Source organism: Musca vetustissima, unplaced genomic scaffold, assembly GCF_032173495.1.
Source record: "Musca vetustissima isolate MV318-11 ecotype Yass unplaced genomic scaffold, APGP_CSIRO_Mvet_v1 utg14244, whole genome shotgun sequence".
Lineage (NCBI taxonomy): Eukaryota > Metazoa > Arthropoda > Insecta > Diptera > Muscidae > Musca > Musca vetustissima.
The window spans coordinates 118,724-181,215 of record NW_026875857.1 but is presented as its reverse complement, the minus strand read 5'-3'; the positions used below and the strand labels follow the sequence as shown (position 1 = coordinate 181,215).

The window sequence follows — 62,492 nt, the reverse complement described above, 5'->3', positions numbered from 1 at the left end:
GTAGGTCTCTGAAAAAAATATTCTTTAAAAAATCCACGCCTTGTGCAGGTCTCTGAAAAGATATTCTTTAAAAAATCCACGCCTGGTTGGATGGTCCCTGAAAAAATATTCTTTAAAAAAAGCACGCCTTTTGTAGTTCCCTGAAAAAAATTCTTTAAAAAAGTCTTAAAATCCTATATTTTTTTCGTTACACTCGATTTTTTTATTTCGATTTTAATTATTTCAAATATTATAGTATGCGGTATCATGACGACTTATATTATAATAATCATACACCTCCACCGAGGCTGGTTTACGCTTTACGACATCGTCGAGCTTATCAGCCATGACCGTGAAACAATTATCAATATTTGCTGATAGCTTTTCAGAATACACAATCAAAGTGGTGTCTGAATTTTTCAATTCAAATCGATTGACCAGTTCCTTTTTCAGCAATTCGTTGGCGTAGTCTTCATTGGTTGCGAAACCGGACGGTAGATTGACCTCCATAAGTATTAGCTGTGTTGCAGTCGAATTATCATCTTCACGATAACTAAAACATATTTCCAATCTCAACAATTCCGGATTCACCAACTTCGCCTTGGGATTTATACGAAAATGTACGAATTTATCCTCCAAAATGGTGTTATAGTGATAGTACAACTGGACGAAAGCATTGCCCGAACCGATGACTTCAATGTCTATGCCACGAGTTGATTTGGGGAACTGAAAAACAGATGGGATAAGTTTTTGAAGGAAATATATCAAGAACTCATTCCTTACCTCTTCAATTTGTAAAATTAATAAATTATTTTCATCCACCTGCAGTTCTCCGGATTTTACATTTTGTGTGCGGAAATCTTTCGCGGAATATTTTACACGCAAATTTTTCGTGTCCAAAGTATTATATTTCTCCGAATAGGCCACCAATGCCTGCAGACCCACAATGGTATCATGTGTCGACTTAAAGCCACCACGTTCATTGCGTTGTTCCGTCAGCCATGTGAAAATCTCATGCTCTTCTCGAGCATTTCGAGTCGGGGTTTCCAGCAACAGCGCCAATAGGACATATGCAGTGATTTCAACATCATTGGCATGATCACAATGATTTTGTGACCACCATATGCGAGCATCGGATCTTTGCTTTTGTTCTTCCAGTTTATCGAGGACTTTTGAGGCATTGGCATGTTGAGCCATTTGCATGGCCATGGCGATTATGGAAAGGGCATAAATATCTGTATTACTCTCCAAATTATCGTTCAGGAACTTCAGGCCATTGTCAATGGTGCCCTTATATTTTTCGGCCAAATTCTGAAAATAGGAAGAAAAAACAAACGATTATATAGAATAGGAAGCAGCAGGCCTCCTCTTGGCCTACTTCTATTCTATAGAAGTAGGAAACAGCAGGCCTCCTCCTGACCTACTTCTATTCTATAGAAGTAGGTCAGCAGCAGGCCTCCTCCTGACCTACTTCTATTCTATAGAAGTAGGAAGCAGCAGGCCTCCTCCTGGCCTACTTCTATTCTATAGAAGTAGGAAGCAGCAGGCCTCCTCCTGACCTACTTCTATTCTATAGAAGTAGGAAGCAGCAGGCCTCCTCCTGACCTACTTCTATTCTATAGAAGTAGGAAGCAGCAGGCCTCCTCCTGACCTACTTCTATTCTATAGAAGTAGGAAGCAGCAGTCCTCCTCCTGACCTACTTCTATTCTATAGAAGTAGGAAGCAGCAGTCCTCCTCCTGACCTACTTCTATTCTATAGAAGTAGGAAGTAGCAGGCCTTCTCCTGACCTACTTCTATTCTATAGAAGTAGGAAGCAGCAGGCCTCCTCCTGACCTACTTCTATTCTATAGAAGTAGGAAGTAGCAGGCCTCCTCCTGACCTACTTCTATTCTATAGAAGTAGGAAGCAGCAGGCCTCCTCCTGACCTACTTCTATTCTATAGAAGTAGGTCTGGACCTGACCTCCTGACCTACTTCTATTCTATAGAAGTAGGAAGTAGCAGGCCTTCTCCTGACCTACTTCTATTCTATAGAAGTAGGAAGCAGCAGGCCTTCTCCTGACCTACTTCTGTTCTATAGAAGTAGGAAGTAGCAGGCCTCCTCCTGACCTACTTCTATTCTATAGAAGTAGGAAGCAACAGGGCCCCTCCTGACCTACTTCTATTCTATAGAAGTAGGAAGTAGCAGGCCTCCTCCTGACCTACTTCTATTCTATAGAAGTAGGAAGCAGCAGGCCTTCTCCTGACCTACTTATATTCTATAAAAGTAGGAAGCAGCAGGCCTCCTCCTGGCCTACTTCTATTCGCCTTTGTCTTTTCTGATACAGCCCAAAATACTAGGTGAGATAAGTCTGCGGGTATCCGCCACCAGCTCGCAAATCGAAGACGGTGTAATACTTCTATAGAAGTAGGGAGCAGCAGGCCTCCTCCTGACCTACTTCTATTCTACAGAAGTAGGAAGCAGCAGGCCTTCTCCTGACCTATTTCTATTCTATAGAAGTAGGAAACAGCAGGCTTCCTTCTGACTTACTTCTATTATACTGAACAAAAATCTGGCCTTTTATACATCACCTGAATTGCTCACCTTATCCTCCAAGAATGCCATCAAAATAAACTACCATAAAGATTTTGTTTATTCGGATTTAAAAGATAACCCGTGCAGGGGAAACTACCATCCCGACGCTGTGTACTAGCCAAGTATGACAATCCCGAATCGACAATATGAGCCTCCATCACTGGTAAATATTTCGTAGCTTTGATGAAAAATCTCACCACATAAGCAGTGAGCCATGTGCTTGGCTCTGCATCATTCGCCTGGCCAAATACGCTATAGCCACCGTTCGAATGGCGATATGACAGCTGTTGCTGATAACGAATTTCAAGGAAATTCTTTAACTTGGCCATCAGCTTCTTTTCGGTGAAATCTCTTCCAGTGGCTTGTAGATATTGCAGAACTAAAACATTTGCAGCAAAATTCACAATATCCTCTTCTGCCGAACCCAAGGGTATTACTACCAAATCATTGAGGTTCTTGAGAGTTGGAGCCAAGGGATCGCCACTTATCGAGAGTGTTATGACCTCTGATTGTGGCACAACATCATGGGGCAGATCTATGTGGAATAGAGTTCGTATCGTTTTCCCAGACCAGCCATTTATATACAATGGGGTATGGCGCCGCCTCATTACGCCTTCCGGTTCTACACGAAGTTTACGTATTACACCGTCTTCGATTTGCGAGCTGGTGGTGGATACCCGCAGACTTATCTCACCTAGTATTTTGGGCTGTATCAGAAACGACAAAGGCGCTGTCGTAAATGATAACAATTTTAGGCTTTGAACACATTTATTATCATCACAGCTGATTTTGGCTTCGCCCTGACCCGGAACCAACAAATCGAAATCTCCATCATCATTTTAGAGGGTAATTTCCAAATCTAAATCTTCTTTGCGATAATTATAAGCCATGAGAGGTATGGTTGCCATATCACCACGTTTCACCGAATAGGGTAAATGGAGGCGTATGTAGAAGTCAAGATTGTTGGATATATAGGTGGGCCGATTTATTATGCCCAGGCCAGTTTTTTCGTTTAACGAAAATGCTGTTATAGACCAGGAGGTAATGGTATCGGGCATTTTAAATTTCAGGTGGGTGATATTGTTGCGGCTGAAAAGAAGGAATTATATTTTCAAGGGGAATTCACTAGGGTCGAATATGAAATAGAAGGTCCTAATAGAGAAGAATATTCCCTTGGGGACCTGATATTCTAGACTGAAGTAGATGAAGCATTCCTGACCTATTTCTAATCTGTAGAAGAAGTAGACCCGACGTACTTCTCTTCCATAGAATGAGAAAAAACAGACTGGACCTACTTTTATTCTATAAAAGAAGAAGTAGGTCCCACCAACTTCTATTCAATAGAAGAAGAAGCTGACCGGACCTACATTTATTCTACAGAAAAAAAGTATACCCGACCTGCTTCTATTCTATATAGGAAGAAGTAGACTCGACCTACTTTTATTTTATATACCTAATCTACTTCTATTCTATAGAAGGAGAAGCAGACTGGACTTCCCTGAAAGACCTGGTCTTCTAGAATATGTAAAGCCTTATAAAGGTATACGGTTCAAAACTTACATTTCATAATTTTGAAAAATCCATGTTTCTGGAAATCGTTCACGATATCTGAGAGGTTTTGCTCTAGATGAAATCAATGCAGCACGGCTAGCTGTAGCAGGACTCTCAGCTTTTTGAGCTAAATATTAAAAATATATTGGTATAATAAAACAATTTCGAAAGAAACATACCACTAGCTGGCTTAAATTCATAATGGGCATTTGTAAGGGTAATAACACCGGATAGCAGACCCGGATAAACGGAAGCTGGAAATGGTAGAGTGGAAACATCAGCTTTCATTGAGGCCAGAATTGTATCACGATTTAGATCATATGATGGATCAAAGAAATAAACACCAATATCGACGGCCAATAATCCGATCAGACTTCCAGCTTGAGCTTTCACTTCGAAAGTGACCTCCTGACCTGGTTTTGTTTCAGTGGGTGCAGTTACATCAACCTAAGGACGATGAAGTCGAAATCAATAAGGTTTCACCGTTTTACTTAAGTTACCTTATTTTCAAATTCCAACGGTAATTCCAGATCCAGTTCAGCATAACGCAGAATTCCATCCTGAATAAAGTGGACATAAACAAAGCCATGATTTATCATTTCTAGGGATGGTATTAGTTTTATGGTATAGGTCTTATGGCCAGCAGGAACATAGATACGTTCGGCATGGATGATATTCGAATGACCCATAATTGTGTAAACCAAATAGGGTATTTCCACCGAGGAGTTCACCACAATCTCCAGCGGTTCATGCAACCACGGAAGGCTGAAAATGTGATAGAAAATTAATACAGGAAAGGTATCGACATGAGGCGCTGATTTTTCAATCCTTCATCACAAGGTTGATCAGAATAATATAATAAATGTCTATATCCGTCTGTTAATATCCCGATAGAGCTAACAATATTAAATATTGTTAAGCGCTGTACACTATTTTCAGTGCACCCTCTAGGTCCTTCTTGAAGAGGCTATAAAATAAAATATGTTCTACTTACGCATTCTTTTTTATTTTCAGGTTCAAATATGAATCCGATTTGTCGGCCAACGAGTTATCGCCAATTTGGTTCGCTAAGTTAAAGGTAGAATTTCCAGAGCGGAATAAATGTTGAGCATTTGGATTATGATCAAATTCAAACATGCCCTCTCCACTTGAATTCAAATTTGCACTGTATTTCTTATCGCCATGTTGCATAATGACCGAATTTGATCTATCCAAAACCGCAGCCCTGTGCAGCCTATATTTCCGAACATGTATCACTTTCTCTTCTCGGTAATCATATTTACCGCCTATAGTGACACGTATTTTCCAATCTGCCGTAAGCGGATAGTGGGAAAGTTGAAATTCCCCGGTGTAAACGCTCGACGAGATGTCAACATCGTTGTAAAGGCGAACACGATTTATTTGACCATCCTGAAAAAGGAGAGGAAGAAAGAAAGCAAAACAGGAATTAATTTTGTTCTCGTCGCTTTACGTTACGACACACAACAGACATATAGAGTAATAGCGACAAGGACCTACAATAGGAAACCACATGGAGCTCAAATAAAAACTATATAAAACCAGTGAGCGGAGCAGTATAGTCGGACGTGGCCGACCATATGATACCCTACACAACTTCCACGATAATCTAACTTTCTGTGGTTCTATATTCTGAGTTTGGGCAATATTTCGCGATATTTGCACCCTCTTGACCGACTAGATGTCAACAAATATTTCTAATATTTTGTAGACGAGGGCTGTACTTGTCCAGATTCTCCTTACCGTGAGTTATGTTGTGATGTTGGGTTTTCAATTGTGGCCTATAGATCGGCTCGAAAAAAAAACACCAAAAAATAACTTTTCATCCCAAATAACACTTCATCCCAAAATTATTATCTGATCATCACCGAAAGTTATAAGCGTTGTCCTTGACCATACCTGGAACTTCATAGAAAATTTCAAAGCGATTAGCGCTATTCCCCGGTATCTACTGTGGTAATGGGTTACTAATAATATCTCAGTACGTAAGCACCCGTAAATATTTAAGTGTAACTCCCACATCTGAGTAAATACGACCATATAATTGGTATCACATGTCTAGATCGACTCAGCTAGTCGAGATATGACTAGGACCAATATTTCGCGGCGTTACAAACTCTTGGGGCTGCACAAAGCTATAATACCCTGACAACATAGTTGTGTAGGGTATACAAATCCTAGGAAGCGATATGGGATCTGCAATTTAGAAACATCGTTTTCCATGGTTTTTCAACCTGCTGTTGGATTTGTCTAAACCTCACTGACTACAACCTTCCTTAAAAGGCAATCTTTGGCGTCTTCATTGGGTTCAGGGCAACTTCTAGGTCCACATTTTCTGCACGTATCTTCGCCATACCATAACATTTTCCTCTAATTATATGTATTCATCTGTAAGATATTATCGAAGCGCTACAATCAGTCTCCTTGCTCCTACTCCCCGTTTAATTTCCTTACTTTCTTCTTCAAATCTTGAACCATCATACATTCACAAATCAGCGCATAACCTGAATATATACATCTTACGTACAAATGTTCATTATGACTCTTCAGATCGGCTAGCACTTTAATGTCTTTCGCCGTTGCTTCTCAACCCATTGTTGGGTTTGTCTAAACTCCATTGACTACAATCCTTGTTCAAGGCAACCTTTCGGCTTCTGCATCTGTTTACAGGGTACCTTCTAGGTAATTTTCCTTCGCATGTAGCTCTATATGCCTGTTTCCTCTAATTTTCTGCATTAATTTGTAAGATTTTGTCGAAGCACTAGAATCACTCTGGCTCTTTCAGACTTTTTTGTCACACCTCGTTTCTGTGCCTCGTTAAAACTTTGCACGATTCAGCACATAACCTGAAGCTCTTACAATTTGAAAGACCATGTTCCGATATGTTGTCTTCCACTTGATCTTTCCATCGGATTCATGGATTTTCCCTTCTGCGTGAACCATCAGTTGGTTCGCTTTTATAGGCCTATTGTGTTGGGGCATTCTCATCTATTCTCACAACATGACCTTGCCATCGTAGTCGCTGCAGCTCGATACGCAAGACTATGATGATGCTCGAGAATAGATGGTACAACTCATGGTTCATTCGACGGCGATATTCAGCATCGACGCAGATCGGACCATAGATCTTTCGGATAAATTTTCTCTCAAAAAAGCTAAAAGCTGCCTCATATGCTTGTGCAAGTACCCATGCTTCAGATCTATATAACAGCACGCGTCATGTAGTGTGTGAGTTTGGTCTGGCGAGAGGTAGCCTTGTTTTTGAGTTGGTTATTCAGACCATAGTAGCATATGTTGGCCAATAATATTCTCCTCCGGATTTCAAAGCTGTTGTTATTAGTTTTGTTTATGGAGGTACCGATATATATAAAAGCAGACATGGCTTTATACACCTCTGAACGGATATGGCTGTCGAATACGGCTTTATAGTCGACGAATAGTTGGAATATGTCGATGTGTTTTTCGTGGGTCTTTTCCAGAATTTGGCGCAGACTGAAAATCTGGTCAATGGTGGATTTGCCAGGTTTGAAGCCGCGTTAGTATGGTCCAATAATTTCTTTGACTATTGCATTAGTCGTTCACACAGCACGCTGGATAGCACTTTATATACGATGTTAAGAAGACTTATTCCTCTATAGCTAATGCATATCGTCTTGTCTCCTTTTTGTGCACGGAACAGAGGAGATGCTGAGTTCCAATCATTTGACATACATTCCTCTAGCCAAATTTTGCTTTTATATTATTATCGGGCAAGGAGTGCGTTCGTCTAAGTAAGCGAACCGATTCAGAACGAAATTGTCCACGAACTACTCGATCGATTTTTATACCTTACTCAACTATGTTGTCAGGGTATTATAGCTTTGTGCAATCTCAAGAGTTTGTAACGCCGCGAAATATTGGTCCTAGACCTACCCTTAAGTATACCGATCGTCATATCTCGACTAGCTGAGTCCATCTAGACATATGTGTCCATCCGTCCGTCTGTCCATTACAATTTGTAAACACGATACAGGCCACAGCTATGGACCAATCTTCACGAAATTTTGCAGGTAGGATGGGTTCTGGCCAATGAAGAACCCTATTGTTCTTGGTAAAGTTCGCTTAATATTTAGGGGGTGAAATGGACCAAATATTTAATTTTTGTCGGGTTTTCTGGTCGCTCCAGAGGCCGCAATTATGGCCCGAACATAGCAACATTTTAAATGGAGAAGGGGGTTGGGCCAAAGAATAAGCATAGCTGTTTTCATAAAGATCGGTCTATATTTAGCGGGTCAAATAGACCCTGACTTTTGTGTGAAAAATTACAAAATTTTTATTCTGGGGCGTATATATTTACTCCGAGGAGTTGATAGTATATCCAAGAGGAATGGTTGGCCTTTAAATTGATACCAAATATTGTGATGTATCTACTCAATTTCTATGAAGTTCCAATTATGGTCAAGGACAACGCATATAATTTTTCGGTGATGATCAGATTAAAATTTTGGGATGAAGTGGACCCAAAAATTATGTTTTTTTTTTTTTGAGTTTTCTAGTCGAATAAAAGCCGAACATCAAACACAACCCACCGTGAAGAGAATCTGGACAAGTAATTAGAAGGGCTGTACTGAATATTTGTATTATTCGGAAAATGTAAAGAAGATGTGCTGTTGACCTATAATCGGTCAAGGCGGGGCAAAAGTCACGAAATATTGTCCAGGCTCGGAATAAAGTTAGGGTTCGTGGTAGTGGCGTAGGATATCGTATGGTCGGCCCCGTCCGACTATGCTGCTCCGCTCACTGGTTATTTATGTGTATGTACTGAATAGTGAAATCTAAAAATTATATTATTGGCCTACTAAACAGGTTTTGTAGGTGGAGGAAATTTATTTAGAAAAAAAACCTATTACTGCGGTGCTTCCCGCAATGTAGGTAATGTCTTGAGGTAATTGATATGTACATTTTTACTAAAAGATCTTATTCTCACTTACCATAATTTCAATTCGCACAGGATCATCAATCTGCAAGGGTCTTGTGTGTTCATCCAATATTAAAACACGATATTGTACTTGTTCGCCCGGTCTATATACGGCCTTGTCAGTTTGTATGCATACTTTGGGTCCAACATTATGATGGGCAATTAAAGGACTTTCATTGCGAAACACTTGACCACTACTAGCACCCTCAACGACTAGTTTATGAGGACCTTCAACCAATTTCTCTGGTCGAAAAATAGCAGATTTCGTTTCATTGGGTTGCAAATAAACAACGTTGTTCATTTGATAATAGGGACCATTGATGCGAATATTAAATTTTGCCTGCTCCAGAGCCTCATGAAGCGTTACCACCACCGTGTAATTGCGAAAGGGCTTAATAACGCCGGGGGCAATAATCGAATAGTAGCTGCATAATAAATGATGTGATCAATAAAATAAGCAAATAATCCTTTTCATGGTGGCTAACTTACCTTTCATTTGCACCCTCAACCTGCATGAAGAAGCCTAACACCAACACAAGTAAGGCGAATATTTGCTGCATTTTATTTAAAAAATATTACACCGGCTCAATGAAGCCGGTCTTATGTTTGGCCCGAACGCCGAATTGTAACTGAATGTGAATGCTCTATAGACAGGTTTGTATGTTCAGAATGTTAATTTATTCTCCATCCAGAAAACACACAAAACAACAAAACTGAAAAGGTGTTCTGAACTGGTTTGTTGAGGATGGTCAAGCATACAAACTACATTTATAATTAGACAAAGGATTTGATAATGCATCTGTAAGCCTTTAGTATTTTTCAGCGTCCTACTATGAATGTTTGGTAAACTGATACTTGGTCTCTCTCTCTTGTGGCTCTTCATAATATTTGTTAAGGGAACCATTCTCGATTTTAATTTTTCAAGATTTTGAATGGGCTGGTAAATCAATACCAATGCTTGTTAAGGTTTGTAACTTTGCACATATATATATTTGCAAATTTAAAAGAGAAGAAAAATAATTTACAAAAAAAATTATGTAATTGTTTTGTTGTTGTTTTTTGTAATTAAAGAAAAGTCCTTTTGATGGCGGGCATGATAACTCCTCACTGGAAGATCGGAATCCGAAAATTCCAAGGGTGTTAGAAAAAGTACATGCCTGGCTCTCGTATGAACTAGGATCATTGACTTCGCTCTAAAATTAACAAAATAGTGGACCTTTGAAAAAATATTTTTGGAAAATCACCGATTTTTGACCAAAAACCAAGTTAAAAAACCAGTGAGCGGAGCAGTATAGTAGGACGGGGCCGACCATACGATACCCTACACAACTTCCATGAAAATCTAACTTGTTGTGGTTCTATATTCTGAGATTGGGCAATATTTCGCAATCTTTGCACACTTTTGAAAATTTATTATCTGATCATCACCTAACATTTTAAGCGTTGTCCTTGGCCATAAATGGAACCTCATGGAACATTTCAAAGCGATCAGCGCTATATTTCCGCCCTCCAGTGTGGTAATAGGTTACTAAATAATATATAAATACGTAAGCACCTGTAAATATTTAAGTGTAACTCCCGCATCCGAGTACCTACGACAACATAATTGTTATCAATTTAAAGGTCAACCACTCCTCTCGGATATACTATCAACTTCTCGGGTCTATGTCCTTCAGTGGTAAATATATACGCTATAGAATACAAATTTTGTAATTTTTCACACAAAAGGCAGGGTCCATTTGACCCGCTAAATATTGACCGATCTTTATCAAAACGGGCATGCTTATTTTTTGACCCGATCCCCTTCTCCATGCAAAAATTCGCGGTGTTTGGGCCATAATTGCGGCGTCTGGAGCGACCAGAAAATCAGACAAAAATAACGTTTTTGGTCCATTTCATCCCCTAAATATTAACCGATCTTTTCCAAAAACAATAGGGGTCTTCATTGGCCAGAACCCATCCTACATGCAAAATTTCGTGAAGATTGGTCCATAACTGTGGCCTGTATCGTGTTTACAAATTATAATGGACAGACGGACGGACACACATGTCTAGATCGACTCAGCTAGTCGAGATATGACGATCGGTATACTTAAAGGTGGGTCTAGGACCAATATTTCGCGGTGTTACAAACTCTTGGGGCTGCACAAAGCTATAATACCCTGACAACATAGTTGTGTAGGGTATAATTATCCTCGGATCGGAGTGCCCTTCTGCGACGTAGTACAATCTTTTTGGCCCCGTCACTCAATGAATTGACTATTAAAGTAAAACGCGTACCTCTTCGTGGCTGTCACAGTTACGAGACGGCCGTCCTGTCATATTTTCTTCGAGAGTGACTTAAGCGTTACCCACGATTTACTTGTTCCGGTGACAATGTTGTACTGTTTCAGGTGGTTTAACCAATTTTTTCCTTTTGTGCTTGCATACTAGCCTGTTGACTTCAAGGGTAAGTTCTCGCAACCCTGGGTCTTCAGGGGTCGTACAACGGAGCTCCTCACGTTCATTTGCCAGTGCCGTTGCCTCTGTTGGGAAATTTGGTCTTACTTCGGCTATTCGACCAGCAGGCATGAATCGAGCGGCCGCAGTAGTGGTGATTTGATGAAAATTTCTCTCCCATGGTTCAGGAAAGTACAGCGTTCAGAGGTCGGTTGGCCTGTTGACGGACACGATGATAGGAAGGTAGTTTGCGCCGAGTGAAATGGCGGGTTGCTAGGATCCGTCATTTATCTGACTCGGTGCCACAATAGTTATGTCTGGCGAACTGTGTCAGTCTCCACACATCCTCATTAACCGTGTCAAATGTTGATCTATCAATTTGCTATAGAAATCTTCTAGTACCAGGCTATTATTACCTTCTAAAAGCGGACTTATATCCGGCAAATAAAGCGGTAACATTTGACACCTCTACCTCCGCAGTTCCAGACTTGACTGCAACCTTCATACCGATGTATAGGGGCTACCAGAAAAAGTGAACCTATACATATAATTTTTAGTTGAGAAATGTAGTACACAATAAGAAGCCAAAATGCACCGATATAGCCCATCTACAAACTTAACATGCCTACAATGCTTTTAAAAAAAAAAAAAAAAATTTTATAAAAACCAACCCTCATTGGATCTTGATTTTTTTAAACCAAAATTTCTTATCATTACTATTATTGTTCTGTATTATTTATTTTATTTTCAAATTCTCATCCAGCATTTCAAATACTATAGAATGCCGTATCATGACGACTGATATTGTAATAATCATACACAGCCACCGATGCCGGTTTACGCTGTAGGACATCGTTAAGCTTATCAGCCATGATCGTAAAACAATTATCAATATTTGCTGATAGCTTTTCAAAATACATAACCAAAGTAGTGTCGGAATTTCGCAATTCTATACGATCGACCAGCTCATTATCCAGCAATTCATTACCGTAGTCTTCATTGGTTGTAAAACCGGAGGGTAAATTAGTCTCCATAATTATCATATTTGTGCCGGTCGAATTGCCACCTGCAACGGAGTTAGCATCCTGACGATAACTGAAACAAATTTCCAAATTCAATTCTTCCGGATTTACCAATTTCGCCTTGGGATTAATGCGGAAATGTTGGAAATCATCTTCGGAACTGATGTGATAATGATAATACAACTGCAGCAAGGCATTACCCGAACCGGAGGCTTCTACGTCTATGCAGCGGGTGTATTTGGGAAACTGAAAAAGGCAAAGCAATTAGTTTTTTGAGAAATATTTCCGAAACACCCTCCTAACCTCTTCCGTCTGTAAAATCATCACATTATTTCCATCCACCTGCAATTCGCCAGATTTCAATTTTTGTTTGCGGAAATTAGTTGCAGAATATTTTACTCGTAAATTTAACGAGTTTAAGGTATTATATTTCTCCGAATAGGCCGCCAATGCTTGCAGACCCACAACGGTATCATGTGTCGATTTAAAGCCACCACGTTCATTACGTTGTTCCGCCAGCCATTTGAAAATTTCTTGCTCTTCTCGAATATTTCGGGTCTGCTTTTCCAGCAAAAGGGCCATCAGGACATAGGCAGTGATCTCAACATCTTTGGCATGATCATGATCATTTTGTGACCACCATATGCGACCATCGGATCTTTGCTTTTGTTCTTCAAGTTTATCGAGGATTTTTGTGGCATTGGCATGTTGAGCCATTTGCATGGCCACGGCGATTATGGAAAGGGCATAAATATCCGTATTACCCTCCAAGTTATCGTTCAGAAATTTCATACCATTTTCAATGGTGGATTTATATTTTTCGGCGAATTTCTGGAAATAATAAACAAAATAAAATAAGAAGAAGAGTCAAAAAAGAAGCAGGCCTGGCTACTTCTATTCTATAGAAGAGGAAGCAGTAGGCCTCCTGACCTACTTCTATTCTATATAAGTAGAAGCAGCAGGCCTACTGACCTACTTCTATTCTATAGAATAGAAGAAGCAGCAGGTATCCTCCTGACCTACTTCTATTCTATAGAAGTAGAAGCAGCAGGCCTCCTCCTGAACTACTTCTTTTCTATAGAATAGGAAAAGAAGCAGCAGGCCTCCTCCTGACCTACTTCTATTCTATAGAATAGGAGAAGCAGCAGGCCACCTCCTGACCTACTTCTATTCTATAGAATAGAAGAAGCCGCAGGCCTCCCCCTGAACTACTTCTATTCTATAAAATCGGAGAAGCAGCAGGCCTCCTCCTGACCTACTTCTATTTTGTAGAATAGGAAAAGCCGCAGGCCTCCTCCGGACCTACTTCTATTCTATATAATATGAGAAACTGCAGGCCTCCTCCTGACCTACTTCTATTCTATAGAATAGGAGAAGCAGCAGGCCTCCTCCTGACCTACTTCTATTCTATAGAATAGGAGAAGCAGCAGGCCTCCTCCTGACCTACTTCTATTCTATAGAAGTAGAAGCAGCAGGTATCCTCCTGACCTACTTCTATTCTATAGAAGTAAAAGCAGCAGGAATCCTCCTGACCTACCTCTATTCTATAGAAGTAGAAGCAGCAGGCCGCCTCCTGAACTACTTCTATTCTATAGAAGTAGAAGCAGCAGGCCTCCTCCTGACCTACTTTTATTCTATAGAATAGGAGAAGCAGCAGGCCTCCTCCTGACCTACTTCTATTCTATAGAATAGAAGAAGCAGCAGGCCTCCTACTAACCTACTTCTATTCTATAGAATAGTAGAAGCAGCAGTCCTCCTGACCTACTTCTATTCTATAGAATAGGAGAAGCAGCAGGTCTCCTCACCTTCTAGGTGAGGCCTCCTGACCTAGTTCTATTCTATAGAAGTAAAAACAGCAGGCCTACTGACCTACTTTTATTCTATAGATGTAGGACGCAGCAGGCCTCCTGATCTACTTCTGGAGGCCTCCTGACCTCTATTCTATTGAAGTAGAAGCAGCAGCAGGCCTACTTTTATTCTATAGAAGTAGCAGTTGACCTGAATTCCTAAAAATATGGAAGAAACAGGAATGACTCACCTTATCCTCCAAGAATGTCATCAAAATAAATGCCGCACCACCAAAACGATTCTGTTGAGCCGGATTGAATAGATAACCAGTATAGGGGAAACTACCATCACTACGCTGGGTACTGGCCAAATATGTCAATCCCGAATCGACAATATGAGCCTCCATCATGGGTAAATATCTCGTAGCCTTAATGAAAAATCTCACCACATAGGCGGTGAGCCATGTACTTGGCTCCTCATCATTCGCCTGACCAAATACACTATAGCCTCCATTCGAATGACGATATGACAGCTGTTGCTGATAACCTACTTCAATGAAATTTCTAGCCTTGGCCACCAGTTCCTTTTCCTTGAAATATCTTCCAGTCGCTCGCAAATATTGTAGGACCAAAATATTCGGTGCAAAATTTACCATATTTTGTTCTCCACAACCGGTGGGCATTAAAACCAACCCATTGAGGTTCTTGAGCGTTGGAGCCATATTATTGCCACTCACCGAGAGAGTAATGAACTCCGATTGGGGTACAACATCACGGGGGATATTTATGTGGAAAGTGGCCTTTGTCTTCTCTCCAGGCGAGGCACTGATATATAAAGGCTTTGTGTGCCGCTTAATCATTCCCTCCGGTTCCACACGAAGTTTTTGTATTACACCATCTTCGGCTAGAGAATTTGTGGCAGCCACTCGCAAACTCACCTCTCCAACTTGTTTGGGGTTGATAAGGAAGGCCACACTGCCAACACTATTTGCAGGAACCTTAAGCCTCTTTGCCCGTTTCATGTCTTCCGAACCTCGTTTGGGATTGAAGATGATTGTATCCATAAAATAAAATTCTCCAGCCTCATTGTAGAGAGTAATTTCCGATTCAACTTCTTGTTCGAGGTAGTTGTGTACGAGGACTGGTATGGCCACAATTTCACCCCGTTTCACGGAATAGGGTAAATTGAGGCTAATGAAAAACGGTTGTATTGTGGTTATATCGGTGGGTCCTTTCACTATACCAAGACCGGTTTTTTCGTTTAGCGAAAATGCGGTGATCCGCCAGGTGGTGATTGTTTCGGGTATCTCCAATTTTATCTGGGTTATATTGTCAGTGCTGAAAATAAAATAAAAAGATTTTTTAAAGGATTATTTATTTTTAAGGGTGGTGGATATTTAAAAAAATATTTTTTAAAGGACCATCAGTCGAGGATTTAAAAAAAATATATTTTTTTTAAGGACCCTGATGGTGTGGATTAAAAAAAATATTTTTTAAGGACCATCAGGCGTGGAAGGACTTACATTTCATAATTCTGAAAAATCCATGTTTCCGGAAACTTTTGACGGAATTTTAGAGGATTGACCCCAGCGGGACTGACCGCAGTATGGGCTATAAATAAATTAATAATATCGATTAAATTTGTAGAATATAAATTTTCCAAAAAAACGGTCTTACCATTTAGTGGGACAAATGCATAATGGGCATTGGTAAAGGTAATAACCCCAGATAATAGGCCAGGATAGACCAAAGCCCGAAATGGCAAAGATGAGACATCATTCATTAATGAACGCAATATGTCCATACGTTTGAGATCGTAGGAAGGATCCAAGAGATATACACCCAAATCGACAGCCAATATTCCGACCAGAGATTTGGGCTCCGCCTTCAATTCGAGAGTGACTTCTTGACCCGGTTGTACTTGTTTGGGAGCATCGACGCTAACCTAGAAAATAATTTGGGTGAACATACAAATACTTTGTTTTTGTGGGTTCGATTTACCTGATTTTCAAATTCCAATGGAAATTCCAGCTCAATTTCCTCATAACGCAAAACCCCGTCCTGAATATAATGAACATACACATAGGCATAGGGTACCATTTCGATAGATGGTATTATTTCTATGGTATAGGATTTTTGGCGCCCTGGCACTGTAATGCGATCAGCATGGATGATATTCGAGTGACCCATAATTGTGTAAACCAGATAGGGTATTTCCACGGTGGATGTTACCACAAGTTCCACGGGTTTACCCAGGCGAGGAAGGCTGGAACGAGAAGAAAACAAAAATTAAGACTGGATTTTTAAAGAATATTTTTTCAAATAGGCGAGGATTTTTTAAGAACTATATTTTTCAAAGCCTATACAAAGCGTGTATTTTTCAAAGATTAATTTTTCAAGGCGTGGATTTTTATAAAGATTCATTTTTCAAGGCCTATCCAAGGCGAAGATTTTTCAAAGATTAATTTTTCAAGGCCTATCCAAGGCGTGGATTTTTCAAAGATTAATTTTTCAAGGCCTATCCAAGGCGTGGATTTTTTAAAGATTCATTTTTCAAGGCCTATCCAAGGCGTGGATTTTTTAAAGATTCATTTTTCAAGGCCTATCCAAGGCGTGCATTTTCTAAAGATTCATTTCTCGAGGCCTATCCAAGGCGAAGATTTTTCAAAGATTAATTTTTCAAGGCCTATCCAAGGCGTGGATTTTTCAAAGATTAATTTTTCAAGGCCTATCCAAGGCGTGGATTTTTCAAAGATTAATTTTTCAAGGCCTATCCAAGGCGTGGATTTTTTAAAGATTCATTTTTCAAGGCCTATCCAAGGCGTGGATTTTTTAAAGATTCATTTTTCAAGGCCTATCCAAGGCGTGCATTTTTTAAAGATTCATTTTTCAAGGCCTATCCAAGGCGTGGATTTTTTAAAGATTCATTTTTCAAGGCCTATCCAAGGCGTGGATTTTTTAAAGATTCATTTTTCAAGGCCTATCCAAGGCGTGGATTTTTTAAAGATTCATTTTTCAAGGCCTATCCACGGCGTGGATTTTTTAAAGATTCATTTTTCAAGGCCTATCCAAGGCGTGGATTTTTTAAAGATTCATTTTTCAAGGCCTATCCAAGGCGTGGATTTTTTAAAGATTCATTTTTCAAGGCCTATCCAAGGCGTGGATTTTTTAAAGATTCATTTTTCAAGGCCTATCCAAGGCGTGGATTTTTAAAGATTCATTTTTCAAGGCCTATCCAAGGCGTGGATTGTTTAAAGATTCATTTTTCAAGGCCTATCCAAGGCGTGGATTTTTTAAAGATTCATTTTTCAAGGCCTATCCAAGGCGTGGATTTTTTAAAGATTCATTTTTCAAGGCCTATCCAAGGCGTGGATTTTTTAAAGATTCATTTTTCAAGGCCTATCCAAGGCGTGGATTTTTTAAAGATTCATTTTTCAAGGCCTATCCAAGGCGTGGATTTTTTAAAGATTCATTTTTCAAGGCCTATCCAAGGCGTGGATTTTTTAAAGATTCATTTTTCAAGGCCTATCCAAGGCGTGGATTTTTAAAGATTCATTTTTCAAGGCCTATCCAAGGCGTGGATTTTTTAAAGATTCATTTTTCAAGGCCTATCCAAGGCGTGGATTTTTTAAAGATTCATTTTTCAAGGCCTATCCAAGGCGTGGATTTTTTAAAGATTCATTTTTCAAGGCCTATCCAAGGCGTGGATTTTTTAAAGATTCATTTTTCAAGGCCTATCCAAGGCGTGGATTTTTTAAAGATTCATTTTTCAAGGCCTATCCAAGGCGTGGATTTTTTAAAGATTCATTTTTCAAGGCCTATCCAAGGCGTGGATTTTTAAAGATTCATTTTTCAAGGCCTATCCAAGGCGTGGATTGTTTAAAGATTCATTTTTCAAGGCCTATCCAAGGCGTGGATTTTTTAAAGATTCATTTTTCAAGGCCTATCCAAGGCGTGGATTTTTTAAAGATTCATTTTTCAAGGCCTATCCAAGGCGTGGATTTTTTAAAGATTCATTTTTCAAGGCCTATCCAAGGCGTGGATTTTTTAAAGATTCATTTTTCAAGGCCTATCAAAGGCGTGGATTTTTTAAAGATTCATTTTTCAAGGCCTATCCAAGGCGTGGATTTTTTAAAGATTCATTTTTCAAGGCCTATCCAAGGCGTGGATTTTTTAAAGATTCATTTTTCAAGGCCTATCCAAGGCGTGGATTTTTTAAAGATTCATTTTTCAAGGCCTATCCAAGGCGTGGATTTTTTAAAGATTCATTTTTCAAGGCCTATCCAAGGCGTGGATTTTTTAAAGATTCATTTTTCAAGGCCTATCTAAGGCGTGGATTTTTTAAAGATTCATTTTTCAAGGCCTATCCAAGGCGTGGATTTTTTAAAGATTCATTTTTCAAGGCCTATCCAAGGCGTGGATTTTTTAAAGATTCATTTTTCAAGGCCTATCCAAGGCGTGGATTTTTTAAAGATTCATTTTTCAAGGCCTATCCAAGGCGTGGATTTTTTAAAGATTCATTTTTCAAGGCCTATCCAAGGCGTGGATTTTTTAAAGATTCATTTTTCAAGGCCTATCCAAGGCGTGGATTTTTTAAAGATTCATTTTTCAAGGCCTATCCAGGCCATTTTTCAAGGCCTATCCAAGTCGTGGATTTTTTAAAGAATACTTTTTTCAAAGCCTATCGAAGGCGTGGATTTCTTAAAGATTCATTTTTCAAGGCCTATCCAAGGCGTGGATTTTTTAAAGATTCATTTTTCAAGGCCTATCCAAGGCGTGGATTTTTTAAAGATTCATTTTTCAAGGCCTATCCAAGGCGTGGATTTTTTAAAGATTCATTTTTCAAGGCCTATCCAAGGCGTGGATTTTTTAAAGATTCATTTTTCAAGGCCTATCCAAGGCGTGGATTTTTAAAGATTCATTTTTCAAGGCCTATCCAAGGCGTGGATTGTTTAAAGATTCATTTTTCAAGGCCTATCCAAGGCGTGGATTTTTTAAAGATTCATTTTTCAAGGCCTATCCAAGGCGTGGATTTTTTAAAGATTCATTTTTCAAGGCCTATCCAAGGCGTGGATTTTTTAAAGATTCATTTTTCAAGGCCTATCCAAGGCGTGGATTTTTTAAAGATTCATTTTTCAAGGCCTATCCAAGGCGTGGATTCATCAAAGAAAAAATTTTCAAGGCCTATCCAAGGCGTGGATTCATCAAAGAAAAAATTTTCAAGGCCTATCCAAGGCGTGGATTCATCAAAGAAAAAATTTTCAAGGCCTATCCAAGGCGTGGATTCATCAAAGAAAAAATTTTCAAGGCCTATCCAAGGCGTGGATTCATCAAAGAAAAAATTTTCAAGGCCTATCCAAGGCGTGGATTCATCAAAGAAAAAATTTTCAAGGCCTATCCAAGGCGTGGATTCATCAAAGAAAAAATTTTCAAGGCCTATCCAAGGCGTGGATTCATCAAAGCCTATCCAAGGTGTGGATTTTCAAAGAAAAAATTTTCAAGGCCTATCCAAGGCGTGGATTCTTCAAAGAAAAAATTTTTGAGGCCTATCCAAGGCGTGGATTCTTCAAAGAAAATTTTTTCAAGGCCTATGCAAGGCGTGGATTCTTCAAAAAAAAAATTTCAAGGCCTATCCAAGGCGTGGATTCTTTAAAGAAAAATTTTTCACGGCCTATCCAAGGCGTGGATTCTTTAAAGAAAAATTTTTCACGGCCTATCCAAGGCGTGGATTCTTTAAAGAAAAATTTTTCACGGCCTATCCAAGGCGTGGATTCTTTAAAGAAAAATTTTTCACGGCCTATCCAAGGCGTGGATTCTTTAAAGAAAAATTTTTCACGCCTATCCAAGGCGTGGATTCTTTAAAGAAAAATTTTTCACGGCCTATCCAAGGCGTGGATTTTTTAAAAGGATATTTTTTGAAAATTCTTTTAAAGGAATTTGTCTTTACTCACCTCTCATCCTTCAGCCCCAATGTAAAATACGATTCCGTCTTATTGCCAAACGAATCATCGGCAAAAATATTGGACAATTTAAAGGTGGCATTCCCAAAGCGGAATAAATGATTGGAATTTTCATCATGATCGAAATCAAATATTGCCTCTCCCTTCGAATTTAAATAGGCACTGTATTCCTTGTCGCCATGCTGCATTACGACCGGCATTGACTTATCCAAAACCGGTGCACCACTCCAATAATTCACTGTGGCTGTCAAACGATAGGGTCGACCTTTTTCGAACTGTATAGTATCGCTCGATACATAAATATTATACGGCACATCATGCAGTGACATAAAAACCTCTTCACTCTTGGTCATACCGGTATGTTTTTCCGACAATTCAACCTGTAGCTTAAAGCCATACAACTTCAATAAATCCGGATCGCTGAGATCGAATTCAACACCGACCGTATCCTTAACCACAACCTGTTTTTCCTGTAGAATTTTATTGCGAACATTATCGATTAGTCGAGCCGTTACATTACCCTCCACATATTTATCGAAGGTGTATCGGCCATATATTAAGGCCTTAATGCGATCCATATCGCGAGTTAAAAATAATTGGGTTTTAATGTAGACACTAAACTTGGGGAGGACATATTTCAGGACACGTATACGCTTCTGTTCACTGTAATCGTATTTGCCGCTGATAAATACCCGTATATACCAATCACCTAAAACCGGATATTCGGATAGTTGGAATTTACTGGTGTAGAGGCCCTTTACGAGTTTTATATCCTTGAATTGTTTGATACGATTTTTAGCACCATCCTGGAGGAGGAGAAAAATAGGAATTATTAAAAGATACTTCTTTAAAATATACTGCCTCCCCATCCGTACTTACCATCACCTCAACCCGTATCGGTTCTTGAATCTGCAATGGCCTTGTATGTTCATCTAATATCATAACACGAAATTGCACCTCATCACCAGGTTTGTATACAGCCTTATCGGTTTGTATGTATAACTTCGGTCCAACATTATGATGAGCAAATAGAAAACTTTCATTGCGGAACACCAGGCCACTCACCCCTTCGACGACTAGTTTATGTGGACCTTGAACCAGTTTTTGAGGTATAAAAACAATTAACTTGCTTTCATGCGGCTGCAAATAGACATCATTGCTCATATGGTAGTAGGGTCCCTCTATGCGGATGTTAAATTTTGCCGGCTCCAAAGAATCGTGCAGCGACACCATTACCGTATACTTCCGATTGGATTTAATAACACCGGGTGCAATTATTGAATAGTAGCTGCAAAATTCCAAAATAATGTATCCATTAAAATTTCTATCCTCCCATGCAGCCTAACCTACCTTTCACCCATACCGTCGATCGGCATAACGCACACACCCCACATCACCAACACAAGTAAAGCGACTATTTGTCGCATTATATTCCAAAAAAAGAAATACTTCGTTACTTCACCAGCTCAATTATGTTATGGTTACGATTGTCCGGACGCTAAAGTAGAACTGAATTTACATTGCGTATAGAAGCTCCGACTATGCTGTAATTTTTCGTTCTAGTCCCAAAAATGTGACTAACAACAAGGAGATTAACATACCAATCAAAATGATGCAGCTGCAGCAGATCAAACAAAAGGGGATTCCTGTAAAACTGGATTTCTGTACGGGACAGGTTTGTTTAGGATGGTCAAGAATGATGGCACAATGAACATACATGTTCATAGTTAAAGGATTCACCAACCATGTGATACGCATACGTACATAGGGTCGAATTTTGTATACCCTACAACAAAAAAGAAGAAATTTTGAATGGAACCTGTATAAACGAGAATCAGATAGGTTTATAGACAAGCTTCATCTCAGCCAGTCTTTATGTTCGCACTGAAGCTCGTGGAGTCTTTATAGATGAAACGAAGCTCAGGACGACTTTATAGACGAGCTGAAGCTCAAGGATTATATTTTTTTTACACGCACTGAAGATTAGGGGTCTTTATAGACAACCGGAAATTAGCTTAGGGCGAGCCCAGAAGACTTTTTGGACGACTGGAAGTCAGGGGGTATTTAAAGACGATCTGATGCTCAGGAAGTATTTATAGACGAACTGAATATCAGGAAGTCTTTATAGACCAGTTAAAGCTCATGGGGTCTTTGTAGACGAACTGAATCGCAGATAGTCCTCACTTTAACATGAGCTGGAGCTCCGCGAGTTTTAATAGATGTGCGTAAGCCAAGATGCCCTTACCGATACTCAGGATGTCACTAGAGATCAAGGAGTCTTTATATCCGAGTCGAAGAACCGAATCTTTATAGATGAACTGGATATCAAGAAACTGATTCTCATTAGGTCTTTTTTGATGAAATAAAGCTCAGAAAGTCTTTATGAACCAATTGGAGTCATCATCGACGAGCTGGAACTCATGGAGAATTTTTTGATGAACCGAAGCTAAGGGAGTCATTATTAGCAAGCTGATGCTCAGGGAGTCTTTAGCTCAGCATTTGAAAACGAAGAGAAATGAGTTTTTATAATCGAAGTGATGACCTAAAAGGTGCCTTTATAGACGGGCTAAAGTTCAGGAAGTCTTTATACACAGACAATTTCAATTCCAGAAGACTTTAAAAGCAGACTGAAGCAGATAGGCTGGTGGAGACTTTATGGACGAACTTAAGTTCTGGGAGTGTTATAAATGAAGGCATGAAGGTCTTCTTAAAGATACATTTCTCTTCTCCTAAAAAATAATAACTTCTGGTCTTCTATAAGGAGGACATCATTGTTTTATCCATTAAAATCCGACAGAGCTCCCAATATTTAAGATAAAATGTTGAAAATCTCCACATTCATTACTAATACACGTGGATTTTTTGGTATTGAAAATGGGATATATCGGCAGACGTTTTGGTTAGCCATACCACCAAGTATTCCGTAACGTCCATAAAATGGGACTTCCAAAATTTGGATATTTTAGTTTGAACACGTTTTTCAACCAAATTGGCTGATATTTTTATACCTCTCACCACACTGTGGTACAGGTTATTATGTCTTTGTGCATATGTTTGTAACAGGCAAAATGAAACGAGGTAGACACATGGTTCCTTTTGAGAATATGCGTAGAATCACTTTCTAAGTCGATTTATGCATGCCCGTCCGTCCGTCTGTCCATGTTAAATTGTAAACAAAGTACAGGTCGCATTTGTAATTTATTTGGCCCAAGGACGAACCCCATTGAAATTGGGGAAAATTGGTCCAGATTTAGATATAGCTCCCATATATATTTTCTTCCGATTTAAGGTTGATGGTACACCAAAGCCCCTATATATCTTTCGATTTGCACGAAATTTGGCACAACGTACTGAATTAAGCCTATAATAATGTGTGCTAAATTTCGTGAAAATCGTTTCAGATTTAGATATAGCTCCCATATATATTTTCGTCCGATTTAATGTAAATGGTGCACCAAAGTCCCTATATATCTTTCGATTTGGTACATCGTACTGAATTAAGCTAGAATGATGTGTGTTAAATTTCGTGAAAATCGGTTCAGATTTTGATATAGCTCCCATATATATGTTCGACCGATTTAATGTAAATGGTAGACCAATGATATGGCACTAAACGTGCTGGAATTAGTATAAACTGACCAGTGACAAGTTGCGTTGCAATCGGTTTAGATATAGCTTTCATTAATATTTTCGTCCGATTTTAAGTAAATAGTGCCCTAAACTCTTCATTTTCTTCAGATTGACGCGAAATTTTTCACAACGTACAAAATTGAGTATAGAATGACATAATTGATTTTTGTAGAAATACAGACATATCCCATATATTCGCTTGACTTCATATTTATTGGGCTTCAAACAATCAACGATTGTCCGATTGAGATTTGATTTAAATCGATTACGACTTTACTACTACCCTTACTTGGTTGGTATTGAAAATGCAATATATCGGTTCACGTTTTGGTTAGCCCTCATAACACGATACCACCAAGTATTCCGTAACGCCCACGTTTTCAGCGAAATTGGCTGTAATTTTATATTTTATCTTCCCATGCGGTAGAAAATCTCCTTACCAAACAATATCAATATTGACATATGTTTCGGGGTAGGTCCCATATATCAGTACTCCTAATATTCGGTAATTTTGGATTATGGGCACATTTTTCAACCGAATTGGGTGTAATTTTAATACTTACTTACTTAGCTGGCTTGTTACAGAACGGTTGTTCCATAAGCCGAGCTTAAAAAAGATTTTCAAGCGCGTCGGTCTTGTGCGCAAGTCCACCAATTTGGAAGACCACGTTCCAAGATGTTGTTTTCTACTTGGTCTTTCCATCTAATCCGTGGCCTTCCCCTTCTACGGGAACCATCAGTAGGCTCATTTTTATATGCCTTTTGAGCTGGGGCATATTCATTCATCCGCACAACATGGCCTAGCCACCGTAGTCGCTGCAGCTCAATACGACTGACTATGTCGATGTCCGCGTATAAATTGTAGAGCTCGTGGTTCATTCGACGCCGATATTCACCGTCGACGCAGATCGGCCCGTAGATCTTTCGGATAATTTTTCTCTCAAACACCCCAAGCGCTGCCTCATCTGCTTGTGCAAGTACCCATGCTTCTGATCCATATAATAGCACGGGTAGTATCAGCGTCTTGTAAAGTGTGAGTTTGGTCTAGCGGGAGTTTGGTCTGGCCTTGTTTCTAAACTGCTTACTTAGACCATAGTAGCATCTGTTGGCCATCACAATCCTCCGAATTTCAAAACTGATGTCATTTGTTTTATTTATGGCGGTACCAAGGTATATAAATTCTTTAACTACCTCGAAGCTGCAGTTCTCAAGTTCCACAGTCGGCCCGAGCCTACTGGACGTTTTGCGCGTTGATACCATCAGCTTGGTCTTCTCGCCGTTTACTGCCAGACCCACTTTGACAGACTCCTTTTCAATTTGTTCAAAGGTGGCTGTTACCGCTCGCAATGTTCGACCCATTATATCAATGTCACCGGCGTAGGCGAGTAACATGTGTTGTTTGGTGTACAGAGTGCTATTCCTGTTCACCTTTGCGTCTCGTATGACCTTTTCCAGTAGGATGTTAAAAAGATCACACGACAAACAGTCACCTTGTCTGAATCATCGTTCAGTATTGAAGGGCTCCGATAGGTCCTTTCCTACTTTAACTGCTGACCTTGTGCCACTTAAAGTTATCCTGCATAGCCGTATTAATTTTGCAGGAATGCCGAACGCAGAAATGGCTTTAAACACCTCTGAACGGATAGGGGTGTCGAATGCGGCTTTATAGTCGACAAATAGGTGGTATGTGTCGATGTGTTTTTCGTGGGTCTTTTCCAGGATTTGGCGCAGAGAGAAAATCTGGTCAATGGTGGATTTGCCAGGTCTGAAGCCGCATTGGTATGGTCCGATGATGTCATTGACCATTGGCTTCAATCGTTCACACAGCACACTGGATAGCACTTTATATGCGATGGGAAGGAGACTTATTCCTCTATAGTTGGCACATATCGTCTTGTCTCCTTTTTTGTGCACGGGATACAGGATGCTGAGATTCCAATCACTGGGCATGCATTCATCTAGCCAAATTGTGCTAATCAGCTGGTGCATGCTCCTGACCAGCATCTGGCCACCAGACTTGAATAGTTCGGCTGGTAACCCATCGGCTCCTGCTGCTTTGTTGTTCTTGAGCCGATTAATTGCTTTTATGACCTCATCTTGGCTAGGTGGTATACACTCTATACCATCATCTCTTATTGGTTCTGGGGTATCTTCTTCATCGCCACTATTTGATACTATTCTAGTCGATATAGTGGAGATATATCCAAATCTGAACCGATTTTCACAAAACTTCGTATACATCAATGTGGACCTATTTTAATACGCTCTGCAAAATTTTGTCTCAATTGAAAAAATTATGAAAAGTTTAGTGCACCATTTACCAAAAATTGGACGAAACTATATATGAGAGCTATATCTAAATCTAAACCGATTTCAACAAAACTTCATAAATATCAAACAGGACAACATAGCTGAAGCGGAGGTTCACCCCTTCATAACTCGGGAATTACTTAAGTATATGAAAAAAAGTGAATAGTTTTGGGTTAATTGATCTGTCGTTGCAAACTGTTCATGATATTGACCTCCAAACTTTATTTTGGTAGAAGCTGTGTCTACTTTAATGTAAAAAAATGTGTAAAAACAGGTTGAGGCGAAGCAGTTTTTTTATGTTCTCTATCGATTTGTGATTAAGCCACTCATTTCACTGTCTCCGTGTCAAATTAAAACTAGAAGCCAACAAAATGGGGACTACGCCCCTTATGTATAATTTTTTAAAATTTTAACTGCATCTACCTTTAAATGATGCTGACATTATGAAGCTCGATTCTAACTGTTTTTTTAATTTCACTTCTAGTTTTAATGCGCAAACAAGAATTTCTAAAAATCGATTATAATGTTATTGTAGTCGCGAATCTGAGTAATTTAATATATATGTTGTGTATGTAGTGTGCACAGCTTCAGAGTAATACTCATCCGAAGGTGCGAATTTTGTGCGATCATATTTCTTAAAAACCTATTTTTCAGGCCAAATTTGTAGATCTGTCAACTGAATGATATGGGTACCCGCGATCAGAAAGGTTTTTTACGTTTCGGATGATATAAAATCTTCTTCGTGTAAATCCATCAATTAGAACGGCGGGAACTGGCCTTCCAACAACACGAAATTTGGCAAAAAATGTTTTTGAAAATATCGCGGATTTAATTGTATTTTCTGTGGATCATTTCCACTTCAATAAATGACCTCATACGGATTTTGATCTTTTTTTCGAAAAGAAAACTTTAAAAACTTCAGCCGAAAGAGAGATGTACCCAATTTATCTCAAAAATAGTGTGATCTGGCACATCCATGGTTCTTAATGGACCACATTGAAATCGGTATAGATCGATGTATTTTTTTAAGGGTGCACACCGAAATCGGATGCGCGTTAATGGCATATGGAGTTTTCGGAAATTATTCGCGTTTTACGCATCTTAGCCGTCAAATGAAATTTCGCAATATATACATGGATTGGAAGATAAACTTCAGTACTTCCTGGAAACCGCATGCGCATCAAATGATGAGGAACATGCATAAATCGACTCAGAAAGTGATTCTATGCATATTCACAAAAGAAACCATAGGTCTGTCTCGATTCTTTTGCCTGTTACACACATATGCACAAATATATAATACCCTGTACCACAGAGGGTGAAGGGTTTAAAAACAACCTACGACTTTATAGAAATTGAAAACATTATCGAAAAATTGTACTGGTCCCTGCTGGAGTATTATTTAAAAATTTCACTCCACCTATTTTAGACCTTAAAAAATATTCTTTAAAAAATCCACGCCTTATATAGACCATGAAAAAAATTATTTAAAAAATCCACGCCTTATATAGACCATGAAAAAAATTATTTAAAAAATCCACGCCTTATATAGACCATGAAAAAAATTATTTAAAAAATCCACGCCTATTCAGGAAGATAAAAAAAATTATTTACATAATTCACACCTATTCTGGACCAATAATAAAATATTTAAATAATTTATGCCTGTTCTGGACCACGTAAAAATATATTAAATTTTTTGCTCTGGCTTTTATTTTCTCCAAATAAATAATAAAATTATTATGTTATCCAATTCGTATTAACGATTCATCAAGTTATGCTTGATGCTGCGGACTTTTATCCCGCTCCACACTGTAGAATACCGTATCATGACGACTAATATTGTAATAATCATAAATAGTTATTGACGCCGGTTTACGTTGAATAACATCTTGCACCTTATTCGCCAGAATATTGAGGCAATTTCTTATATTTGCCGTTAATTTTTCAAAATAGACAACTAGGGTGGTTTCCTCATTTTTCGCCTCAATTCTTTGTATTATTTCATTTTCCAATAAATCATTGCTATCCTCATCGTTAGTCGTGAATCCCGAAGGTAGATTTACTTCCATTATTATCATATTGGTGGTGGCTGCCGCCGATGCCTGCTCTTTTGATTTATAGGTGAAACAAATTTCCAACAGTATTTCATCGGGATTTAAAATTTTCGTTTTCGGTTCTATTTGAAAATGTTGGAAATTTTCTGTGGTCACAATGTAATAATGATAGTTCAGCTGTAGTAGAGAATTGCCAAGACCACTGGCTTCAATTTCCACAGCTCGTGTTGCTTTGGGTAACTGGAAAGAGATACGGAAAATTTTTTTACTTGCCAATAAAAAAAAGAATTTTAAGAGCTCCCCTACCTCTTCAGTTTGTAAAATCATAACATTATTAGCATCCACGTTAATTTCACCCGATTTCAAGGAGTCACCTTGCAGATTTTTCGCCGTGTATTCCACTTTGACATTCACATCCTCGGCGGAATTATATTTTTGTGAATATTTGACCATAGCCTGTTAACCATTTCAGAACCTTTTTACTAAACAGCGGATCTGTATTGGCCTCGAGAAGTGCCATCAACACATAAGCAGTGATTTCAACATCCTTGGCATTGCTGTGATCTTCTTGGGTCCAATACACCCCATCATTGGAACCTTGTTTATATTTCATTAGCTTTTCAAGCACCTTTGTTGAGCTGCTATGGCGTGCCATTTGTAGTGTTACGGCCATAATCGATAGGGCATAAACATCATCGATTTTATCCAAATTATCATCAAGAAATTTCAAACCCTTTTCGATAGAAGGTTTATATTTTTGGGCGTGTTTCTGAAAAAGAAGAAAAAAATTTAATTTAAAAAATCCACGCCTTATATGGACCGTGAAAAAAATTTAATTTCAAAAATCCACGCCTTATATGGACCGTGAAAAAAATTAATTTCAAAAATCCACGCCTTATATGGACCGTGATAGATGAAAAAAATATTTAAAAAATCCATGACATACATGGACCATGAAAAAAAATTATTTAAAAAATCCACGGCTATTTTGGACCATGAAACAATTTTTTAAAAAATCCACGCCTTATATAGACGCTGTAAAAGTATTAAGAAACGTCCAAAATATTTACCTGATCCTCCAAGAAGGTCATCAAAACAAATGCCGTAAAACCAAATCGATTCTGCTGCGCCGGATAGAAGACATAACCGGTATATGGGAAACTACCATCCATATGCTGAGTACTCGCCAAATAGTGCAAACCACTTTCAATGATATGCCCCTCTATGGAAATATATTTTGAGGATTTTATAAAATATCGTATAATATAGGCCGTCAACCAGGTACTCGGTTCAGAATCCTTCCGCTCTCCAAAAACACTAAATCCACCTTTGTCGTGACGATATGACAGCTGTTGTTGATAGCCTATCTCAATATAATGCTTGGCCTTAGCTGCCAAGGCCTTCTCCCGATAATGTCTTCCCGTTGCCCGAAGATATTGTAGAACCAAAACATTTGGAGCAAATTTCACCATATTTTGTTCGCCACAGCCGGTGGGTATGGCCACCAGACCATTCAGATTCTTGATGGTCGGTGCCAAATTATCACCACCCATTGTCAGGGTAATAAATTCCGAATCGGGTACAATACCTTGAGGAATTTTCAGTAGAAATGTAGCCTGCATCCGTTTCTCAGGAAAGCCATTGATGTATAAATTCTTAGTTTCTTGTTTCTTTACACCTTCTGGTTCCACCTTGAGTATTTGTTCCACAGCATCTGATGATATGGGTGTGGTTGCCGTGATGCGCAGCTTCAGCTCTCCCACCTGCCGGGGATTAATGAGAAATACAACTGTACTAACATTGTTTGCCGATACTGTATGCCGTTTAATACGCATCCTTTCCGTCGAACCTTCATCGGCATTAAAAATTGTCGATTCCATAAAATAAAATTCGGAATTTTCATTAAAGAATGTAATTTCAGTATCCACCGGCTCGTCATGATAATTGTGTATTAGTATTGGTATACTGACAATTTCACCACGCTTTACCGAATATGGCAGATTGAGATTGATGAAAAACGATTGGATTGTTGTAATATCGGTGGGACCATCGACAATACCAAATCCGGTTTTTTCATTTACTGAAAATGCGGTGACACGCCAGGTGGTAATTGTGTCGGGAATGTTGAGGGTCAATTGGGTGGTGTTATTGGTGCTAGGAAAACAAAAGGAAATGAGTTAGAAAATAAACATATATCCATAGGTCTTCTAGGCCTCGGGGTGTTGCAAAAACTATTCTTTAAAAAATCCATGCCTTGTGGTTCCCTTGAAAAACTATTCTTTAAAAAATCCATGCCTTGTGGTTCCCTTGAAAAACTATTCTTTAAAAAATCCACGCCTAATGGTACCCTTGCAAAACTATTCTTTAAAAAATCCACGCCTATTGGAGGCCTTCAAAAATTATTTTCCAAAATTCTACGCCTCTTAAAGACCTTAGAAAGACATTCGTCAACAAATCTTACATTTCATAGTTTTCAAATATCCATGTTTCGGGAAATTTTTTACGAAAATTTAAGGGACCTATAGCAGCGGGACTATAAACACCAATATCTACAAAAAAAGGAACTTTCGATTAAAAACAAATCTTTGAAAGCATTTCCTTCCAACTTACCATTCAACGGGATAAATATATAGTGAGCATTTGTCATGGTGATGACACCTGACAAATATCCCGGATATACCAGAGCGCGAAAAGCCACCGATGATGTATCGGCTTTCAATGAATATAATATTGACCATTTTTGCAAATCATACGAAGAATCTAAGAGATATACACCCAAATCTACGGCTAGGACGCCAACCAAAGATTTGGGTTGGGCTGCCAATTCTAATGTCACTTCTTCACCGGGTTTGACTTGTTTGGGCGCCATAATTGATACCTGAAGAGCGATAATGTTTATTTTTATATTATATATATTTTTAATTGTAGATAGAATTCTTACCCTGTTTTCAAACTCCAGGGGAAATGTTAGTTTAATTTCCTCGTAACGCAAATTACCCTTATCAACGTAGTGAACATAGACAAAGGCGTAGGGTATCATATCTATGGACGGTATTATTTCTATGATGTGGGTTTTTTGATTTGGCTTTAATGTTACATGATCACCAGTTATAATAGCGGAGTGACCGACAATGGTATACACCAAGTAGGGTATATTCTTTGTGGAGGACACTTCAAGTTGGACAGTGGTACCCAAACGAAGTCTAGAAATAAAGTAAAAAAATATATTCTTTTAAAATATTCTTTAAAAAATCCACGCCTTTGGTGGACCATTAAAAACTATTCTTTAAAAAATCCACGCCTTTGGTGGACCATTAAAAACTATTCTTTAAAAAATCCACGCCTTTGGTGGACCATTAAAAACTATTCTTTAAAAAATCCACGCCTTTGGTGGACCATTAAAAACTATTCTTTAAAAAATCCACGCCTTTGGTGGACCATTAAAAAATATTCTTTAAAAAATCCACGCCTTTGGTGGACCATTAAAAACTATTCTTTAAAAAATCCACGCCTTTGGTGGACCATTAAAAAATATTCTTTAAAAAATCCACGCCTTTTGTGGACCATTAAAAAATATTCCTTAAAAAAATCCACGCCTTTGGTGGACCATTAAAAAATATTCTTTAAAAAATCCACGCCTTTGGTGGACCATTAAAAAATATTCTTTAAAAAATCCACGCCTTTGGTGGACCATTAAAAAATATTCGTTAAAAAATCCACGCCTTTGGTGGACCATTAAAAAATATTCTTTGAAAAATCCACGCCTTTGGTGGACCATGAAAAAATATTCTTTGAAAAATATTTGTTTTGCTCGTACTTATTATTCAACACCGTCAGCTTAAAATATGATTCGGTTTTATTTGTATTAAGCGGTTCATAGGCCAATATATTCGCCAGTTTATACGTAACATTGCCATATTCAAATAGATGATTCGAATTCGATTCGTGTTCAAATTCAAATGTTGCTTCACCTTGGCAATCCAAATAGGCCGTATACTTCCTGCCACCGTGGTCCATTGTTACCGGCATATTCGGATCTGCAATGGGCTTGCCATCCCAATCATTCACACTTAGTTTCAATCGAAAAGGTTTATTTTTGAAAAATTCGATGGATTTGGAATCCACGAACATATTGAATGGTTTGTTATGCACCTCAATATAGGCCCGCTCACTTCTCGTTAGGCCCGTATGTTTTTCCGTCAATTCAACGATTAGATTTAAACCTTGTACAGCTCGCAATATTGCCGAATCTTTCAAATGGAAAACAACCTCCAGCTGATCTTTCACATGAACCTGTTTTTCTTCAAGAACAGTGTCTTTCACGGGCTCGATCAGTTTAATAACCGCATGACCTTCGACATATTTCTCGAATGTATATTTTCCAAAAATTGTCGCCTTTAAAGACATTCGATCACCCAAAATTATATATTTATCGGATTCAATGTAAACGCTAAATTTTGGCAAGACATATTTTTGTACTCGGATACGTTTCTGTCTGCTATAATCATATTTGCCGCTTATATAGACTCGTATATACCAATCGCCCATTACAGGATATTCGGAAAGTTGAAATTTATTTTTATATACACCCTTCACGAGGGCAATGTCCTTAAATTGTTTCACGCGATTTTCTTTGTCATCCTGAAATGAAAAAAAAATCAACATTAGGATTTTTTCAAGACCTCAAATAGGCGTGGATTTTTTACAGAATATTTTTTCAAGGCCTATCAATGTTCACCAGAAGCGTGGTATATTCTAGGACTAATACTCCTGGTGTATATTTTTTTAAATAACGTATTCCTTCTTACCATAATTTCAACACGTATCGGCTCGTTGATCTTCATCGGCCTTGTATTTTCATCCAATATCAGCACACGAAATTGTACCACATCACCCGGTTTGAATACGGCCTTATCCGTTTGTATGTAGATTTTTGGTCCAGCAAATGGATCGGCAATTAAACGAGTTTCATTTCGAAATCGTATACCACTTAGACCTTCGGCAATTAATTTATGTTCACCACTCAACAATTTCGGCGGTAGAAATGTCACAATTTTTGTTTCATATGACTGCAAATAGACATCACCTTGCATGTGATACGATGGTCCTTGCATGCGTAGATTTATTTTTACCGGTTCCGGTGCTTCGTGTAACGTCACGACTATCGTATATTTATGATTTGATCTTATAACACCCGGTGCAATTATGGAATAGTAGCTGTTAAAGAGGAGAAAGGGGGAGAGAATAAATGTTAGTAAATTTTAAATTTAAAAATTCAATAGAAAGGGGCTTTACGAGGCAGGAATGCCGACCTCCTATTGATAGAAGGCTGATCACCTATCGATAAAAGGCTGGTCTCCTATTGATAGAAGACTGACCACCTCTTGATAAAAGGTTGGCCACCTATTGATGGAAGGCTGGCCTCCTTTAGATAGAGGTCTCCCATTGATAGGAGACTGACCTTATATTAATAGAAGGTTTGCCACCTATTGGTAAAAGGCTGGCCACCTATTGATAGAAGGCTGGCCACCTACTGATAGAAGTCTGACCAACTATTAATATAAGGTTGGTCACCTTTCGATAGAAGGCAGGCCGCCTATTGGTAGAAGGCTGGCCGCCTATTGATAGAAGGTTGGCCACCTATTGATAGAAGACTGGTCACCAATTGATGGAAGACTGACCACCTATTGATAGAAGGCTCGCCTCATATTGATAGAAGGCCTGCTACCTATTGCGAGAAGGCTATTGATAGAAAACTGGCCACATATTGATAGAAGGCTTGTCACCTATTGATAGAAGGCTGGCAAAATTTTGGTAGAAGGCTGGCCATTATTGATAGAACGTCGTATTGAAAGAAGGCTGGCTCCTATTCATAGAAGGCTGGTCACCTATTGATAGAAGGCTGGCCTCCTATTGATAGAAGGCTGGCCTCCTATTGATAGAAGGCTGGCCTCCTATTGATAGAAGGCTGGCCTCCTATTGATAGAAGGCTAGCATCCTATTATTGAAGGCTGGCCACCTATTGGCAGAAGGCTGATCTCTTATTGATAGAAAGCTGATGTCGTATTGATAGAAGGCTAACAACCTATTGAAGAAAGGATGGTCACCTATTGATAGGAGGGTGCCCCTATTGATTTAGGGCTGGCCTTATGGATTGAAAGCTGACCTCCTATTGATAGAAGGGTGGCCACCTATTGATAGATGGCTGGGCACCTAATGATAAAAGGCTGGCCTCCTATTGATAAAAGGCTGGCCTCCTATTGATAAAAGGCTTGCCTCCTATTGATAGAAGGCAGGCTTCCTATTGATAGAAGTCTGGCCTCCTATTGATAGAATGCTGCCCACCTATTGATAGAAGGTTGGCCTCCTGTTGATAAGAGGCTGGTCTCGTATTGATAAAAGCCTGTCCAACTATTGATAGAAGGCTGACCCCCTATTGATAGAAGATTGGCATCCTATTGATAAAAGGCGGGTGACCTATTGATAAAAGGATCGTCTCATATTTAAAATAGGGTGGACACCTATTGATAAAAGGCTGGTCACCTATTGATAGAAGACTGGCCACCTATTGATAGAAGGCTAGCATCCTATTATTGAAGGCTGGCCACCTATTGACAGAAGGCTGACCTCTTATTGATAGAAGGCTAGCCACCTATTGAAGAAAGGCTGGTCACCTATTGATAGAATTCTGACACCCTATTGATTTAGGGCTGGCCTCTTATGGATTGAAAGCTGACGTCCTATTGATAGAAGAGTGAATTGGTAATGATAGAAGGGTGGTCTCCTCTTTATAGAATAGTGGCCTGCTAATGATGGAAGGCTGGAAACTTTTGATGGAAGGCTGGCCATCTACAGGCGGAAGGCTGACCCTCTATAAACATAAGTTTGGCCTTCTGTAGATAGATCGCTGGCCTTTTGGGTATTCTAAAAACCGGAATATGATAACGATTATTTGGTTCGTCGATGATTCACTGTCATTATCTCCAATATAATTCAAAAATATCAAATAAATATACACACATTGGCATACATATATGTATGTAGGCGTGAATTTACGTGCCTAACGCTAAACACAAATCACTTAAATTTGATGAGCTGCTGTCATAAGACAAGCGGGTAAATCCATCAATGGATTAATAATCAGCAACTTGTGTACGATTTAAAAACGATCTGGGGATGAGCATTGAAATCCAGAAGATCTACTTTCCGATATAAACAAAGGATAGTCCACAAATATTTTCAGATATTTATTTTTTTCTGGACCTGATATGTGGAGGTCCAGAGAGAAAAAATTAAATATGATCGAAGAACATACCTTTCACTGGCCACCAAAATAAAACCATAACAACCGAATATGATGGCGGCATATGCCACGAAATTTTGCATTTTGATTTCAATATTTTTTTCACCCCACGTTTTAAGTACTAACCCAACCGGCGAATCAATTGTAATCACTTGCCGGAATGTTGAAACACAACTGAATAGAAAAATCTCTGAGGAATATTATTTTACAATTAAAAAAAATTGATTGCATTGAGATGCATTCGGAAAGTAATTAGAAGAAGCTGGGCAATAAACAATTGAGCACAAATATTCTAAAATCTCTAAGAGAATAATGAAAAAAGTGAAACCGGTATGTTGGCAAAAACAAACAAAACAAGCAACAATTAAAAATCCCCCGCATCATAGCTATAAAATTACAATTGAATCCACGAGATCAGTGTTGGAAACGAGTGCCCATGAACTTGATATGAATATTGGAAAAATATTTTATACAAATCCAAACCTTTCCTAAAAAAAATATATTCTTTAAAAAATCCATGCCTTGTAAAGGCCTTGAAAAAATATTCTTTAAAAAAATCACGCCTCCGTTGGACCTTGTAAAAAATATTCTTTAAAAAAATCATGCCTCTGTTGGACCTTGTAAAAAATATTCTTTAAAAAATCCACGCCTCTGATGGACCTTGTAGATGGACTTTGGAAACATATTCTGACCTTCTAATTATATAAGACTTGCCTACAAGAGAATGAATGCTGGCATCCTAAGACTGACTTCCTATTGAATGATAGAAACCTGACATCCTTTGGAAGCCTGACCTGAAGCCTGTCCTTTTACTGATATAAGGCTGGCCTCCTATTGATAGAAGGCTTACCAATAGACGGCCGGAAGTCGGACTTTATATTTATAGAAGGAAGTTTCTCATCAATAAGAGAAGTATCGCCTCAATTGTCGCCAGAAAGTTACATAAATTTTGGTGGTACTTCATCGGTTCTTATACGACATAGAACACTTCTCTTCGTCATGTCACATTTTGGAACGAGTTTGAAATAAGACCCGGAACTTACGTAATTAAATGTGACAGACGTTCGGTGGTCGTCCCTGCTTCCAGGTTTCGAAAGTGACTAAAACTCGTACTCGTAGGAAATTCTTCTCACCCACCCGATGATCTGAGAATATGGCCAGACTTCTTTCACTTGTTTCAGGGAATTGGGTCGTTCAGATCTTATGAAGTCGAGTGGTCTATTGACGGAGACGATGATGAGGAAGTAGTACAACGAACCAAGGGAAATGACGGGTAGCCAAATTTCGGCATTTTCATACTTGGTTCTACTGTGTTGTCTGTCGATCTATGGCAAGAATCTAGCCACAAGTGACGCATCAGCTTTGTATGGAGGCTATAAAGATACATGGACTTGTAAATTCGCCTAGGTCTATTAAAATATCGGTAAAGGGTTTGGACCTCAATATGTTATAATTATTGCTGAACATATTTACCACCCATTTAGAATTTAGAATATCAAAGTAGAGCCAATTCTGTTATAAACATATTCAATGACCCTTAAATACGGAATAATGGATGGTGCCGTTATTATTGCCACTATTGATTATTTTTAGTAGGAAACGTTTAGAACCTAAAATATCAAATTTGAGCCAATTCGATTGAGAATCACTTTCTGAGTCGATTTATGCATGTCCGTCTGTTGATGTTAAATCGTAAATAAAGTGCAGGTCGCATTTATGATCCGAATTGGATGATATTTGGCACAGCTCATTTATTGGGAAAAAAATCGGTTTAGATATAGATCCTACATATATTTTTGTCCGATTCGTTCGATTTGCACGAAATTTTTCACAGCGTACTGAATTGGGTCTGGAGTCATGTCTGCCAAGTTTCGTGAAAATCGGTTCAGATTTAGATATAGCTCCCATATATATTTTCGTCCGATTTTATATAAATGGTGCACCAAATGCCCTACATTTCTTTTAAATTGCACGAAATTTCGCATAGCGTACTGAATTGAGTCTGGAATGAATTGTGCTGAATTTCGTGAAAATCGATTCAGATTTAGATATAGCTCCCATATATATTTTCGTCCGATTTTATGTAAATGGTGCCCCAAAGTCCCTATTTTTTCGATTTGCACGAAATTGTGCATATCGTACTGAATTAAGTCCGGAATGATGTGTGCCGAGTTTCATGAAGATCGGTTCAAATTTAGATATAGCTTCCATATCTAAATAACGACTTATCCAAAAGTCCCAAGAAAGGTTCTACCCTTTCTTTAATATTTATATATGATATAAAAGTCCACGTTTGTTTTGCTTATATAAAAAATAAACTAAAAACTCCACGTACAGACCAGTTGAAAAATATATTTATGTATATAAATTTAAAATACGCCCTTGCTTTGCAGAAAACATTCAATTCCAATTATTTCCACATTTTCTCTCTGTGTACATGTTATAAAAAGATAACATCTGATAATACGATCACAACATATGTTAATTGTATCTGATTTGCAGCAACAGTCGTCTGCATCTTATCAGTAGCGACGAACTTTCTAATCTCTTATTGTTTATTTTGGTAAATATACCACAATATAGTTAATAATTCTAGTAATAAGAATTTCTATTTTAGTACATCAGTAGAAGTCTTGAAAAGTACAACAGTCGATCTCCACGACAATGGTAATTGAACACGACGTTCAGGGTTATGATGAATTTAAGAAATTAGTCGGTGAATTGGAACAATCGGGCAAACCGATATTTGTTCTCTTTTCCGGTGGTAAAGATGAAAATGGTGAAAGCTGGTGTCCCTATTGTGTTACAGGTAAGGTAGAACATCGTTCAATATATAGGACTTTATCAAATGTATTTTTTTTCTGTACAGCGGAACCAGTTGTCCATGAGGCTCTATCGAAGGCACCGTCAGATTCCCATTTTATTCATGTAATTGTGGGCGAAAGAAGCTAGTAAGTTATTATCGGCAAGCTAGTAAGCGAGATACAGAAGTAAGCGGGAATCAATATTTTGCTAATAGGTACCGTCGCGAGTTTAATTAAAATTATCGGAAACCATATCGTCGGGTTCAACAGCAAAAAAAATATGAATTGTGGAAAGTAAATGAGTTGGAAATTCAAAATATCTAAAATCGATCGGGGATTCCAGAAGAAAACGCAATACCAAACGAAACAGACACTTCGGTTAAGCTATGCCAACTCGGTGACTGGTGTTGATAACTTTTGATAGAAAGATTCGACACCCAAGAAGAATCCAAAATATAAAATTAAAGCCTATTTGGTTGAAAAGCAAGCCCAAACTCCCAAAAAAAGTACAGAAATTTGGGAGCTATTGCTATACAGAGGCTACTCTAAAGAGTTGACCAATGTGTTAGGCTATTTTGTTATCCATTTATAACCCAAAATACCAAATTAAAGTGAATTTGATTGCAAACCGTGCCCAATATCCTCAAAAAGTCCGAATAATGGGGTTAGCGTTATATGGGAACTATAACAGAACGGACGGAAATATCCTATTTATAATGCCAAACATCCTAAAGGTACCACCAATTTCTGTTTAAAATTTAAAATCTTTATAGTGATTTCAACAGACAGCCAAATATTGATATTATGAACATGAATATATTTAATGTATCTCCGAAGATTATTTCGAGTAATTGACAAATTTATTTTAATTGAATTCAGTTGCTGAACAGCTGATACCCGTTAAGTTGGCAACACGAGAGGGAATATGTTCATCAGTATTTAACAAAACCCCCTATTCGCCTATTCGCTTAATAATTGATCCTGATTTCTGTAACCTCTACTTGTTCCTGTTCCAATGATAAAGCTCCTATATTTTCGGTATTCACTTTTATTAGAATGTATATTAAATTCATTATTCTTCTCTATTTATTTTTTTTTTTAGTTGGAAAGATCCGAACAATCCGTTCCGCAAAGATCCCAAAACACATTTAGTTTGGGTACCGACACTTATGCGATGGAATACACAGAAACGTGTCGACAGTGATCGCTGCTCCAAAAAGGATTTGGTCGAAATGGTTTTCGAAGATGATGAATAAGAAATGTAGATATTAAGTTGAAAAACGGTTATTATTGAAGTAAATAATGTAAAAGTGGTTTTATTTTGTATAAAAATATAAGTATGTATATATCATGTAAATTAATAAAATATGCTAAATATATGTAATTTTTTTCTGAAAATGAATCAAAAAAACCTACTCTTTAAATTAATGAATCCACGCCTTTTTATGACCCTGAAACCCTACTCTTTAAATTAATGAATTCACGACTTTTTATGACCCTGAAAACCTACTATTTAAATTAATGAATCCACGCCTTTTTATTACCCTGAAAAACTATTCTTTAAATTTATAAATTCACGACTTTTTATGGCCCCGAAAAAGTATTCTTTAAATTAATAAATTCACGCCTTTTTATGGCTCTGAAAAACTATTCTCTAAATAATCCACCACTTCTTATGACCCTGAAAAACTATTCATTAAATAATCCACACCTTCTGATGACCCTGAAAAAATATTCTTTAAATAATCCACACCTTCTTATGACCCTGAAAAACAATTCTTTAGATGATTTACACCTTCTTATGACCCTGAAAAACTATTCTCTAAATAATCCACGCCTTCTTATGACCCTGAAAAAATATTCATTAAATAATCTGCGCCTTCTGATGACCCTGAAAAACTATTCATTAAATAATCCACGCCTTCTTATAACCCTGGAAAACTATTCTTTAAATAATCCACACCTTCTTATGACCCTGAAAAACTATTCTTTAAATAATTCACGACTTGGTTAGACACTGAAAAAGTATTCTTTAAATAATCCACGCCTTCTCATGACCCTGAAAACATATTAATTATATAATCCACGCCTTTAGACCTTAAGAAAGCATTTTTAATAAAGCAACGCCTCTATAAGACCCTAAAGAAAACATTGCTAAAAACTACAGGCCTCTAAAAGACCTGAAGAAAATATTTTTAATAAATCCATGCTTTGGTTAGACCATAAACAACATTTTTAAGAAATACATTCCTTGATTAGATTTAATAAATCCACGCCTTTATAAGACACTAAAGAAAAACTGTTTAATAAATCCACGCCTTTATAAGACACTAAAGAAAAACTGTTTAATAAATCCACGCCTTTATAAGACACTAAAGAAAAACTGTTTAATAAATCCACGCCTTTATAAGACACTAAAGAAAAACTGTTTAATAAATCCACGCCTTTATAAGACACTAAAGAAAAACTGTTTAATAAATCCACTCCTTTATAAGACACTAAAGAAAAACTGTTTAATAAATCCACGCCTTTATAAGACACTAAAGAAAAACTGTTTAATAAATCCACGCCTTTATAAGACACTAAAGAAAAACTGTTTAATAAATCCACTCCTTTATAAGACACTAAAGAAAAACTGTTTAATAAATCCACGCCTTTATAAGACACTAAAGAAAAACTGTTTAATAAATCCACGCCTTTATAAGACAATAAACAAATTAATAAATCCACTCCTCTACAAGACCCTAATTTTTTTTTTTATAAACCCACGCCTCTATAAGACCCTAAAGAAAACATTTTTAATAAATCCACATCTCTATAAGACCCTAAAGAAAACATTTTTAATAAATCCACTCCTCTATAAGACCCTAAAGAAAACACTTTTAATATATGTATCTACGCCTGTAAGAATATTTTTTAATAAATAAATCTGATAACATATTAAAAATTCTACCCATTATAATAGACTGACGATTTATTTATCCCTCGTAGACCTTATTACGGCCCAAGGTATATTTAATAAGGTAGCCGCATCGGCCCAGCTGTTGGACAAATAAATGTCAAAAATGTTGTTGTAATGTTGAACCAAAAAATTAAAAAACAAAATTATGAATGAAAATCTCCGAATTTCGAAGAGCTTTTTTGGCAATACTTTTATTAATATTTTCTACAAGAATTTGTGTAAAAAAATCTTGTCAATCTGTTTGTTTTGGCAAAATATTTTTGACATATCAAAATACAACAACCGATGTTTGTTGTAGAAATTCGCCGATGCGGCTACCTTGTATATCTACCTTGTTACGGCCCATATCGTCATCAGCTATTCACAATAAAGAGCTTTTGAGAGTTGGCAATGCGACAACATATCAATTCATATTTGAAAAACCATTGAATCATAAGTTCAACGAAAGAAGCCTAAGCAACAAAATGAGCCAACCGTAACTAGTTCACACATATATACACTTCCTTCCAATGAACATATTGCATTGAACACATTAGTTGCGCTGCGAGACGGTTCTGAGCAAATTACTGCAGCACTTCATAAATACCGGACGTTCGTTTAGAAATTTCGCCAAAACGCGTTTCATAAGGCAACTAGTCGGTGATATTTATAAAATATCACAACGTCAATTGTATTCGACGACAACAACAACACGGATTAATCGAACACAAAATCAAATTCAAACAACAACAAATAAACCAATCATGGTTGTTCAACACAATGTTAAAGGTTATGAAGAGTTCATCAAATTGGTGGGCGAACTAGAAGGTTCTGGCCAGCCGATACATGTTTTATTTTCCGGTGGTAAAGATGAATCGGGTAACAGTTGGTGTCCTTATTGTGTAAAAGGTATGTGCAGGGAGTGGGCGAGTCGTTATGAATTACCTTGATGGCAATCAATCATGTTGATGTATGTTTATTCATTTTGTTTGTTTTGTAATTCCCAGCTGAACCGGTGATTCATGATGCCCTGGAAAAAGCTCCTGAGAAATCACATTTTGTACACGTTGATGTTGGTGAACGTAGCTAGTAAGTAGTAACAATTAAAACTAATTAATTATGTATTTCAATTAGTTCCTTTTATGAATAATGTTGTTGTTTTGTTGATAAAGCCGAATAGATAGTGAGTGGTTCAGATGGTAGATTAAGGTGGCAAGGGAATGGCAAGCGGAAACCGGGGAAATGTAGTATTTTGTGTTGTTCATAAACTTATTTACAAATCATCTAGCGTATTTCGGTTTTTATGACCATTTCAGCAAAAACTGAAAATTGTCTGATAACCATGACAAATTAAATTTTCGAAAAGGCTTTTAAGAGTGTTGTTAACAACATTTGTAACAGATAAACGGAATTCGAAAGACCTATCTCCGGTTATTATTTGTTGTGGCGATTATTTACAATCCCTAAAATTGATTTTATGGAATATTTATTATGCCTTTAAATTTGTTGAGTGTCACCTTGTCTTTCAAGGTTGGTGTTATAACAACAAATTAGCGCTCAAAAATATCAGGAAATATAATAACAAATAAGCATTAATAGAATTAATCTATATAATCTGAGTCATATGTGCAGTTTTAAAATTGATAGCTTATTACTCCCATAGGAATTTGTGTTGCATGTATACCAACATTCCATTGCAGTTTTATCAATATGTACCACCTGACCTTCAAAAATGGACTCATATGTATTCCAAAACAAAACGACAAAAATATATCTCGTCACTATGTTTTTTAAGCTATGGTGGCCGTGTACTATGGTGGCTATAATGTTATTTACAGCCCCAAATATTACTTACGACAATTCTTAGTTTGATGATGAGAGAGGTTAGGGGTTGACTTTATCCTCAACTCCCTCGAATGCAATTAAAATTGTCCAATGGACACAAAAACATTATATACTTCAAAATATTGAAAATGTTGGGTCCACCTTCGTTCCTGTCATTTTTTAATAGGGAAGCTACATTATCCGAAATGTTTGCTTCGGATTCTTCTGGTCCGATCCGGGATTGAGACAACCCCCGGTAAATAGTCACCTTTTGGAAGGCAACAACCTGACCAAAGACCTCAATTTTTCGTTAGCCACCCTAATAGTTCACAATTTACTGAATGAAGCCAGAAAAGGAAACAAGCAAAAGTGAATGATACTGGACGATCTCACTTTTGTCCCCAGTAGCTAAGACTCCTGAGGAATTGCTACTCCCTAGCATTCGTCAATGCTATTCAGTTCCTGGTCATCAACACGGATTCCGGAAGCATCACAGCACAACCACAGATTTGTATGCCATTTCCACGCATATCTTCAGACCTATTTAAACTCTACATTTCTGGAATTCCACACCCACTGGACGGCATAAAATCGTAACATACGCGGATGACAGCGGAGTAATAAGGTTCTCAAGTCGCTAGACGGCAGAATTGAGATCAGGGTGGTGTAGGCACCTCAATTCGTATCGGAGTTAAAGGTAGAGTGTCGATCTCAAATCTACATGTCTCCTATTTCCGACGGTACATTAACATGCCTATCAAGCAGGGTTGAATTGTGTTCATATTGATATAGATGAGGAAGCCATTTAAGAATACTGGGTCAATGTAAAAATCGGAGATCGGATCTAAATTTCTAAATATTTTATACTCGCATTGCTCTGTTCCCGAACCTGCAAGAATCTTCAACTAATTGATTTAATGTTCTTTCCCTGAATTATGACACTAACCTCTATATCTACCTCCTTTATTTATTTACAGTTGGAAGGATTTAAATTGCCCATTCCGCAAGGATCCCAACACACATTTGATCTTCTTGCCAACATTATTGCGTTGGAAATCACCTCAACGTTTGGATGGTGAACGTTGTTCCAATAAAGACTTGGTAGAGATGATGTTCGAAGATGAGGACTAAGCTAAAAATCAATACAAATAAAAATTAAACGAAAATCCACTTAACGCAACACAAATTATAATTATGTTATAATCTTAATAAATTTTATTAATATTTGGAATATATAGACGTGTGTAAATTTCTACAACTTAATTTATTATTTGTATATAAAATATGGGGATTAACAAACTAATGGAATAATTTATAATAAGGGAGGAGGGAATAATAAAAAATAATTGTGTATATCTTAATAATTACATTTATATTTTTTCATCTCAACCATAACCACATGGATATTTGTCAATTGGGCACGGGCATTTGGTGTCAGTAGTTTATGGAAACGATGATAATATTGCACTAAACTAGCCAAGGCCAATTGCAATAACTGTGACCCGGTCAGTAGCGAGGGGAATGATAATAATACTTCACGATTTAATTCTTCTAGGGATTTTTTCCAACTTGATGAAAAACTAGCAACCAATGCCAAACTTCTACGTTCCTGTTTTCGGATCTCTTCAAGTTGTTCCTTTTCATACAGTGGTTCACATTCTTTAACAAATTGTATAATACCACCAAAATGCGGTGCAATAATTTCTTCAACATATTCGGCGCTGCGAGCATTTAATTGTTCCCGGAATGCTGATGCTTCTTTGGAGTTATCACGTGTATGTTCCATAAGGACACCCAGGACGAGATCATAATTATTTATTAAATAGATTAGCTGTTCTTTACGATTGGGAAATATGGCAGCCATACGTAGAATAAAGCATTCAACTTCATTTTGTAGCTCGAGCAGGAGGCGACTAACCAATTCATTGGGAAAATGTTCTGAGATGCCCACTATGGCTGCAGAGAATTCAGCATAGCGGCGGGTTATCTGGAAAAATGGAAAAAAAATTTTGTTAGGAACTTGTAGAGGTGGTAAAATCAAGGGTAACTGAGATAAAATAAGGACCATTCGATTTAGATTTTTTTAGATATCCATTACTGCCTCAAATACCCTCAAAGTCTACTTACATAGTGCGGTCCCATTTCTTTGCTAAATTTTGTTGGATCACAATCTCGTATACTTTGTATATTCAAACGGAATACATGTTCAAACCTGGGCCAAAATACCGCCTGCAATGAATCCCAATATCTGCAAGAGAAAAAATCGGAATTAAAAAAAATGTTTTGAAATAATATTTGGGGCCTTACTTATCCAATGCAGGTACACATCGTTTGTGGCACATCAATTGATAGCGGAATATTAATTGGATACAGAGGAACATAGCTATGGTATCGAAGCAATCTTGAATACTGGTTTCCAAATTTTTCTAAAAGTAATGGTCGGTGTTAATGGCTTAAATTTTGGTTTCAATTCAATTCAGAAACTTACAATCATCAATGTCAAGGTTTTGCCCATAATTTGATTGAAGAGATCCTGGGCTTGGGCACCACGTACCATAAAGAATTCCGTTACGAATAAATATTCACGACAGGCATTATCAACGAGGGCGTATTGTTCGGAACGGAAAAGTGCCTCAAAGGTGTACTATCAAATAAAAAAGAAGACATTTGAATTTCAAAAAAATATTTTCATGGTCCTCAATCTTCGATTTAAAAAAAAATATTTTTTTAAGGGATACACACAAGGCGTGGATTTTTTAAAAAGTAATTTTTAAGGGTTTTATCCGCACAAGGCATGGATTTTTTAAAAAATATTTTTTAAGGGACCAATCCGCAAAAGGCGTGAATTTTTTAAAAAATATTTTTTAAGGGACCAATCCGCACAAGGCGTGGATTTTTTAAAAAATATATTTTAAGGGACCAATCGGCACAAGGCGTGGATTTTTTAAAAAATATATTTTAAGGGACCAATCGGCACAAGGCGTGGATTTTTTAAAAAATATATTTTAAGGGACCAATCGGCACAAGGCGTGGATTTTTTTAAAAAATATTTTTAAGGGACCAATCCGCACAAGGCGTGGATTTTTAAAAAAATATTTTTTAAGGGACCAATCCGCACAAGGCGTGGATTTTTTAAAAAATATATTTTAAGGGACCAATCGGCACAAGGCGTGGATTTTTTAAAAAATATTTTTTTTAGGGACCAATCCGCACAAGGCGTGGATTTTTTAAAAAATATTTTTTTTAGGGACCAATCCGCACAAGGCGTGGATTTTTTAAAAAAATATTTTTTTAAGGGACCAATCCGCACAAGGCGTGGATTTTTTAAAAAATATTTTTTTTTAGGGACCAATCCGCACAAGGCGTGGATTTTTAAAAAAAAAATATTTTTTTAAGGGACCAATCCGCACAAGGCGTGGATTTTTTAAAAAATATTTTTAAAGGACCAATCCGCACATGGCGTGGATTTTTTTAAAAATATTTTTTAAAGGACCAATCCGCACATGGCGTGGATTTTTTTAAAAATATTTTTTAATTGACCAATCCGCACAAGGCGTGGATTTTTTAAAAAATATTTTTTAAGGGACCAATCCGCACAAGGCGTGGATTTAAAAAAAAAATTAAGGGACCAATCCGCATAAGGCGTGCATTTAAAAAAAATTTAAGGGACCAATCCGCACAAGGCGTGGATTTTTTAAAAAGTAATTTTTAAGGGTCCTGTCCACACAAGACATGCTCCCCATCTACGGGGAGTAGTTTTTTTTAATTTGTGTACTTACCCTATTTTTCATTTGAGCGTGCGGAACAATAATGGGAGCCTCTAGCTGTTGATTCAGAATATCACCTCGCTTGCCAATGGTGAAAATTGTACTCTTATGTTTCAAACTGGTAGTCTTGGCAAACAGGCCCTTCGAGACATTATCTTCAATTCCCATTAAATCATCTTTAGTACAGGATTCTTCAAATTTCAAACCAGCCAGGCGGGATGAATAGCTCTGCAATAAAAAAACAAGAATTAATAAAAAAATCCCCCACACTCCAATCCCAACAACCTCTCACCTTAAAATAACTATAATAGATCTTACTCATCGTATCGATATACTCATTACATATCTCCTGGGCCACCTGCCGCTCATTAGACAACACAAATTCAAAGAAGAATTTATGTTTCAACATAGCATTCTGTGGTATCTGATAGTTTGTCATGGGTCGCCGGAACTTATAAATTTGCTCCAGCATATATTGACGAATTTTCGACATAGCCTTCAGCCGCAATTTATGCAAAACATCTGCCACATCTGCAGTGGCTTTGGATTCTTTAAAACTCAACTCTTTGACCAGCGATAGCTTATGATTTAAAATGTTCAATTGTTTTTCGAATTCCTTTTCCGTCACTGGCGTCTCCATAATGGACATTATCATTTCCTCCGACACCGCCATGTCTTCAATGAATTGTGACAGCTGGGCCTTAACCGATTGACGATTTGTCAATTGTACCGACATGGCGACACTCTTCTTTTGCAGCTGTGTTATTTCCGTACTTATATTGCTGAGGACACTTTGGAAATTCATCAACATATTCTCCATACGTTCGAGGACATCGTCACATTCTCCAATCTGGTTGTGAAGGGCAGCAATGTTTTGCGATTCCTTGATGTAGTCTTCGATACTCTTGTTCTCCACCTCTTTGAATTCTTTTTCGATTTGTCGTGAATACTGCCGGAGATCGGTAGTGTTTTTGAGTATCTCACGGACTTCCTCATTGTCCAACTGGTCAGTAAGATTCGTCTCGGCAATTTGGGACATTTTTCCTCCAAACAACAAATTTTCCAATAAGAAAATAATGCAAACACAGAGTTAGGGAGAAGTAGGTCGACTTATGTATTTTTATACGAATAATGGATGGAAGATAAGAAGTAAATAAAAGTGGTTAGCAAAACAAAATCATCGAGAGTTAGAGGGTTCTAAAGATCGAAAATGGATTTGAGGAGAAATAAATCGATAAACGATTAATCGAAAAAGAAAAATAGAAAGGATATACCAAGATCTATTAATAAGGTCACCAAGATAGCAATCGAAATCGGAAAACAGCTGTTTTTTCTCAAGTCTAATGTCAAAAATTTCGAATTTGTTTACGTTTTCATAATGGAAGTCAATTCACAATAATGCATTTTGACAGCAAACTTGAGAGGTATCGATAATCAGCTGGTCTCCCTTGTTGACCTGTAATCTAGCTTGTCTCCCTGGACGTCGCCTCTTGTACTGGTCTCATACACAGATCGATGAGACGCAACCCCCCGAGTTGAAATAAATATATATAGTACGGGCCCTGCATGAATTCGGAGGAATGCCTTCGATCTCGTCACTTCTCGCTTGATATGAGTGTTGGATGACTGAGCATCCTGAACAAAGCTGCAAAGCTGCTGTTCTTCTGGTCAGGGGCATCTCAGCTTTGGCGACTGTTGAACAATTCTCAGCGATGTCTGAAATCGACTGGCTAGATATCAGACTTCCAGCATATCGTTGATATATCGTCTGATGTACTTCCTGAACTACTATATTATAATTGGGATGCCACATCTACTGGTATCAGCCATAGATCGATGGTGAGTTTAAGATGACTAACCGAAGTTACGCTAGAATGGTTCTAGTTCTTCTGGGCAGGGCATCTCAGCTTCGTTCGTTTGTTGGTGCTTGACAACAAATGACACTATTTGGCTCATGATCGTTGACAGCTGCCTTGACTGTCTGAGTTATAAGAGATATTGACAGTGACTATCGTTCGATGTCGGATGGAATGACTTCCAGTTAGTCGTTGCTATATCCCCTGATGTCCTTTCAAATGTGTTGAGAATATGGATTCTGAACCAGGAACAGTCTGGTGAGCAATACGTTATGTTAGTATCCTTGTATCCTTGCTTCTTCATGTAGATGATTCGTACTCGTCATCTGAACAAATCCGGTGGCGGTTCGAATTACATTAGTTGTGCTGTTCGTAGCATTATCCTTTGAAGATCGCTGGTAAACGAAGAAGTATAGTTAAAGACGGAGCAGTATAGTTAAAGACTGGCTTATTTATAGCTTTATAGGTAGTCATAACCTTTGAGCACCTTATTACGCTTCTGTACTTTTGTTTCCACGTGCCTGGAGAATGTCAGTAGGCTATCAAAGATGACCCCCCAAGTATTGTTGCTTTCTTCACCGTTTGAATTGTCCTACTTCTGATAATGTTAAGTTTCCTTTTCATTTCCTTTGCCTATGATGTGGGACGACCATTTTTATCTTCCGACGTTTTACCTCCGAAACTCAACATATGACTTCAGGCAATGTAGGGTTCAGGATTTAGTTTATAAACTTGTCCAGATCGAAGGCTATGGACAGATGCAATGTCAGAAGAATTGTCCGCTCGGCAGGTCTTGTCTGGTTAAGGCTGTATGATTTTCTTTGGCAGCAGGAGTAACACCAAATCCTTATCAGTCCGTTTTTGGCAATGGGATAATACTTGTCATGTTACATATATTCGGTGATTACCACGATAGATTACCATCTACATGCGAGGGCTTTGAGTGACCAAAACTATTTACCATTCGGATATTGAGGTTGATGTAGATGATCCACGGTAAATATCGGTTGTCCATAATCATGATTTAAATTGCCACTGGGAAATTTGGCGCCATAATTATCGAAATTATGTGCCTTCCATGGCCACATCGGGTGCACCTAAATGTACCTAAGATCATGTCTATCACCAAAATTAGATGGTCTATATCAAACATCTTGGGTGGCTTTAACATGGCGAAGCCCAGGCACTGACCTCCCCGCGGTCACACCTGGGGTAACTATTTTATCACCCGTGGGAATAGTGAGCTGATATGTGCCGCGAGTTCACCCATAAGAACTCTTACTATGAAAAAGCAAAGAAAAAACCAAACCCCCCTAATGTTGACGACCGCCGCAAACGTATAAAGGACCACGACCGGTGAATCTACATTTGTAATGTGCGCAGTTTTTAGAGAAGAGGCCCAGTCTTCGCTTTGGCGGATGTACTCAAGAAGTACGAAGCCGATATTATTGCCTTACAGGGAATGCGATGGAAAGGGACTGGCGTAAGTAATCAGATGATTACGCCCTGTATTATAGCTGCCATGAAACAAGACATGAATTTGGCTGCCGATTTATGGTTAACAGGAGAATAAAAGACCTCGTCTCCAGATTCACTCCAGTAGATGAGGGAATTGTAATAATCCGTATAAAAGCGAAGTTCTTCTACATCAGTCTCATATGCGCCCATGCTCCGTCCGAAGACAAAGATGAACAGACTAAAGACATATTTTACGAGCGCCTAGAAACAGCGTATGACCGCTGCTTTGGTCAAAATCTGCTGATTTTAATGCAAAAATCGGAAGGTAAAATAGTTTTGGCCCCAGCGTCGGAAATTCAGCTTCCATGAAGAAACAGCAGACATCGCACGAGGTTGGTTCGCGGCATCAAAAACATGGTAGTTAGCAACACCAGGTTCAAGCATCTCGATAGACGAAATGCATTCATCCAGTGTTTTAGACGTTCGATCGATCCGAGGAGCGAATATCGATTCGGACCACTACCTTGTAGCAGCCAAGGTTAGCACTCGTCTTAATGTAGCACCAAAGGTGCAATCTAATGTAACACGGAAACCCGACGTCGAAAAGATGCAAACACAACAGGTAGCAGAAGCCTACCTCGGCTAACTTACCCAACTGCTTGACGAAAGCACTCCTTGCCCCGATAATAATATAGAAGAACAATGGCAGAGAATTGCCAACTCCCTACAAACTGCAGCAAAAGCAACACTTGGGTACCAAAACCCACTATCAAGAAATCTGTGGTACGATCAGGAGTGTCGTAATGCTACTGAGGCAAAAAACGCAGCGTATCGGAAGAAAAGGAGAGAGGAGAAACGTATTTTCAGAAAAAAGAAGAAAGAACATGAAAAACGTGAGCGCGAGCAAATCGAGATGTACAGAAGTCAGAATGAAGTCCGGAAATTTTACCAACGAGTAAAACACCAAACCGAAGGCTTTGGCGCAGGCACATCCTCCTGTAGAGACGAAGATGGAAACCTGCAAACTATAGAGTGTGCTGTGTGAACGACTGAAGCCAATGGTCAATGACATTGTTGGACCACACCAATGCGGCTTCAGACCTGGGAATCCACCATTACCAGATTTCCACTCTGCGCCAAATCCTGGAAAAGACCAACGACAAACACATCGACACCATCCACCTATTCGTCGACTATAAAACCACGTTCGACAGCCCTATCCGTTTAGAGGTATTTAAAGCCATATCTGCTTTCGGTATTCCTGCCAAATTAATATGGCTATGCAAAATAACTTTGGGTGGAACAAGGTCAGCAGTTTATGTCGGAAAGGACCTCTCGAAGCCCTTCAATACCGAACGAGTATTCAGACAAGGTGACAGTTTGTTGTGTGACTTGTTTTCCATTCTGCTGGAAAATGTCATACGAGATGCAAATATGAACAGAAATGGCTCTCTGTACACCAAACAGCATATGTTACTCGCCTACGCAGACGGCATCGACATAATGGGTCGAACATTGCGAACGGTAACAGCCACCTTTGAACGAATTGAGAAGGAGTCTTCCAAAGTGGGACTGGCAGTAAATGGCAAGAAGACCGAGCTGATGGTATCAACGCGCAAGATGTCCAGTAGACTCGGACCAACTGTGGAACTTGAAACCCACAGCTTCCAGATAGTGAACGATTTTATATATCTCGGTACCGCCGTAAATAAAGCAAATGATCCAATTTTGAAATTCGAAGAAGGATAGTGTTGGCCAACAGATTCTACTATAGTCTAAGTAAGCAACTCAAATGCAAGGCCACCTTTTGCCAGAACAAACTCACACTCTATAAGAAGCTAATACTACCCGTGCTGTTATATGGATCTGAAGCATGGGTAGTTACGCAAGTTGGAGTTTTTGAGAGAAAAATTATCCGGAAGATCTATGGGCCGATCTGCGTCTTGGACATTGGCTAGTCAATAAAATTCAAAATCAATTTTTCATTTACATTCGTATTATTTTCTTTGTCGTCGTATTTTATTTCGAATAAATAAAAATTAACTTAAATTATAAAATAAATAAATAATTTAATAAATAAATAATAAATTGACTTACTTAATAACTAAAATTATAATACTACAAAAGTAACGGCCAAGTAAAAATAAAATCAATTGGACGCATTATGGGGGCAGGCAGGAGAATAGCAAGAGTATAGAATTGCATAGCTTATGAACATTTCGATGGCAAGGTACACATGGTGGTTTTGGGACAGAACAGCAATCCCTTCGAGCAGGTCATTTTGTGGCCCTTCATTTGGCCTTGGGCATTTTTATAGCAAACAAAATAGCTGCTAATTGAGGTTTGATCGGGTATTTTATCACCTTCCTTGCAATAGTATTTGCGTTTTTTGGTTTTTGTTGGAGTTAGTTGTTGTGGCCGGGCCGTGGTGCTGGGCATTAGGGATAACGAGTTTTGTTGTTGTTGCTGCTGCTGTTGTTGCATAAATGATTGCAGCATATTTTGCTCATCACTGGTTCCCGTGGGTGGTGAGTAACCGGTATTTAGCATTTGGTTATTATTTCCCATGGCCATGGCCGAGGGAGAATTCTGCTGCATCGTGTATTGTTGTAGGATGCTGGCCAATTGTTGTTGCTGCTGTTGCATTTGTTGTTGTTGCATGGCCTGTTTACGTTTAGCCTCTTGCATGGCTTTTAGGGCCTCCATTTGCAGGCGTTTATTTTCGTTTACCGAATAGTTGGGTTGTAGATCGTTTTCGGGATTGCACATGGCATAAGTGCGGGCATCACAAATGCGGGTCTCGGCATTAAAAGCTGTGTAGGGGGGACAGGAATAGGATAAAACCTTGCCATCTTTTTTGCTGCACACATAGTAGCGGGTACAATCGGTGCTATTGGGTTGCCGTACCCCGGCGGCACAGGTAATGACCTCCACATTGGCCGCTTGTGCATTACCACCCATCAGGGGTAATATGGAATTTTGGAAAGCATCAACACTAATGAAATTGCCACCAATATTGACTAGTTGGGCGCCACCTTTGTGGGAGTTCGAAGAGGATATTGGAAATTTGTTGCTGCTGCCGTACGAGGCAAGTGAGGATAATGGATTATAGGCATTTGAGGAAGTTTGTGCGGCTGATGAGGATGATGTTAGGGATAGGGATGTCAAAGGGTTGTAGGAGTTCGCCGATGATTGTGATGATGGGTTATAGGAATTTCCCGAGGGATTGAACATCATATTATTTGAAGATGAGGATCCCGAGGGCCTTGGCATATAATGATTGTTGTTGTTTGTGCTGAATACCGATTGTGAGGCCGGATATTGTTGCATTTGCAGATTAGCATCGGTATGCGAGGGCTTTGGGTTACCAAAACTATAGGTTATCATATCGGCATCATCCTCATCGACGGTATTCGGATATTGGGGTTGATGTTGCTGGACATGATCCTCGGTAAACATCTGTTGTCCATAATCCTGATTTGAATTGCCACTGGGATATTGGGCGCCATAGTTATTACCATTATCTTCATCTGTATAGGAAGAGGAGCCTGATTGCGATTGCTGAGACGATGGGCGTCCCCCCTGTGGCAATAAATTTCCATAATTATCTGTAGTCTGGAAAATATTATTCACATTGTGATTATTCAGATGTTCGCTGGGTGTAAAATATTTATTAAAGGTATGTGAAGTGGGATGGAAATCATTAGGCCTTATGGTATGACCATAATTTGAGGGCGTAGCTGTAGTTGTTGTACCCGAAGGTCTGCGGGTGGTACGTATCGTATATTTATTATTTTCATAAACCGGTTTACCACTGTTACCCGAATAACCATCCACTAGATGATCGGGCCTTTCCTCCTGCGAATCAATTGGTGGATATAAATTTAAACTTTGCCCGTAACTATCCAATTTATCCACAGAGGATCCACCTCCCGACGATGTTAAATGCAGCGGTATGACATTATTGTGAATGATTGTTGTGGGTGAGCTGTCGTGTGGTTTCTTGCCAGGCTTCTTGTGACCCTTGTACGAGTGATAATGATGATCGGTACTAAAAACACTTGAATATCCTCCACCACCATCTTCGGAATTGTCCTCATGATGTAGAGGCGGCGGCCTGGCTCCATAATAATCTGAAAATGGACTTTGGGTCAGAACAATAGGTTGCATAATGGGCGGAGGATAATAGGCAGGATTGCGTATAACACTGGGTATATTTTGAGAGGCAATCATTTGCTTCGACAGTTCCAAGACGGTCTTCAAGGTGTCCTCGGAAATCTTTGGAGAATTGTCTGAGGAATATTCAGGACGTTCTATGAAATGATTTTCTCCCTGTGAAGAGGAGGACGACGATGGTGGTAAGGCAAACAATACCGCTCCCTCGGGTCGATTTACCACAATTTGGGAATTGGAATAACCTCCCTCACCTGCGGAATGTTGCAGATTTGAATAGCGTTTCGGTATAATATTGCTTAGCACCACCTTGGTTTCGGGATTTAATTTCTTTGTCCCTTCCTTTTTGCCACTTGAGGTCTTGTTTGTCGCTCCCACAATTACCGGGACAATTTCATCCTTTTCCCCAGCATTCCCCTCCACGGTGTCAACTTTATTTTTAATATTGAAATGGGCCAAAAAGGCATTCAATTGATCCGGCCTTAAATCTTTCGTAGGGGTTTCACCATTTTGATAGGTCTGCTTCAGGCCTTCCACCAATTGTGACAATCTCTGCAAATGGGCCGTCAAATTGGGATCAATATTACTTGAGGGTTGGCCAATTTCCGCCTTGGTTTTTATCGTCTGCAATACCTCACTCAGTTCCTCTTTTTTCTCCATATCCATAATCACTTCCTGCTTATTTCCTTCCTCTCCACCCTCTGGCTCTTTTTCCTTAATCATAACCACCTCATCATTTCCCTCACGATTTTCCACATGTATCAAATCATCCAATTCGACAAGTTCACCATTAGCACCATTACCACTACCATCATAGAGTTCATCTCGGCCATCTCCCTCCTCCTCACTGCTCACACCCGAACCTATGACAATTTCCACTTTGCCATCATCGTATTTATCATTTTTATGTTCGCCTTCGAATTCTTCTTTAGCATTGGTGACAACATAAAAATCCGCATCTCTATTTCGATTCGATGTGCTTTGTTTCGTGCGTGGTGGGGTTTTGGGAGTCACTTCATTTGTAGCATTCAGACCACATTCCCAATCATCGGCTGGCAGAACACACACGCCCAATGCGTGTTCATAGATCAGCCCTTCTTCGCATTTAGCCGGCACCCAGACATGTTTTTGTTCCGTTATTTCGGTACATTTGTAATAGGCATCGCAGCGGGTTTTATGTGGTCGTGTTTTCCCCGGACATGGTTTGCCTGAAAATAAAGAGAAGAATTCAGAAACAATGTGAATTAGAATTTGAAATGTTTTGCGAATTTCGGATATATATTGAAATACAAAAATTGTTGTAATCTACAAGGCCTCCCTTTGCAGTCGTTTATTTTCGGATACCGAATAATTTACTTGTATATCGTTTTCGTGGTTGCAAAAGGGCATAAGTTCCCGCATTACATATGTTGGTCTCTGCATTAATGGATGTTAGAATGGACAAGAATAAGATAGGTATTTAAAGGGTACAATCGGTATTGTTGGTCTGCCGTATCCCGTCAACACACTTTAAAACCTCCACAATTGGCTGCTTGAGCATTAGTAGTAATTTGGAATTTTGAAAAGTATCTGATAAAGAAATTAATCTCCAACATTTACTATTTGGGCGCCACCTTTATGTGAAGTGGAAGTTGACAATGGATATTGTTGCAGTCGAATGGGTCTTGGAAAGATTATAAAACCGAATACAGATCACCAATTTCACTCAAATATAGCGTGATTCATTTTGAAGTTCCCACAGCAGCACACGTTATTATGTCCACATTGGCCGCTCAAACATTACCAAGCATAATGCCATGTACAGACGAGCGTTCTTCGCTCTCTCATTCGTTTTCGACCCTTAATTATGAAGTAATTACTTAGTTCCCCATACAAAATTGTCTGAGCGAACACCTACTTCTATACGTTGTTCAATTCGAATCACTCTCTGAATCACCAAGAATTTTGTCCCATCTCTCACAATTGAGAGAATTTATCGAAAATAAATTAATTTTGACAGCATGAAGATTTTTTTAAAATTTTCAAACTTTTTCAGTAAAATTGAAAATGATGAATGAAAAGTAAACAAAATTCTAGTTTTTATATATGCAGATGGATGTAAATTTTGTTGTCTACATGATGCAATATGCATTTCTTTCCCCTTTGTTCTAATTAGCGTACAAAACGAGAGACAAAAGTGGGGAAACCCAAACAAAAATTCTCCAAAATTTTTAAATGTGACATTTGAGGTGAGAAAATATAAAAATGTATCGAAAACAACAATATTTTCAGGAAAAATGGAAAACATGAATTAAAAGTAAAGAGATAGGGGTTGATATTATATGGTCTGTTCCCGTAATGCAAGAATCTACTATTTTTTACTACGATAACACTTTTTTCCTTTATGATATCGGAAAAAATAGTAAAAACTCGTAGATTCTTGCAGCACGGGAACAGACCAATAGTCAGGAGAAAGAGAATTATTTTTTCTATTTAGATCCATATGTGATTCACTCAAATATGTTAAAATTGTTGTGTAAAACAAGAAACAAAAGGTTTGAAATAAAAAAACTCTGATGACATGAATTAAGAATAGTGTTGTATGAACGGGTTAATTCATGTACGTAATTCTGAGAGCGAACTACGTTGTTCGGATGCCCGTCAGAACATGACATAAACGCCAATGAATTTATCTCTAATATATACTAGTTGGGCGCCACCTTTATGTAGAGCGGAAAGACCCCTTCTTCGAAATTAAAGTAGGATTCATAAAATATTACGATGTGCAAATGAATGAATTAAATCGTTTATTCAATTCGCTTCAAATTATATTTACAGTTTTGTAAAATTTTGACCCTTTTGTACCTCCCACACTATATAATTAATAGTCCATAAATCATATCAGAGGCTTGCATTCGTTAACGTTTTTTCAAGGCATATAAGAGGCGTGGATTTTTTAAAGAATATTTGTTGAAGACCTCAACTTGGCGTAAATTTAAAAACAAAAATTTTTTTCAAGACCTTAAATTGCCGTGGATTTTTAAAGAATAGTTTTTAAGACCTATCAAAGGCGTGGATTTTTTAAAGATTATTTTTTTAAACCTATCAGAGGCGTGGATTTAAAAAAAAAAATTCAAGGCCTCAAGACTAGATGTTAGGAATGTCACGCAAAAACTGAAACAAGTTGACCATACACAACGTCGTAGATATGTGGAATGAATGCTTGAACAATAGGAGGTGAACGGAATTTTTTCGGACAAATATTTCTTCAGCGATGACTCATATTTCTCAATCGGTGAGTATGTGAATAATCATAAGTGTCGTATTTGGGTTTCTGAGAATCATAATAATTGGATTCGAGGATTCAGACCTGGCCTGTTATGTTGGCTTTGTATGAAATGTCAATTTTTAAAGGAATATCAGAGTCATGATTTTGGACGCCGTTCTCCTTTATTCTTTTATAATAAAAGTGTTTCCTCTTGATTGGAACTTACTTCTTTGAAAACGACGATGGAACGACTGTTCGGATCGTTTTGGTCATTCAAATGAGATGTAATTTTGCATTTTAAATTTGTTTAGACTAATGACGAACCCTATCAACATTGGTGTGAATTGGCTCAGTTTAAAATATATGTAGCTCAATTATATATTTTCGTCCAATCTCAAGATGGTGAACAAAAATTCACACTTTTGTTCGATTAACATGCAATTTTGCCTAGACCTCTTTATACGAAACTTCGGAAAGTTCTTAGCTACCACATAAAGCGCGGTATAAACAGAAAAAAGTTAAGTGTTTTGGAAACATCCATCTCTGTTATAACACATTTTAAATTTTGTTTCGATCTGGCAACTCCTTCAAATAGAAACAGGTCTTCAAAAAAGACGCATCAGCAATTTATCGGGACAAGAAAGTCACAATGATATAGTGAATGTGTTAGTTGAACGTGCTCCTTCATATGCAACATTAAATTGGGTTGCTGAATTTAAACATGGTCGTACAAACATTGAAGATGGACCACGTAGTGGACGCCCAAAAATAGCAAAAACAACAGAAAATATCGCCAAAGTGCGTGAAATTGCTAATATCCTGGGCATCTCAAATGATCGAGTCCATTTAATTTTGCACGAAGAACTAAAGATTGAAAAAGCTTTCTGCAAGATGGGCGCCGCATTTGCTAATAGTCGATGAAAAATGCATAAGAATGAACATTTCTCAAGATTTTTTGGATTGTTTTAACCGAGATAAAATTGATTTTAAGCGTCGTTTCATAACTGTTGATGAGACATGGACCCACTTTTATACTCCAGAGACAAAAAAAAAAAAAAAAAAAAAAAAAACAAGGAACACAATGAACTGAAGAAGTGAAAATAAAAATATTTTTGGAAAACTAACAATTCTTTGACATAGTTTTCTACCGCAGTTTTCTACCGTAGTGGATGTATACCAGAGTTCTTGGAGGGAGGTGTACTGAAGTTCCACATCCAGTTTTCCATTCAGGGTATCTTTAATTCGGAATTTAACTTTCTAATGAGCAAATTTTAAAATCTTAGCATGTGTTGGGCGCCAAATAATTTTTGTTGGGTGCCAAAATGTGTAAAAAAACGTTTACAAAATCTATGTGTCTTATTTTTTGAAAAAACATATTGTAGATGCAAAAAAATAAATAAAAAAATTCCAAACATGTTGGATCAAAAAAATAAAATAAAACCAATATGCGGAACAGTATATTCGGACGGGGCCGACCATATGGTGCCCTACACAACTTCCACGACAATCTAACTTTCTGTGGTTCTATATTCTGAGCGTGGGCAACATTTCGCAATATTTGCACCCTCTTAACCGACTAGAGGTCAACAAATATTACTAATATTCTATACAGCCCTTCTAATTACTTGTCTCGATTCCCGGCTTTCAATTTTGGCCTATCGACTCGATAAAACACAAAAAATTAAGTTTACGGTCCACTTCTTCCCAAAATTATTTTCAGATCATCACCGAAAATTATGGGCGTTGTCATTGACCAAAGCTATCAGCGCTATATAATACAAATTTTGTAATTTTGTACACAAAAGTCAGGGTCTATTTGACCTGCTAAATATTGAGGCATGCTTATTCTTTGGCCCGATCCCCTTCTCCATGTAAAAATTTGCAATGTTTGGACCATAATTGCGGCCTCTGGAGCGACCAGAAAAATAAACAAAAATTAAGTATATGGTCCATTTCATCCCCTAAATATTAACCGATCCTTACTAAAAACAATAAGGGTCTTCACTGGCCAGAACCCATCCTACATGCAAAATTTCGTGAAGATTGGTCCATAACTCTGGCCTGTATCGTGTTTACAAATTATAATGGATAGACGGACGGACACACATGTCTAGATTGACTCAGCTAGTGGAGATATGACGATCGGCATACTTAAAGGTGGGTCTAGGACCAATATTTCGCGGCGTTACTAACTCTTGGGGATACACCAAGCTATAATACCCTGACAACATATTTATGTAGGGTATACAAATTCACGTCTTCTATTCTGAAAAAATATTATTTAATTTAGTATTTAATTTTCTCAACTCAATAATCTGATTCGTAACTGCATGAATCTGCTATTTGTTTACTAGAAGGTCAAGAAACAGAAATTATATGTAGCTATTTGTTTAATCGCGTCTTTATAAGAGATTTTGTTGATGGTGTAAAAGTTTATATAAATTATTATGTGATTTAGTATTTCAAAATTGTAGTTGAAATCCCGCCAATTATTTAAAATCAGGATAAAACAATTTTGTGGTCTGAAAACTAACAAATTTCCACAAAAAGTTTTAAACACTAACACTATAATAATAAAAAACACAATATTTCATATATTTTTAAATTTATAGTTCAGATTTTTTAACTCAATCCCTTCTCAAAAGGTATAATCCTCCTTCAGCCGATTGATAGTGGTGTCGAGTTTCACACGTTTGGATCCGTCAAATAAAACATTATTTTACATACAATTGTTATGTATGAATCCTCTTTTCGGATTTTATGTTCCATTGTAAATCTTCTATTTGTATTGGTCACTTTTTAATTTCAATTTTAATATTTTTTTAATTTTCAATATATATGTTTTAATAATTAATATTTACAAGTTTGTGTTATTACACCATCATTCTCAATTGTATACATAATTAATTTTAATCACTTTTAATCCACATTTTCCTTTTGATGTTTATTTTTTAAGTGCGTATTTTAAAGATTTTCCATTAGTTTTTTTTTATATTTTGTTTTTCAAATTTGTATTAAAATACTTTTATTTGTATGTATTTCCTTTATTAAAATACAATTTTCATTTTCTTTCGTACCTTCGGAAAACGACACAAAACCAAACAGCAGCAATGCAAATAAACCGTAATTATAATTTTTCATTTTGATTAATTCGTTAGTTTGGCAATTTTCGCGGTAAATTATTACGTTATCCTCCTCGCTTAACCGACGACGACAACACCGAAGATAGCTCGCTTCGCTTCGACCGTTCGTTTCGTTTTTTTATTCCTGGCGATAATATTTTTTTTCGTTTTACTTCCGTTGCAGTGCGCTTGCGCTCAGCGCCACAAATGACTGGAACATTTCAAATGAAGCGATTGTTAAACGAAAAATTTCATTTCGATATTAAAAAAATAAACAAATAAACAACATTTCACAGTGAGAAAAAGTGTTACACATGGACACCAGCGGTCAGCCACACACATCCAAACATACGTCGAAGACATGAAGACGAGTCAGCCAACCTAGTCCAGATAGACCACCACTACCAACTATATCGTCGCAGCCGGTAGCTAGTTAGCTAGCCGGTATTAAATTTAGTGCCCATCCATAACCGAATGTGGAGTGTGTTAAATGTGTGTCTGTCTTTCTGCCGGTATGTTTGTATGTAAATCATTTCATTTGAGCCACAAACAAAAATCGTGTTTTCAACATTTTTTGGTTTTTTCTTCTTCTTCTCGAGCAAAGTGCTAAAAAGTTATTAAAGCGCGTTATAATTTCTTCTTCTGCTTCTTGTGCGCAGACCTAAAGAACAACAACAATTACCAGTTAACGCAAACGAAAAATTGACGAAAAACAATTTCCATTTCATTTTTTAATGACATACAAATTTGAGGTTGTTTGTTGTTGTTCCTTTATGTCGATTCAGATTGTAGAGCAGTCATTTGAAGGTTGGCTTTCTTTGGCGTTTTCGTAGGTCGGAAACTCAGCTGATGCGTCCAACTTACCTGTTTGTTGATCCAGCCAATCAAGCTGGATGACTGGATGACCGCTGTGCGTAATCGACGTCACGCTTGTTAGCTGCTTCACTTCACTTCACTTTTGTTTTGTGTTGCGTGGTGTAGGGGGAGTGATGGCTTCTGGTTTGTTATTTTTCCAATGTAATTCTTCTAAAATAAATATTTGGTTAATTTTGGAAATTTTTTTAATGATTTTGAATTTTATAACATAAAGTGTTTAATACACGTGAATGTGATTTTTTTTTTATTATTGCATAATTTGTACAATGTGGATTGGTGTTACTAGGGTGGTGTTGCTAAAAATAGGTAAATTGCAACATTTTCTTTTAAGTTTCCAAAAATCCAAATTAGTTCAAACTTTTGGCAGATACAAAAAAAAATTATTATTAAAAAAAATAAATTTAAAAATAATATTAAAAAAATTAATGAAGCATGTATTTAAGCATGTATGTGTCAAAAGAAAATATTTTGTTTAAAACCACGGATCAAAAAATATAAATATAAAAATATACAACTATTTTTTACAAAATCCATGCCTGTGGTGTGTAAAAATAAAGAATAGTTCGTTAAATCTACACATGTGCTGGGTCAAAACATATTTATACCCTTCACCACACTGTGGTACAGGGTATTATGTCTTTGTGCATATGTTTGTAACAGGCAAAAATAATCGAGATAGACCCATGGTTCCTTTTGAGAATATGCATAGAATCACTTTCCGAGCTGATTTATGCATGTCCGTCCGTGCGTCTGTCTGTCCATGTTAAATTGTAAACAAAGTACAGGTCGCATTTATGATCCGAATTGGATTAAATTTGGCACAGCTCATTTGTTTG

The 62,492-nt window shown here is 37.9% G+C and overlaps 7 protein-coding genes across 7 annotated transcripts; 2 read left to right on the top strand and 5 right to left on the bottom strand.

Moving 5' to 3' along the window:
• Positions 1–222: 222 nt before the first annotated feature.
• Positions 223–9,640, bottom strand: LOC133338356 (thioester-containing protein 1 allele S3-like). Its single transcript, XM_061546532.1, has 10 exons — positions 9,570–9,640; positions 9,094–9,505; positions 5,100–5,515; positions 4,606–4,870; positions 4,285–4,552; positions 4,115–4,232; positions 3,471–3,643; positions 2,674–3,284; positions 763–1,290; positions 223–705 (listed from the first exon to the last, which is right to left on the bottom strand). The coding sequence occupies exons 1-10, from the start codon at positions 9,638–9,640 to the stop codon at positions 223–225; spliced, it is 3,345 nt and encodes a 1,114-aa protein (XP_061402516.1).
• Positions 9,641–12,286: 2,646 nt separating this feature from the next.
• On the bottom strand, positions 12,287–21,649 carry LOC133338355 (thioester-containing protein 1 allele S3-like). The gene is made up of 9 exons (XM_061546531.1): positions 21,639–21,649; positions 21,168–21,576; positions 20,280–21,094; positions 16,330–16,594; positions 16,006–16,273; positions 15,852–15,939; positions 14,580–15,666; positions 12,845–13,372; positions 12,287–12,787 (listed from the first exon to the last, which is right to left on the bottom strand). Exons 1-9 carry the CDS (start codon positions 21,647–21,649, stop codon positions 12,287–12,289), a joined length of 3,972 nt encoding a protein of 1,323 aa, XP_061402515.1.
• A 6,354-nt stretch (positions 21,650–28,003) lies between these two features.
• On the bottom strand, positions 28,004–35,671 carry LOC133338354 (thioester-containing protein 1 allele S1-like). Its single transcript, XM_061546530.1, has 10 exons — positions 35,601–35,671; positions 33,094–33,502; positions 32,103–32,926; positions 31,227–31,488; positions 30,896–31,163; positions 30,747–30,834; positions 29,356–30,439; positions 28,791–29,054; positions 28,592–28,741; positions 28,004–28,525 (listed from the first exon to the last, which is right to left on the bottom strand). Exons 1-10 carry the CDS (start codon positions 35,669–35,671, stop codon positions 28,004–28,006), a joined length of 3,942 nt encoding a protein of 1,313 aa, XP_061402514.1.
• Positions 35,672–38,252: 2,581 nt separating this feature from the next.
• Positions 38,253–39,648, top strand: LOC133338352 (thioredoxin domain-containing protein 17-like). Its single transcript, XM_061546529.1, has 3 exons — positions 38,253–38,397; positions 38,458–38,539; positions 39,495–39,648. Exons 1-3 carry the CDS (start codon positions 38,253–38,255, stop codon positions 39,646–39,648), a joined length of 381 nt encoding a protein of 126 aa, XP_061402513.1.
• Positions 39,649–42,085: 2,437 nt separating this feature from the next.
• Positions 42,086–44,296, top strand: LOC133338357 (thioredoxin domain-containing protein 17-like). The gene is made up of 3 exons (XM_061546534.1): positions 42,086–42,242; positions 42,341–42,422; positions 44,135–44,296. Exons 1-3 carry the CDS (start codon positions 42,098–42,100, stop codon positions 44,286–44,288), a joined length of 381 nt encoding a protein of 126 aa, XP_061402518.1. The 5' UTR covers positions 42,086–42,097; the 3' UTR covers positions 44,289–44,296.
• A 216-nt stretch (positions 44,297–44,512) lies between these two features.
• Positions 44,513–47,963, bottom strand: LOC133338358 (vacuolar protein sorting-associated protein 52 homolog). Its single transcript, XM_061546535.1, has 6 exons — positions 47,217–47,963; positions 46,937–47,152; positions 45,646–45,801; positions 45,465–45,583; positions 45,285–45,405; positions 44,513–45,144 (listed from the first exon to the last, which is right to left on the bottom strand). Exons 1-6 carry the CDS (start codon positions 47,961–47,963, stop codon positions 44,515–44,517), a joined length of 1,989 nt encoding a protein of 662 aa, XP_061402519.1. The 3' UTR covers positions 44,513–44,514.
• Positions 47,964–52,446: 4,483 nt separating this feature from the next.
• On the bottom strand, positions 52,447–60,799 carry LOC133338361 (uncharacterized). Its single transcript, XM_061546538.1, has 6 exons — positions 60,736–60,799; positions 55,084–55,619; positions 54,298–55,035; positions 54,101–54,240; positions 53,403–54,052; positions 52,447–53,321 (listed from the first exon to the last, which is right to left on the bottom strand). Exons 1-6 carry the CDS (start codon positions 60,797–60,799, stop codon positions 52,447–52,449), a joined length of 3,003 nt encoding a protein of 1,000 aa, XP_061402522.1.
• Positions 60,800–62,492: the final 1,693 nt, after the last annotated feature.

What these genes read in the sequence shown, in the direction of transcription:
- LOC133338356 (XM_061546532.1), bottom strand. Translation starts at nt 9,640, where the DNA reads ATGCAGCAAATATTCGCCTTACTTGTGTTGGTGTTAGGCTTCTTCATG. An exon ending in CTGTGCGAATTGAAATTATG is followed by an intron (nt 5,516 to 9,093) that starts GTAAGTGAGAAT and finishes CTCCTTTTTCAG; the next exon opens with GATGGTCAAATAAATCGTGT. An exon ending in CTGAAAATAAAAAAGAATGC is followed by an intron (nt 4,871 to 5,099) that starts GTAAGTAGAACA and finishes TCACATTTTCAG; the next exon opens with CCTTCCGTGGTTGCATGAAC.
- LOC133338355 (XM_061546531.1), bottom strand. An exon ending in ATTTTTCAGAATTATGAAAT is followed by an intron (nt 15,667 to 15,851) that starts GTAAGTCCTTCC and finishes TTTTATTTTCAG; the next exon opens with CACTGACAATATAACCCAGA. An exon ending in TGATTTTACAGACGGAAGAG is followed by an intron (nt 12,788 to 12,844) that starts GTTAGGAGGGTG and finishes TGCCTTTTTCAG; the next exon opens with TTTCCCAAATACACCCGCTG.
- LOC133338354 (XM_061546530.1), bottom strand. Translation starts at nt 35,671, where the DNA reads ATGCAAAATTTCGTGGCATATGCCGCCATCATATTCGGTTGTTATGGT. An exon ending in TGACCTTCTTGGAGGATCAG is followed by an intron (nt 29,055 to 29,355) that starts GTAAATATTTTG and finishes CTTCTTTTTCAG; the next exon opens with AAACACGCCCAAAAATATAA. An exon ending in TGTTGATGGCACTTCTCGAG is followed by an intron (nt 28,742 to 28,790) that starts GCCAATACAGAT and finishes AATGGTTAACAG; the next exon opens with GCTATGGTCAAATATTCACA.
- LOC133338352 (XM_061546529.1), top strand. Translation starts at nt 38,253, where the DNA reads ATGGTAATTGAACACGACGTTCAGGGTTATGATGAATTTAAGAAATTA. An exon ending in GTGTCCCTATTGTGTTACAG is followed by an intron (nt 38,398 to 38,457) that starts GTAAGGTAGAAC and finishes TTTTCTGTACAG; the next exon opens with CGGAACCAGTTGTCCATGAG. An exon ending in ATTGTGGGCGAAAGAAGCTA is followed by an intron (nt 38,540 to 39,494) that starts GTAAGTTATTAT and finishes TTTTTTTTTTAG; the next exon opens with TTGGAAAGATCCGAACAATC.
- LOC133338357 (XM_061546534.1), top strand. Translation starts at nt 42,098, where the DNA reads ATGGTTGTTCAACACAATGTTAAAGGTTATGAAGAGTTCATCAAATTG. An exon ending in GTGTCCTTATTGTGTAAAAG is followed by an intron (nt 42,243 to 42,340) that starts GTATGTGCAGGG and finishes TGTAATTCCCAG; the next exon opens with CTGAACCGGTGATTCATGAT. An exon ending in GATGTTGGTGAACGTAGCTA is followed by an intron (nt 42,423 to 44,134) that starts GTAAGTAGTAAC and finishes ATTTATTTACAG; the next exon opens with TTGGAAGGATTTAAATTGCC.
- LOC133338358 (XM_061546535.1), bottom strand. Translation starts at nt 47,963, where the DNA reads ATGTCCCAAATTGCCGAGACGAATCTTACTGACCAGTTGGACAATGAG. An exon ending in AAACCTTGACATTGATGATT is followed by an intron (nt 45,584 to 45,645) that starts GTAAGTTTCTGA and finishes CATTACTTTTAG; the next exon opens with AAAAATTTGGAAACCAGTAT. An exon ending in AAGAAATGGGACCGCACTAT is followed by an intron (nt 45,145 to 45,284) that starts GTAAGTAGACTT and finishes CCATTTTTCCAG; the next exon opens with ATAACCCGCCGCTATGCTGA.
- LOC133338361 (XM_061546538.1), bottom strand. Translation starts at nt 60,799, where the DNA reads ATGAAAAATTATAATTACGGTTTATTTGCATTGCTGCTGTTTGGTTTT. An exon ending in AGGAAGGAAATAAGCAGGAA is followed by an intron (nt 55,036 to 55,083) that starts GTGATTATGGAT and finishes GAGGTATTGCAG; the next exon opens with ACGATAAAAACCAAGGCGGA. An exon ending in GAACTCCTACAACCCTTTGA is followed by an intron (nt 53,322 to 53,402) that starts CATCCCTATCCC and finishes CACTTGCCTCGT; the next exon opens with ACGGCAGCAGCAACAAATTT.